This window comes from Pristiophorus japonicus, chromosome 30, assembly GCF_044704955.1.
Source record: "Pristiophorus japonicus isolate sPriJap1 chromosome 30, sPriJap1.hap1, whole genome shotgun sequence".
In the NCBI taxonomy this organism is placed as follows: domain Eukaryota; kingdom Metazoa; phylum Chordata; class Chondrichthyes; family Pristiophoridae; genus Pristiophorus; species Pristiophorus japonicus.
In genome coordinates this window covers 11618834-11689901 of record NC_092006.1, presented here as the reverse complement: position 1 = coordinate 11689901, position 71068 = coordinate 11618834, and the positions used below count along the sequence as shown (strand labels likewise).

General features: G+C 52.5%; 2 protein-coding genes across 3 annotated transcripts; one reads left to right on the top strand and one right to left on the bottom strand.

Moving 5' to 3' along the window:
* The first annotated feature begins 13408 nt into the window (after nucleotides 1-13408).
* naxe (NAD(P)HX epimerase) lies at nucleotides 13409-25588 on the top strand. Its single transcript, XM_070868743.1, has 6 exons — nucleotides 13409-13836; nucleotides 15996-16104; nucleotides 17429-17539; nucleotides 20355-20468; nucleotides 22472-22619; nucleotides 24341-25588. The coding sequence occupies exons 1-6, from the start codon at nucleotides 13649-13651 to the stop codon at nucleotides 24541-24543; spliced, it is 873 nt and encodes a 290-aa protein (XP_070724844.1). The 5' UTR covers nucleotides 13409-13648; the 3' UTR covers nucleotides 24544-25588.
* A 4540-nt stretch (nucleotides 25589-30128) lies between these two features.
* Nucleotides 30129-53651, bottom strand: gpatch4 (G patch domain containing 4). 2 transcript variants are annotated; one of them, XM_070868688.1, is made up of 7 exons: nucleotides 53556-53651; nucleotides 49274-49347; nucleotides 48023-48115; nucleotides 41346-41453; nucleotides 38289-38389; nucleotides 31978-32028; nucleotides 30129-30802 (listed from the first exon to the last, which is right to left on the bottom strand). In XM_070868688.1, the coding sequence occupies exons 1-7, from the start codon at nucleotides 53599-53601 to the stop codon at nucleotides 30343-30345; spliced, it is 933 nt and encodes a 310-aa protein (XP_070724789.1). In that variant the 5' UTR covers nucleotides 53602-53651; the 3' UTR covers nucleotides 30129-30342. The 2 variants fall into 2 exon arrangements, with proteins under 2 accessions (XP_070724789.1, XP_070724790.1); XM_070868689.1 differs by lacking the exon at nucleotides 48023-48115.
* Nucleotides 53652-71068: the final 17417 nt, after the last annotated feature.

The following is a 71068-nucleotide window of genomic DNA, read 5'->3' as shown; positions in this document are numbered from 1 at the left end:
ATCAGGGCGAACTAACGAGAGCCTTGTTTTAAGTGCCCTTTTCATGAGCAGTTCAGCAGGTGGGATCCCAGTGAGTGAGTGTGGTCTCGTGCGGTAGCTAAGCAGGACTCGGGATAGGCGAGTCTGCAGTGAGCCTTCAGTTACCCTCTTCAAGTCCTGCTTGATAGTTTGCACTGCTCTCTCTGCCTGACCATTGGATGCTGGTTTGAACAGGGTAGATGTAACATGTTTGATCGCGTTATGGGTCATGAACTCTTTGAACTCGGCACTGGTGAAACATGGCCCGTTGTCGCTCACAAGGACATCAGGCAGGCCTTGTGTGCCAAACATGGCCCGCAGGCTTTCAGTGGTGGCAGGGGACATGCTTGCCGACATTATCTCACATTCAATCCATTTGGAGTACGCATCTACAACCACATGGAACATTTTACGCAAAAACGGGCCTGCATAGTCGACATGGACCCTGGACCACGGTTTGGAGGGCCAAGACCATAAACTTAGTGGCGCCTCCCTGGGTGCATTGCTTAACTGTGAACATGTATTACATCTGTGCATGCAGGACTCTAAGTCCGCATCGATACCGGGCCACCACACGTGGGATCTGGCTATCGCTTTCATCATTACGATGACTGGGTGGGTACTGTGGAGATCACTGATGAAAGTGTCCCTGCCTTGGAGACCACTACAGCCAGAAGGCAGTCTGCCTGTATAGACATTTCATTTTTGCGCCACTGGCTTTATCTCTTCCTGCATTTCCACTGGGACACTGGACCAGCTCCCGTGAAGCACACAATTTTTTACTAGGGACAGTAAGGGGTCCTGGCTTGTCCAGGTTCTAATCTGTCGGGCTGTGACGGGTGATTGCTCACTCTCTAATGCTTCCATAACCATGACTAAATCTGCGGGCTGTGCCATTTCCACCCCCGTGGTGGGCAATGGCAGCCTACTGAGAGCATCGGCGCAGTTTTCTGTGCCTCTCCTGTGGCGGATGGTGATAGAGAATTCAAACAGGCTGCATTTAGACAGGCTGTGAAAATTCACAGACAACAAGTCAGAGATGCTACGTGAGTGGTAGCATGTTGCATTAAGTCATCAATCAACTTGACATTTTAGGACCCTTGGGTAGCGAGCCAATTAAAAGGTTAAAAGACAATTAATTGAGCCAATAAGGTCAAAGAAGGCGAGTTCTTTTCTGTAAATTGATCCAGGTATAAGTACAGCCATTTTGACCATGTGGTCTCAGAAGGACAAAGACCTGGCTTAAAGCCAAGAGCTTTTTACAGCTGCCAAAAATGAAGAAATTAAAACTACAATCGGAGTTCGTATTTCATTGGGAATTAAGAGATCTAACAATTTTGGCGTCACGAACACGATCGCTGAGGGAAGAAACTGAATTTTGGACATCGGACCGACATACTGAGGTAAGGACTCCTCTTTATAAAAGTCCTCGGTCAAAAGTCTAAATTAGCCTCTCCTTCTACGCGATTCCGAAAGCCTCCGGTTTGCGAACCCTCCGGTTGGTAGTCGGCTCGAGGTCCCATAGATGTCTAAACTTCGGCGGTGTGTTAGTTAATTAATCATCGACCTATTGATCGGCTGAAAAGCCTACGACTCGAGACCCCAGTAAAGAAATCAGTATTATGGCAGCAGGAGATAATAGCAAAGAATTGCCTACAACTGTTAAAGGTGGGCAGGCACCACCTGAAGTTTCGCTAGATTTAATTCTCGAACAGTTGAAAGAATACATAGAGCAACAATTCAATTTATCTAAAACCTATATTAAGATCGAACAAAAGTACGGAACCTCCAAAGGACAATGGTCCTTGGACGAGATTAAAAAGGTCTGGGGTAAAACGACCCATATGAAAAATAAAGAGCGAACTAGATGGTCCCTAGCCATTATGGGCCAGATTCGAAACCGGAATGAAATTATAATGCGTTCCCAACATGATCGAGAACTGACCAGTACAAAGGATCAATTGCAAGCTGTTTGTGCACAGCTGCGACAGAAAAAACTTGAACTTGAAAAGTTGGAAGCGGAAGTTAAAGATCTTAAAGGTGAAATTAAAGAATGGAAAAAATCATTAGGTCAAGAGACAGTAATAGGAAAAGGAAAATGTATCGGTCAATTCCCAGGGTACCCATGTTTGGATAAATTAAAAGCGCAAACCCGAAGACACGACCGAGGAATAGATACGGATTCTGAATCCTCTGACGATACAGGGTCGGAGGATGAAGAATTAGGGGTGCGCTTTGCCCCGTTTAAAAAAAGATGAGTTGTCAAATCAGAAGAGACTGCGGATGAGGGTGGAACCAAAAAAACGAGGAAAAGGGTGTATGAAAAATACTTAGTTCATGCTCCGGCAGACCCAGAGAAAATTGATAAATGGTCCAAGGAATTGCCCAATCCAAAGAAAGGGGGAGTGAAAACGTGGGACCAATTGGACCGCTTAAGAAATATATATCAACTTCATCCCTGGGACGGAGTGCAAATTTTGACCATAATGGTGTGGTGCCAAAAACACAGGGAAGAAAATTGCACGACAAGGTAGAAGAAGCTTTGGGGTAGGATGGGCAAGAATTAGATGCAGGATGGGAGGCGATTAAACACTGGCTGCAAGCCTTCAGTCCAGCTAAGACAGACTGGGGAAAAATTGCAGCCTGCCAACAGAAAGGAACAGAGGAGGTCCTGGAGTATGACGAGTGGTTTCGATGCACATGGCTAGAACATTCAGGTATGAATAATACGGATGAGGAAATGGATGAACAAGTGTTTGGACCCCTGAAAGCAGCTTTCGTGGCAGGTCTAAAGCCAGAACTGTCCAAAATGCTTAAGGTAGTGTTACCAGACTGGGAAGGTAGAGGAACTACCTTTGCAGCATTGGTGGATCGATGTAACCAATTAGATCGGGATATGGGAGCTAAAGTCCGAGCTGTGCAGGCTATGGGATGGAAATCCCAGGATTCCGATAAACAGTCATTAGGAAAATTACCCGGAAAATGTCATTATTGTGGGAAAGAAGGTCACTGGGCCAAGACGTGCAGGGAAAAACAGAAAGGTCGTGGCTGGGGAAGAGGATGCAGCCAGGGACATAATTCAGCCAACAAACCAGGCTTGTCACAAGATTACAACCTCATTGAAGCATTTAAGCGACTGACAATACAACAACAGAAGGAATTACTTGGGATAGCAAAAAGCGGTTAGAGCCCACCCTGGCCCCCCTCCTCGCACTAATACAACAGAAGGGAGATGGGCTATATATAACTGTGAGGGTGGGCGATAAGGATGTGGACTGTCTTTTAGACACAGGGGCGGAATTAACGGGCCCAAGTTTCCACATGATTTGCGCCTGATTTTTAGGAGCAACTAGTGGAGAACGGACTATTTTAGAAATCGCAATTCTCCACAATTTTTTTTCTGCAGTTCTAGTCAGGTAGAACAGTTCTACTTTGGAACAGAATTTTTTCTTCAAAAGGGGGCGTGTCCGGCCACTGACACCTGATTTGAAAGTTTCCACAGTGAAAACGTACTCCAAACTAAAGTAGAATGGAGTCAGTGAAGATTTTTGTAGAACTGAAAAAACCTGTTCTACACATTAAAAAATCAGGCGCAGGTTACAAATTAGGCGTCCAGAACGAGGTGGGGGAAGGGAACTCATTAAATTCTACAATAAATCCTTATTTATACTTCTACAAATATTATACAAATAAATCCAACCTGAATAAACATTTATAAGCCAAGAAAAGATTAAATAAACCATCTTCCTACCTGTGTGAAAGTGCTTCAGCCAGGGAGAATTCTGCAGCCGTTCGTGCCGCTGAGCGGGAGGGAGGGGGAGAGAGAGAGAGAGAGGGAGGGAGAGAGAGAGAGGGGGAGGGAGGGAGAGAGAGAGAGGGGGAGGGAGGGAGAGAGAGAGAGGGGGAGGGAGAGAGAGAGAGGGAGGGAGAGAGTGGGGGGGAGGGAGGGAGAGAGAGAGAGGGGGAGGGAGAGAGAGAGAGGGGGAGGGAGGGAGAGAGAGAGAGGGGGAGGGAGAGCGAGAGGGGGAGGGAGAGAGTGGGGGGGAGCGGGTGTCGGGTCGGGTCGGCGGGTGGAAGGGGGGGGAGCAGGAGCTGGCCGTGGGAGGAGCCTTATTCACGCAGCCCCAGTGAGGCCATTCAGCCAGGGCTAGGGGCTGCGTGCTTTGGGCCTCTCCCACACAGTTCAGCGCCTGGAGCTACTGCACTTGCGTGCCCACTGTAGCGCGCATGTGCAGAGCTCCCGGCACTGTTTTCCAGAGGACCTGCAAGTAGGTGGAGAATACCGAGGATTTTTTTAGGCGCCGTTTTAGGCGCGAAAAACATGCGCCCAGCTCGGAGGGGCGCCCGTTTTTTTTCTTGTGGAAACTTGGGCCCAACATGCTTACCCCTACAATATGGAGACTTTTTGCCGTTGGATGGTACGTTGGGGGCCATAAAATGGAAATTAAAAGGACAACACCGATACTTATAGGGCTGGGTCCACATGAACTAACCACGCCGGTCTGGATAGGCCCAGTAGATCAACCCCTTTTGGGAATGGACGTTCTAATCCAAATAGATTCATCGTTGCATTTCGAGAATGGTCGGGTGACATGGTCAATTAGAACTTTGAAGAAAGAAGAATTGAAGGAACACCCGATATGGGCTAAAGATAGGAACGATTGTGGCCTACTCCAGATGGAGCCTGCGTCATTTACCGGGACCAAGCCTCCATGCACTAAACAGTATCCCATCAGTCCAACTGCCATCGTGGGAATCTTACCGGTTATTCAGCAATTGGAGAAAAAAGGGGTGCTTATTAAAACGCATAGCTCCTCCAATAGCCCCGTGTGGCCGGTACAGAAATCTAATGAGACTTGGCGTTTGACTGTCGATTATAGGAAAGCTAACCAGTGTATTGATCAAAAAGCTCATTTGGTCGCAGATCCCTCCACCATTTTTAATGCCCTCAAACCGGAACATAAATATTTCTCGGTTATAGATATGGCCAACGGATTTTGGTCGGTGCCTCTGGCACCGGAGGTTCGACAGTGGTTTGCTTTCACTGTCCAAGGACAACAGTATACTTGGACCCGGTTACCACAGGGTTTCCACAACAGCCCTACGGTATTCCACATGGCTTTACAAAGCTATTTGCGAGAATTACCTCCCCTGTCATCCACAGTCATCCAATATGTAGACGATATCCTGCTAGCTTCAAACACGGAGGAACAGCATGAACAAGATTTACGAGCTTTGTTGGACCACCTTCGGCTGAAAGGCCATAAAGCCAGCATCGACAAAGCACAAATATCCCAAGAAGAGGTTGTATACCTGGGACAAAAGATTTCACAAGGAAAGAGAGAACTTACCCAGGATAGAACTGCAGCCATTTGGGCCGCTAAAAAACCCACCACTATTCAGGAACTAAGGGCTTTTTTGGGATTGTGTAACTTTAACAGAAATTGGATTGACTCCTTCACACAGCTTGCTCAGCCAGTGAATGATATTTTAAAGGGGAAACGTGCCTCTAAAGAAGCCATCACCCTCACTAAGGGACAGCAAGAGGCCTTCCTGAGTTTGAAAAAGGCTTTGTGTTCGGCACCGGCTCTGGGAATCCCCGACAGTGGAAAGCCATTTACCCTGTTTGTCCATGAGAAAGAAGGATATATGACAGCGATACTGACACAAGAACATGGGGATCGGCAAAGACCTATTGGCTATTATTCGGCAAAACTGGATGCGGTAGCCCTCGGATGGGGAAGTTGCCTAAGGGCCATGGAAGCTACATGTCGAGCAGTAATGATCACTGCGGGTCTAGTCCTCGACCAAAAGCTGATTGTCAAGTGTCCCCACACCGTACATGCTTTGCTGTTTATGAATAGAGTGTCTCAGGTGACGGCAGCAAGATGGACCCGCTGGACAGCAGTTTTGGAAGCTCCTAATCTCCATATCGTCCGGGCCAGCGCGGTTAATCCCGCAACTATGCTCCTGATGTCAGAATCGAGGGAGCAAGAGGGGGGAGAATGTGAAGAGCATGACTGCGTGGAGATTTTAAAAGAAACAGAAGAAGCAGCCTTAGCAGCAGAGGAGCCTCTGCACAACCCAGACCTCATCCTGTTTACAGATGGTTCCTCCTTTGTTGACAATGGTACCAGAAAAGCAGAATGGGCAGTTACAACCTTATATGACATAGTGGCAAAAGGATGTTTACCCTCAGGAACGTCAGAACAGGCCGAGTTATGGGCTGTGTCAGAAGCATGTCGAATAGCAGAAGGACACACAGCCAATCACACTGCAAAGGTCTTGTGTAAGGATTACATTCCCCGATGGGGAGTCCCGAGTAGCATTGACTCAGATCAGGGAACACACTTCACAGGTGCTGTCTGCCAAGAAGTCTGTAGGTTACTGAACATTACGTGGGATTTACACTGCCCTTATCACCCACAATCATCAGGACAAGTCGAGCGAATGAATCGAACTCTGAAACAACGGCTTGCCAAATATCACCAAGAAGGAACACCATGGCCCCAGGCACTACCAATAGTGCTATGTAGTATTAGGGCAACCCCGAACAGAACTACAGGTTTAAGCCCATTTGAAATTATAACAGGAAGACCCATGTCGCTGCCAGGAACTATTGATTTACGGAAAGCTGATGTTCACTTAATGAGTGACACTTTGTTATCATACTGTCAGAACCTAACCAATGGTATTAGTTCTGTTTCCCGACAGGTATCGGCAGCTTGGGGTAATCCACCCGAAGGAGGACACGACATCATCCCAGGAGTCTTGGTGTATGTGAAAAAGTTGCATAAAGAACCTTTGGGTGCCAAGTGGGAGGGACCTTATCAAGTGTTATTGACCACCCAGGCAGCTGTTAAAGTCCAAGGAAAGAAAGCCTGGATCCACGCTTCACACGTTAAACGAGCACCCGTAACTGAAGCTGAAATCTAATAAGGACAATTACTTTTTGCGAAAATGTATAAATTTACTGTATTACTGATTGTAGGTATTATAGGCATAGGCCTACTTCTTACTAGCCGACCCTCTGCACCAAAGGGAAATAGTAGGGTAGCAAGGGAATTACATGTAAATACCTTTTTATATATGTCATACATTTATGCCAAACAAGGTAACATTTCTAGTTGTTGGGTGTGTGTGCATATTCCTATTCACTCAAAGGGAGGGATTCCCTTGAGGCCAGTTCCCTTGAATATCTCGGAAATGGCTGAGTGGATAATTAATCAAAACAAAACAGGCAATGCGTTTCAGGATACGGAAAACTGGGCACGTAAATGGAAGTCAGCAGGTTACAATCTGACTACCTTTGAAGGGGGATACCAACCGTGCTACAATAATTCCAAACGGCCTCCATTTTTTGTTATCACTAATACAACGGGAATAGGAAGACCGGGGGAATCGGTCTGTCTGATTAGAAACATCAAAGGAGGCCAAAATATGGGGTATAGTAACTGCTCCCGGAATTATAATATAATCAAGCCACGGAACCGTCCAAACTGGACTGATGTGGGAATTCTTAACGTAACGGGGATTCTGAATAAAACAGATGGAAAAGCCTGGACAGGCCCCAGAGTTTTGCTGACAAAGAAACAGCTAACCTTCATTGCCTATAATGGCACCTATTGGGTGTGTGGCCACAAGGCCTACCCTTGGCTGCCCCAGAATTGGATGGGATCCTGCTATTTAGCCTACATTGTGCCTTATATGTATCATATAAAGTCACTGTCGGAACATTTACACCGTCCTAAGAGAGCTATCACAGAAACAGAGAGGTTCTTTGCCATTCTGATCCCCAGGTATGGGACCGCCAGACTGGCAAGGGAATCCATTAACATGGCATCCGTTGTGGAACGAGTAGCCAATGATACCTCAGAGGCCCTAGTTAAAATCAATGCAGAAATGGTAGCATTGCGCACAGTAGCCCTACAGAATAGACTGGCCCTGGATTACATCCTGGCTGAAAAGGGAGGTACTTGCACCCTACTCGGAACTGAGTGTTGCACATATATCCCAGATAGCTCCGAAGAAATTACCCACTTAGTGGAGCATATCCAAAAGGAGGTAGAAAAACTTAAGCAACCCCCATCATTCACTTTGTGGAGTGGAGCCACTGAATGGCTAGGTTCAATAGGAACTTCATTGGTGGAAGGTTTAATTCTATTTGTTGTAATTGTTTTACTTTTATATTGTTTGTTTATGTTGATTAAATGTTGTTGCGACCATGCGGCTGTAGCTGCTGTCCCGCAGGTGAGACACCTCGCAGGTCCCAGCAGACCGTCTGTACGTGGCACAGGGGTATGTTATGCTTAAGTGAAGGTTGTTGACTGGTTGAACTAAGATATTGATTTGGATTAAATTGGAATAAGGTTAATTAACCTACTATAACCAGACTTCCATTGTGGCCACGATGGAACTCGGGTTGGTGTAAATTTGTGTGGAAGCTACTAGTCCGGACATGTGGCGAAACACATCAACAAATTTTAGAAGGAAACTATATTAACATGTATGAAATTATTTTGTAGAATGTTTAACCAGTGATACCTGATGTTTTATGATTCAGTTTGTGAAAGAATCAAAGGGGGGGATTGATAGAGAATTCAAACAGGCTGCATTTAGACAGGCTGTAAAAATTCACAGACAACAAGTCAGAGATGCTACGTGAGTGGTAGCATGTTGCATTAAGTCATCAATCAACTTGACATTTTAGGACCCTTGGGTAGCGAGCCAATTAAAAGGTTAAAAGACTATTAATTGAGCCAATAAGGTCAAAGAAGGCGAGTTCTTTTCTGTAAATTGATCCAGGTATAAGTTCAGCCGTTTTGACCATGTGGTCTCAGAAGGACAAAGACCTGGCTTAAAGCCAAGAGCTTTTTACAGCTGCCAAAAATGAAGAAATTAAAACTACAATCGGAGTTCGTATTTCATTGGGAATTAAGAGATCTAACAGATGGCGTTGTATGTGGACAACGTGAGCACCCATCTCTGGATGCGGGCCGATGCGTTCGTATTTATCCCCTTACTTTCGGAAAACAGGGCTATTAGTGGCTTATAGTCAGTTTCCAATTCAAATTTTAGCCCAAACATTTTCCTTACCCTATAGACACACGCTAACACTTCTTTTTCAATCATGCTGTCGGCTCTCTTAGCCTTAGACAGACTTCTGGATGCACAAGCAACCAATTGTAATTTCCCAGATTCATTAGCTTGTTGCAATGCACACCCGACGCCGTACGACGATGCATCACATGATGGTACCCAACGCTTACATGGATCATACAACACAAGCAATTTGTTTGAGCATAACAATTTTCTAGTTTTTACAAAGGCATTTCCTTGGCTTTTCCCCCATTCGTCTCCTTTACACAGTAAGATATGCAGTGATTCTAACAGTGTGCTGAGACCCGGTAAGAAGTTACCAAAGTAGTTCAGGAGTCCTAGAAACGACCGCAGCTCCGTCACGTTCTTTGGCCTCGGTGCGTTCTCGATTGCCTCCGTCTTCGAATCGGTGGGCCTGAATCCGTCCACCGCGATATTTCTCCCCAGGAACTTCGAGCATTTTAACCTGAGCCCTACGCGGTTGAGTCGACTAAGAACCTCCTCCAGGTTCTGCAGATGCTCGACTGTGTCCCGACCTGTCACCAAGATGTCGTCCTGGAAGACCACCGTGTGTGGGACCGACTTCAGTAAACTTTCCATGTTTCTCTGGAATATCGCCACGGCTGATCAAATTCCAAATGGGCATCTGTTATAAATGAAGAGAGCTTTGCGCGTGTTGATGCATGTGAGGCCCTTTGATGATTCCTCCAGCTCCTGCGTCATGTAGCAAAAAGGTCATCAGCTTTTGGTAGTGGGTATTGATCCTGCAGGGAGAAACGATTGATAGTTACTTTGTAATCACAGATTCTGATGGTGCTGTCTCCCTTGAGAACTGGAACAATCAGACTGGCCCAGTCGTTGAATTCGATCGGTGAAATGATGCCCTCTCGTTGCAGCCGGTCTAGCTCGATCTCCACCCTCTCATCGTGCACGGTACTGCTCTCGCCTTGTGATGGATGGGTCGCTCCCCCGGAATTAGGTGGATCTGCAATGCTCCTTGGAACTTCCGGATGCCTGGTTCGAACAGCGAAGGGAGCTTGTTTATGACCTGGGCACCACGAAGTGTCGTCAGCGGACATGAGCACTCGGACATCATCCCAGTTCCAGCGTATCTTTCCCAGCCAGCTCCTGCCGAGCAGCATGGGACCATCGCCCAGTACCACTCAGCGTGGTAGCTTGTGCACCGCTCCATCGTAGGAGACCTTTACAGTAGCACTACCGATTACGGAAATCAGTTTCTTTGTGTAAGTTCTCAGATTCATGCAAATGGGAGTCAGGACTGGCCTTCGAAAGTCTTTTTGCCCTTAAAGGACTGACTCGCGCCCGTGTCCAACTTCATTGACACCAGGAGTCCATTTAATTCAACCTTCAGCATTATCGGGGGACACTTTGTGGTAAATGTGTGCACCCCATATACCTCTGCCTCCTCGGTCTGAGCCTCTGCTTCGTCGTGATTCACCATGGCTCTGTACTCCTCTGCAGCATGGTGGTTTGCAGGATTAATAGGATTTGCAGCTCACCTGCACATACGTTGGAGGTGTCCCATTGTTCCACAGCCCTTGCAAACGTACCCTTTGAAGCGGCATGAATGGAAATGATGATCACCCCCGCAGCGCCAACAAAGTGTCAATGGCCTTGCATTTATCACCCTTGATGGTGGACTATGAGACATCTACGGACGTGCAGCTGCAGGCACGTGGGGCCTGCCCTGTACATTGTGATTTGAAAACATCACTTTGTTCACAGTACTTGTAGCAGCTGAGAGATTTGCTTAGTATTGTCACTGGTGGCAATGAACGCCTGGGCTATCGCTATGGCCTTACTCAAGGTTGGGGTCTCTACAGTCAAAAGTTTGCGAAGTATCACTTCATAGCCAATGCCAAGTACGAAAAAGTCCCTGAGCATGTGCTCCAAAGGTCCTTCAAATTTGCAATGTCCTGCAAGGCGTCTTAGCTTGGCGACATAACTCGCCACTTCCTGGCCTTCAGACCTTTTGTAGGTGTAGAACCGGTACCTCGCCATCAGAATGCTCTGCTTCGAGTTCAGATGCTCCCGGACCGGTGTGCACAAATCGTCGTACGATTTCTCTGTGGGATTTTCTGGAGCAAGCATATTTTTCCTGAGGCCGTAAGTTGGTGTCCCGCAGACGGTAAGGAGAATCGCCCTTCATTTGGCAGCGTTCGCTTCTCCTTCCAGCTCGTTGGCCACGAAGTATTGGTCGAGTCGCTCCACAAAAGTTTCCCAATCATCTCCCTCCGAAAATTTCTCCAGGATGCCCACTGTTCTCTGCATCGTTGGGTGCGTCATCTGTATCTCGTCGCCAGTTGTTATGTATGAATAAAGAGTCTGACTGGATCCTGTCAAAGTAAAGTGTGACCGTAGTCTTTTCGTGCTGGTCTCCAGAGTGCCTCTCCAGCCTGTGAGGCCTCCTTAAGTGTCTGTGCTCCCAAGGGATTATGGGATCACTTGGGACTCCAGGGGATGAGCCCTCTAGTGGCTATACAAGGTATATATAGGTTTACATATATAACACTCACAAAATGGGGAAGGAGCGAGGAGAGGGAATAAAAAACCTTCGTTTACAAGAGTGCCTCAACTCATCGAACCATCTCTTGATGTACAGTGCAGTGACTGTTGCTACATAGAAAAACAAACAAGCGCCGTGACGCCAAAAGTCAGGGTTGATGGCAACTGCAGGTTTCACTGGTCCCTCGCGCCAACTCTGATTAAAGCAGCCAAGAGCTCCTTCAGCGGGCCTTGGGAGGGAGTGAATGGCTGACGGATCCTGGGCCGGTGAAGGGGCCAGAGCAAAGCTGCAAGGGCGTGGCGGAGGGGTGGGATTGGACTGGGCGGTGATGCCCCCCACAGTCAAACAGCTCGCGGCCTCTCACAGTCTGGGCTTGGTCAGCGCGACTGTGCCAGTCGGGCACTGTTGGGAAACATAGAAAATAGGTGCAGGAGGAGGCCATTCGGCCCTTCTAGCCTGCACCGCCATTCGATGAGTTCATGGCTGAACATGCAACTTCAGTACCCCATTCCTGCTTTCTCACCATACCCCTTGATCCCCCGAGTAGAGGAGGCCGGCGAGAGCCTTCAGGAGGTGACGGGGGGGGGCAACCTGGGTTGAAAAACACAGACCCTCCCTCCGACCCCCTTTAACCCAGGCTCCAGGTACTGAAGGGGTTAATGCCGCCCCGTCGCCTCTCCCATTGGCTCTGAATTTCTGACTAGACGCTGCTTCCTGAGTGCTGATTGGTTGGCCACCCTGTCAATCTGTGAGCTCTTACCCGTGATTGGTCCGATTTGTGACTGACTGCAAATTTTGATCGCTCATTGGCTGCCAGAGACGTCTGTCAGAGTCAGAGGCGGGACTGCGCGTCCGGCTCCGCCCCCCCGCAATGTTCAGGCGCTTTGATCAGCGATTGGCTGGTTATGGTGTCAATCAGACGAAAGTCCGCCTTAGTAACCGGGCGCTCCGAATACTCATTGGCTGACTCTCATGTGAGTCAACATTAAATCCCACCCTTTTGATGATGCTCTATGCAGTTGGCGCATTGATTGAGTAACTCCAGCGTCAATCAAGCAAGGACCCCGATCCGATCGACTGGGTAATTGCCCGGGCGGCGCAGTCGCTGATTGGCTCAGCGTGCCGTCATTCAGCCCTCTCGGTGGCATTGATTGGCCGCGTGAGTGATGGGCGGGAGCGAACGGTGATTGGTCGGAGGGCGGAGCAGTGCCTCCATTTCCAGAGGTTCAAGTGGTGAGAGGCTGAGGGAGCGCCGCACTGTCGGAGGGGCAGTACTGAGGGAGCGCCGTACTGTCGGAGGGGCAGTACTGAGGGAGCGCCGCACTGTCGGAGGGGCGGTACTGAGGGAGCGCCGCACTGTCGGAGGGGCGGTACTGAGGGAGTGTCGCACTGTCGGAGGGGCAGTACTGAGGGAGTGCTGCACTGTCGGAGGGGCGGTACTGAGGGAGTGTCGCACTGTCGGAGGGGCGGTACTGAGGGAGCGCCGTACTGTCGGAGGGGCAGTACTGAGGGAGCGCCGCACTGTCGGAGGGGCAGTACTGAGGGAGCGCCGCACTGTCGGAGGGGCAGTACTGAGGGAGCGGCGCACTGTCGGAGGGGCAGTACTGAGGGAGCGGCGCACTGTCGGAGGGGCAGTACTGAGGGAGTGGCGCACTGTCGGAGGGGCAGTACTGAGGGAGCGGCGCACTGTCGGAGGGCCAGTACTGAGGGAGTGTCGCACTGTCGGAGGAGCTGTGGAGGCTCAGTCGTTGAGTATATTCTAGGCAGAGATCGATAGATTTTTGGATATTAAGGGAATCACGGGATCGGGCGGGAAAGTGGAGTTGAGGTCGAAGATCAGCCATGATCGTATTGAATGGCGGAGCAGGCTCGAGGGGCCGAATGGCCGACTCCTGCTCCTGTTTCTTAAGTTCTAATGAAAGGGCTGTAGCAATTCCGCAAGTTCTTTCTTTTAATACCCGTTCTCTCCCGCTCAGGCTGGCTGCTTCCTCGGTCTGTCCCTGAATGTTGGGGATCAGGACCCTCCTGGGCCTCGGCGTCTTTGTGTCTTCTCGCTTCGCCGCCCGCGGCTGGGGTCCGGCCGCCTCTCGTGCGCAGGACTTCCTCTGCCCCGACCCGCAGTGGCGGGCACGACCCGGCCAGATGAACCCCAGCTGTTCCGCCCCGGGCGGGAAACCATTGAAGTACCTCGGGTAAGTTGGCTTGCCGGACGGAGGCTTCTGAATATACATTCATTCATAAACAGTCCCTCGGATTCGAGGAAGACTTGCTTCCACTCTTAACATAAGTCCTTAGGTGACTGAACAGTCCAATCCGAGAGCCACAGTCCCTGTCACAGGTGGGACAGGCAGTGGTTGAGGGAAGGGGAGGGTGGGACTGGTTTGCCGCACGCTCCTTCCGCTGCCTGCGCTTGGTTTCTGCACGCTCTCGGCGACGAGACTCGAGGTGCTCAGCGCCCTCCCGGATGCACTTCCTCCACTTAGGGCGGACTGGTCTTTGGGCCAGGGACTCCCAGGTGTCGGTGGGGATGTTGCACTTTATCAGGGAGGCTTTGAGGGTGTCCCTTGTAACGTTTCCTCTGCCCACCTTTGGCTCGTTTGCCCGTGAAGGAGTTCCGAGTAGAGCGCTTGCTTTGGGGAGTCTCGTGTCTGGGGACATGCGGACAATGTGGCCCTGCCCAGCGGAGCTGGTCGAGTGTGGTCAGTGCTTCGATGCTGGGGATGTTGGCCTGGTCGAGGACGCTAACGTTGGTGCGTCTGTCCTCCCAGGGGATTTGTAGGATCTTGCGGAGGCATAAAGCCGGGTGTGAATATTAGGGACTTGTTAACTCTTTTATCTCAAGCGGTTTTTCAGTTGTACAGAGCTCTGGTCTGACCCTGGGGGGAGTAACTGGGTCCAGTTCTGGGCCTCGCCCCTCAGGGAGGATATATCGGCCTCGGAGGGGAGGGGGGAACGGGGCAGATTCTCCAGAATGATACCTGGGGGCTGAAAGGGTTAAATCCCGAGGACAGGCCGCACAGACTGGGCTTGTGTTCCCTCGAGTGTCGGAGATTGAGGGGACGATCTGATCGAGGTGTGGACGATGATTGAAGGAATCGATCGGGTGGATCGAGAGAGAAACGGTTTCCTCTGGTGGGGGCAGTCCAGAACAAGGGGGGCTTCACCTTAAAATCTGAGCCCGGCCGTTCAGGGGTGATGTCAGGGAGGACTTCTTCACACAAAGGGCCGCGGGAATCTGGAACTCTCTCCCCCCAAAAAGCTGTTGAGGCCGGAGGTAAATTTGAGCTTTCAAAACTGGGATAGATAGATTTTTGTTGGATAAGGGTATTAAGGGTTACGGAACCAAGGCGGGTAGATGGATGATTTGAGTACAGGAGCAAGGATGTCTTGGCCCGAGATGAGGAGAAACTTCTTCACTCGGAGAATTGTGAACCTGTGGAATTCTCTACCACAGAAAGTTGTTGAGGCCAGTTCGTTAGATATATTCAAGAGGGAGTTAGATGTGGCCCTTACGGCTAAAGGGATCAAGGGGTATGGAGAGAAAGCAGGAATGGGCTACTGAGATGAATGATCAGCCATGATCATATTGAATGGTGGTGCAGGCTCGAAGGGCCGAATGGCCTACTCCTGCACCTATTTTCTACGTTTCTATGTTACTCCAGTTATACAGTGCCTTGGTGAGACCGCACCTGGAGTATTGTAGCAGTTTTGGTCTCCTTACCTAAGGAAGGATACACTTGCCATAGAGGGAGTGCAGCGAAGGTTCACCAGACTGATTCCTGGGATGGCAGGACTGTCGTATGAGGAGAGATTGGGTCGACTGGGCCTGTACTCACTGGAGTTTAGAAGAATGAGAGGGGATCTCACTGAAACGTATAAAATTCTGACGGGGTTGGATAGACTGGATGCGGGGAGGATGTTTCCCCCGGGGCTGGGAAGTCTAGAACAAGGGGTCACATCTCAGGATATGGGGTAGGAAATTTAGGACCGAGATGAGGAGAAATGTTCTCACTCAGAGGGAGGTGAACCTGTGGAATTCTCTACCACAGAAGGCTGTGGAAGCCAAGTCACTGAATATATTTAAGAGGGAGATAGATTTCTGGACACAAAAGGCATCAAGGGGTCTGGGGAGAGAGCGGGAACATGGTGTTGAGATAGAGGATCAGCCATGATCATAATGAATGGCGGTGCAGGCTCGAGGGGCCGAATGGCCTACTACTGCTCCTATGTTTCTATGAGTGAGGGACAGGCCAGCCAAGATCCGATTGAATGGCGGAACCGGCCCGAGAAGCTGAAGGCCTGCTCCTGTCCTCTCTCCCTGTATGGTGACCTCTGTTTCTCTCGCCCGCAGTCAGGAGGAGGCCCAGGCCATTGACCGGGAGTTGTTCGATGAGTACAAGTTCAGTGTGGACCAGCTGATGGAGCTGGCAGGACTGAGCTGCGCGTCTGCCATTGCAAAGGTAGGCGCTCAACTTGTGGCGGGCGGGCGGGTGAGGGGGACACCAGGTAATGGGTAAGACTGCGCACTGCCCGGTGATGACTCTCCCCACGCCTCTGTCCTGGAGGTGCTTAACTCGCTCCAAGAACAAGTGCCGGGGTTCCGGGGCATTCAGTCTGCGCTCGGTTCTGTGATCAGCTCCATCACCGAGCGTGTCACGGGCCAAGCTTATGGACACCCAGCTGCCCCCAGCAGGGTCTCGAGCTGCCCGTTGTCTGCCAGTATTGGTTCCTGGTGTGACCTGCTGCGACTATTGTCTCAGCCGTAGCTCAGTGGGCAGCACTCTTGCCCCTGAGTCACAAGGTCGTGGGTTCCACTCTCGGGAATCGAGCACTAAATCCAGGCCGACTATGTCGGAGGGACGGTACTGAGGGAGCGCCGCACTGTCGGAGGGGCGGTACTGAGGGAGCGCCGCACTGTCGGAGGGGCGGTACTGAGGGAGCGCCGCACTGTCGGAGGGGCGGTACTGAGGGAGCGCCGCACTGTCGGAGGGGCGGTACTGAGGGAGCGCCGCACTGTCGGAGGGGCGGTACTGAGGGAGCGCCGCACTGTCGGAGGGGCGGTACTGAGGGAGCGCCGCACTGTCGGAGGGGCGGTACTGAGGGAGCGCCGCACTGTCGGAGGGGCGGTACTGAGGGAGCGCCGCACTGTCGGAGGGGCGGTACTGAGGGAGTACCGCACTGTCGGAGGGGCGGTACTGAGGGAGCGCCGCACTGTCGGAGGGGCGGTACTGAGGGAGCGCCGCACTGTCGGAGGGGCAGTACTGAGGGAGCGCCGCACTGTCGGAGGGGCAGTACTGAGGGAGCGCCGCACTGTCGGAGGGGCAGTACTGAGGGAGCACCGCACTGTTGGAGGTGCCGTCTTTCGGATGAGACGTTAAACCGAGGCCCCGTCTGCCCTCTCGGGTGGATGTAAAAGATCCCGGGGCCACTATTGGAAGAAGAGCAGGGGGAGTTCTCCCTGGTGTCCTGGGGCCAATATTTATCCCTCAACCAACATAACAAAAAAACGATGATCTGGGTCATTATCACATTGCTGTTTGTGGGAGCTTGCTGTGCGCAAAGTGGTTGCCGCGTTTCCCACAATACAACAGTGACCGCACTCCAAAAGTACTTAATTGGCTGTAAAGCGCTTTGGGATGCTCTGAGAATGTGAAAGGTGTGATTCAGAAAATGTTTTATCGTCTCCCAGCATTACCAGCCGTACACACAGCTGCTTTATTGGTTGTTAAAGTTGTGTTACGTATCGCTGTGGCCGTTACTCACTCACCATTCTCCCTCCTTCAGGCGTATCCACTATCGTCACTTCGGAAACAAACCCCAGCCGTGTTGGTATTGTGCGGACCAGGCAACAATGGCGGAGACGGGCTGGTGTGTGCGAGGCACCTCAAGCTCTTCGTAAGTTCACACACCCCAAGCCTGTCCCAACAAACACTCCCAGGGCAGGTACAGGAGGGTTAGATACAGAGTAAAGCTCCCTCTACACTGTCTCCTCAAACACTCCCAGGGCAGGTACAGGGGGTTAGATACAGAGTAAAGCTCCCTCTACACTGTCCCATCAAACACTCCCAGGGCAGGTACAGGGGGTTAGATACAGAGTAAAGCTCCCTCTACACTGTCCCATCAAACACTCCCAGGGCAGGTACAGCACGGGGTTAGATACAGAGTAAAGCTCCCTCTACACTGTCCCATCAAACACTCCCAGGGCAGGTACAGGGGGTTAGATACAGAGTAAAGCTCCCTCTACACTGTCTCCTCAAACATTCCCAGGGCAGGTACAGCACGGGGTTAGATACAGAGTAAAGCTCCCTCTACACTGTTCCATCAAACACTCCCAGGGCAGGTACAGGGGGTTAGATACAGAGTAAAGCTCCCTCTACACTGTCCCATCAAACACTCCCAGGGCAGGTACAGCACAGGGTTAGATACAGAGTAAAGCTCCCTCTACACTGTCCCATCAAACACTTCCAGGGCAGGTACAGCACGGGGTTAGATACAGAGTAAAGCTCCCTCTACACTGTCCCATCAAACACTCCCAGGGCAGGTACAGGGGGTTAGATACAGAGTAAAGCTCCCTCTACACTGTCCCAGTTTTGCTGGGGAAGGTTATTGAGGGATATGGAACCAAGGTGGGTAGATGGGGATAATATACAGATCAGCCATGATCTGATTGAATGGCGGAACAGGCTCGAGAGGCTGAATGGCCTCCTCCTGTTCCTAATGTAACAGGCTCGAGGGGCTGAATGGCCTCCTCCAGTTCCTAATGTAATAGGCTCGAGGGGCTGAATGGCCTCCTCCTGTTCCTAATGTAACAGGCTCGAGGGGCTGAATGGCCTCCTCCTGTTCCGATGTACTGTGCACTCAAGACTTGCTCCTGCTGCAGCCACCATCATCGTGGTGACCCGAGTTTGTTCAACGCGACTGGGTTAGTGACAGGTGACTTATCTTTATTAGCGACTGGCCCTAACTCTGCAACCTGGACTGGGTAGACATGGGCTCCCTCAGTTAGCAAGTCCAGCCCTCAGCAGAATTTGCCTCCATTTCTGCACCGTGTCTTCAGGGTCTGAGTGGGGAAAGTCATGTTCTGGTTGCTGCAACTTATTCCACCCTTTTTTGGACACCAGTCAGTCTTAAGTTGTCAGCGATTTACTTGTACTTCTTTCAATCTAGTATACTGTATTCGCTGCTCACGATGTGGTCTCCTCTACACTGGGGAGACCGAGCGTAGATTGGGGTGACCGCTTTGCAGAACACCTCCGTTCAGTCCGTGAGTGTCACCCCGAGCTTCCGGTCGCCTGTCACTTTAATTCCCCGCCCCCCCCCCCCCCCCCCCACTCGCACTCTGACCTCTCCGTCCTCGGCCTCCTACATTGTTCCAACGAAGCTCAACGCAAGCTCGAGGGACAGCACCTCATCCTTCGTTTAGGTACTTTACAGCCTTCTGGACTCAACATCGAGTTCAACAAATGCAGACCAGAACCCCTGCCCATATTCTGCTCCCCTTCCTCTTTTTTTTTTAAATCTCCCGCCCGCTGATCTTATGTATTTTTTCTCTGTGTTTCCCGTGGCAGCTGCTAATTACTCTGCCATTCACACCCTATCCAGACTGATCTTTTTCTAACTTCTGTCATTAGCATCTCAAGTCGGCCCATCAAGTTATTATTTAAATGGAGAAAAATTGCAAAGTGCTGCAGTACAGCGGGACTTGGAGGTACTTGTGCATGAAACACAAAAGGATACTATGCAGGTACAGCAAGTGATCAGGAAGGCCAATGGTATCTTGGCCTTTATTGCAAAGGGGATGGAGTATAAAAGCAGGGAAGTCTTGCTACAGTTATACAGGGTATTGGTGAGGCCACACCTGGAGTACTGCGTGCAGTTTTGGTTTCCATATTTACGAAAGGATATACTTGCTTTGGAGGCTGTTCAGAGAAGGTTCACTCGGTTGATTCCGGAGATGAGGAGGTTGACTTAAGAGGAAAGGTTGAGTAGATTGGGCCTCTACTCATTGGAGTTCAGAAGAATGAGAGGTGATCTTATTGAAACGTTTAAGATAATGAGGGGGCTCGACAAGGTGGATGCAGAGAGGATGTTTCCACTGATGGGGGAGACTAGAACTCGGGGGCATGATCTTTGAATAAGGGGCCGCCCATTTAAAACTGAGATGAGGAGGAATTTCTTCTCTCAGAGGGTTGTAAATCTGTGGAATTCTCTGCCCCAGAGAGCTGTGGAGGCTGGGACATTGAATATATTTAAGGCAGAGGTAGACAGATTTTTGAGTGATAAGGGAGTAAAGGATTACGGGGAGAGAGCGGGGAAGTGGAGCTTAGTCCATGATCGGATCAGCCATGGTCTTATTGAATGTTGGAGCAGGCTCGAGGGGCCAAATGGCCGACTCCTGCTCCTATTTCTTATGTTCTTATCATCCCTTTTGTCTCGCATCTCTCCTGACTTCTCCCCCATCACCGACCTTCCCTTTTGTTCTGTCCCCCACTCTTAGTGCTCCTTAAGAATCTATTCATTTCGAACATTCGCCAGTTCTGACGTAGGGTCATCGACCCAAAACTTTAACTCTGTTTCTCTCTCCACTGGTGCTGCCAGACCTGCTGAGATTTCCAGCATTTTCGGTTCTTATTTCAGATTCCAGCATCCTCACTATTTTGCTTTAGTCTTGGGTTGCCCCTGTGTTAAACAGTCTCTTCTCCTTTCGCAGGGCTATGAGCCGACGATCTTCTACCCAAAGCGCCCAAGCAAACCCCTCTTCCAAGCTCTCACCACCCAGTGCCAGAAAATGGACATCCCCTTCCTGACGGAGTTCCCTTCAGAGGTAAGAAACATGAACAGGAATTCGCCTGGGTTGTACGTACATTAACTGTTAATCCATTTACCTTCTGTGTGATGACATCTCTTTTTGTTTCTATTCGTTCCTGGGATGTGGGCGTCGCTGGCCAGGCCCGGCATTTATTGCCCGTCCCTAATTGCCCCTTGAGAAGGTGGTGGTGAGCCGCCGCCTTGAACCGCTGCAGTCCGTGTGGTGAAGGTGCTCCCACAGTGCTGTTGGGGAGGGAGTTCCAGGATTGTGACCCAGCGACGATGAAGGAACAGCCGATATATTTCCCAGTCGGGATGGTGTGTGTGACTGGGAGGGGAACGTGGAGGTGGTGGTTTCCTAAGTGTCTGCTGCCCTTGTTCAGAGAAGGTTCACTCGGTTGACTCCGGAGATGAGGGGGTTGCCTTATGAGGACAGATTGAGGAGGTTGGGCCTCCACTCATTGGAGTTCAGAAGAATGAGAGGTGATCTTATTGAAACGTATAAGATTATGAGGGGGCTCGACAAGGTGGATGCAGAGAGGATGTTTCTACTGATGGGGGAGACTAGAACTAGGGGACATAGTCTCAGAATAAGGGACCGCCCATTTAAAACTGAGATGAGGAGGAATTTCTTCTCTGAGGGTTGTAAATCTGTGGAATTCTCTGCCCCAGAGAGCTGTGGAGGCTGGGACATTGAATATATTTAAGGCAGAGGTACAGAGATTTTTGAGTGATAAGGGAGTCAAGGGTTATGGGGAGCGGGCAGGGAAGTGGAGCTGAGTCCATGGTCAGATCAGCCATGATCTTATTGAATGGCGGAGCAGGCTCGAGGGGCCAAATGGCCGACTTCTGCTCCTATTTCTTATGTTCTTATGTTCAATATGAGATGACCAACTCGGTGTGGATTGGACGTGGGATGTTTCTGGCACGGGTAGCTCAGTATCTTGCATGTCACCCACTGAGATGGAAGATTGCCTGTTTCTGCCCTGCCTCAGCTCATCCGCTGTTGAAACGCTCATCTGTACCTCTGTAACCTCCAAACTTTGACTATTCCAACGCACACCTGGCCGGCCTCCCACCTTCACCCCCCATAACCTTCAGTTCATCCAAAACTCGACTGCCCCGCGTCCCAACGCACAACGAGTCCCACTCACCCATCACCCCCTGTGCTCGCTGCCCCCGTGTCCTAACTCGCACCGAGTCCCGCTCACCCATCACCCCCCTGTGCTCACTGTCCTACATTGGCTCCCGGTTAAGCAACGCCTCCATTTAAAAATTCTCATCCTTGTGTTCAAATCCCTCCATGGACCTCGCCCCTCCCTATCTCTGTAACCTCCTCCAGCCCCTACACCCCTCCCTATCTCTGTAACCTCCTCCAGCCCCTATACCACTCCCTATCTCTGTAACCTCCTCCAGCCCCTACACCCCTCCCTATCTCTGTAACCTCCTCCAGCCCCTACACCCCTCCCTATCTCTGTAACCTCCTCCAGCCCCTACACCCCTCCCTATCTCTGTAACCTCCTCCAGCCCCTACACCCCTCCCTATCTCTGTAACCTCCTCCAGCCCCTACACCCCTCCCTATCTCTGTAACCTCCTCCAGCCCCTACACCCCTCCCTATCTCTGTAACCTCCTCCAGCCCCTACACCCCTCCCTATCTCTGTAACCTCCTCCAGCCCCACAACCCTACGAGATCTCTGCACTCCTCCAATTCTGGCCTCTTGCACATCCCCCGATTTCCATCGCTCCACCATTGGTAGCCGTGCCTTCAGCTGCCTGGGCCGCAAGCTCTGGAATTCCCTCCCTAAACCTCTCCGCCTCTCCCTCCTCATTTAAGACGCTTCTTAAAAGTGGCCTCTTTGACCAAGATTTTGGTTAACCCCTCGTAATATCTCCGTATGTGGCTGGGGGTTGGATTTGTGTCTAATGAGCCTCCCGTGAGCAGTATATGAGGTCGATGGCGCCACGCCAATGCAGGTGGTTGTTGTTGTCTAACACCGCATCTCCCGTCGCCCGACAGCCGCTGTTCATCGACGAGGTGTACAACCTGGTGGTCGACGCCATCTTTGGCTTCAGCTTCAAAGGGGAGGTGCGGGAGCCCTTCGCCGCCATCCTGGGCACGCTGGAGGCCGTGACCCTTCCCATCGCCAGCGTGGACATCCCGTCCGGTGAGTGCGGCCCCACCACTCCAGTCACACACTCCCAGGGCAGGTACAGCGGGTTAGATACAGAGTAAAGCTCCCTCTACACTGTCCCATCAAACACTCCCAGGGCAGGTACAGGGGGTTAGATACAGAGTAAAGCTCCCTCTACACTGTCCCATCAAACACTCCCAGGGCAGGTACAGCATGGGTTAGATACAGAGTAAAGCTCCCTCGACACTGTCCCATCAAACACTCCCAGGGTAGGTACAGCACAGGTTAGATACAGAGTAAAGCTCCCTTGACACTGTCCCATCAAACACTCCCAGGGCAGGTACAGCACTGGGTTAGATACAGAGTAAAGCTCCCTCTACACTGTCCCATCAAACACTCCCAGGGCAGGTACAGGGGGTTAGATACAGAGTAAAGCTCCCTCGACACTGTCCCATCAAACACTCCCAGGGTAGGTACAGCACGGGTTAGATACAGAGTAAAGCTCCCTCTACACTGTCCCATTGAACACTCCCAGGGCAGGTACAGAGTAAAGAGAGCCTTGGAGAGGGGGCGGAAGAGATTGACCAGAATGGTCCCGGGGGATGAGGGACTTCAGTGACGGGGAGAGACTGGAGAAGCTGGGGTTGTTCTCCTTGGAGCAGTGAAGGTTAAGGGGGAGATTTAATCGAGGGGTTCACTATCATGAGGGGTTTTGAGGAGTAAATCAGGAGAGACTGTTCCCAGGGGCAGGAGGGTCGGTAACTAGAGGGACACAGATTGACGATAATCGGCCATGGAACCAGAGGGGGAGATGGGGAGAATGTGTTTTCAAACAGCGCGCTACGATGGTGTGGAATGCGCTGCCCGCAAGGCTATTGGGGCCCATGGAGCCCGTGCTGTGCCGGCTCTGTGACAGAGCGATCCAATCAGTCCCACTCCCCCTGCTCTTTCCCCACAGTCCGGCACATTTCTCCTTTCGAAGTATTTATCCGATTCCTCCTTGATTCAATAATAACTTTCAAAAGGGAATGGAGCCGGACTGATTGGATCTGTCTTTCCAAGAGCCGGAACAGGCACGATGGGCCGAATGGCCTCCTTCTGTGCGGTGAGATTCTCTGACCAGATAAGAGAGTCCTGGGTTATTAGATTCAGCAGGGCATCAGAGTCTCGAGAAGTTGGAGGGACAGGCGAGAGAGACAGCGGTCTATTTCTGCAAAATCAGTCGGTTCCATAAGTTAGTGACAGCAGCCCAGCGACCAGCAACACTGAGGGCAAGAGTTCAAAGGGCGGGAGAGGGGTTGTGGGGGGGGGGGAAAGGGAACGAGGGAGAGGGAAAGAAGTAGGGGCGGGGAAAAGGAGATGAAAAGTGGGGTGAGGAAGTGAGGGGAGAAGAGAAATGAAGGGAAGGAGAGGGGAAGTGGGGAGGAGAGAGAGCAAGGAGGGAAGTGGGGGAGAGGAGAGAGAGGAAGGAAGGGAAGGAGAGAGAAATGGAGAGGGGAAGTGGGGAGGAGAGAGAGCAAGGAGGGAAATGGGGAGGAGAGGGGAAGTGGAGAGAAGAAGGAAGGGAAGGAGAGGGGAAGTGGGGAGGAGGGTGAGGGGATGAGGGAGGGGTAGTGGGGGTAGAGGAGAAAGGAGGGAGAGGGGAGGAGATGGAGAGAGGGAAAGGGTAGGAGAGGAGAAGATGAAGCAGGGATTGTTTTGCCATATAACCATGTTCGGGGGATTTGACGCTGTCTCTGGTTTCTGTCCGGCAGGTTGGGACGTGGAGATGGGTGGTCCCCACGGGATCCAGCCCGACCTGCTCATCTCCCTCACCGCCCCCAAGAAAGCCGCCGCCCACTTCCGCGGGCGCTACCACTTCCTGGGCGGCCGCTTCGTGCCCCCGGCGCTGGAGGAGAAGTACGGCCTGAACCTCCCCGACTACCCCGGCACCGAGTGCGTGCGCCAGCTGCTGTAACACCTCCGGCCCTGCGGGGGGCAGCGGTGCCGACGAACGGATTCTCTCCTGCCCCCGCGAGCGTGTGGGGTTAATCCTGCTCGCGCTCTCTCTCTTGCTATCGCGTGGACATTTAGATGGCGGGGTGTCGGGTGTGGTTTATTTAATGTGGGCCTTGCCCGAGGGGCAGGAGCCCAGGATCCGCTGATCAGGACGTAATCAGAATTTAAAAAGCTCCTGCTCCCAATCAGAATCTCACGGCACAGGAGGATCCCATCGGGGCCCCTGGAGCCCGTGCTGTGCCGGCTCTGTGACAGAGCGATCCAATCAGTCCCACTCCCCCCCTGCTCTTTCCCCACAGCCCGGCACATTTCCCCCCTTCCAGTATTTACCCAATTCCCCCGTTTGAAAGTCCCGATTGAATCTGCTCTCAGGCAGCGCCTTCCCGATCACAACTCGCTGCGTCAAAAACACATTCTCCCCATCTCCCCCTCTGGTTCCATCGCCGATTATCGTCAATCTGTGTCCCCCTGGTTACCCACCCTCCTGCCCCCGGGAACAGTCTCTCCTGATTTACTCCTCAAAACCCCTCGTGATAGTGAACCCCTCGATTAAATCTCCCCCTTAACCTTCTCTGCTCCGAGGAGAACAACCCCAGCTTCTCCACATCTCTGGAAACAATGTTGGTAAATCTCCGCACCCTCTCCAAGGTCTTGGCGTCCTGCCGAAAATGCAGTGCCCAGAATTGCATCACGATCTGCAAATTGGATTCTCTTTTCTTAAGCTCCTACCTCAAGCAGCTGATGAAATCTCTCAAATGTTGCTGCTGATTAGGGGGAGGGGGGTGTTATGTTTCGTCGGGACGAGGATTAACTGGATCCTCACATGGAGCATTAATGGGTACGTTTGAGAGTGCTGTCCTGAATGGTCCTCAGGGATTATGCGGTCACCGTGCCGGGTGGGGTTAATCGGGGACACAGGCTGTATCGATGCTGCCTTCTCTTGCACAGACTTGGGTTGAACTGGTAACTGGCTGCTGCACAATAAAACGAGCGAGTGAAATGGTTATTTTTGTTTGACTTCTCTCATTCTTTGCCCGCCCGGGAATCTGACCGTTTGAAGGGGTTTATTTACCCAGTATAAGGGAATATCCCTGGGAGGACATACGCACTAACGTTGATGTACTCGACCAGGCCAATATCCCCAGCATCGAAGCACTGACCACACTCGACCAGCTCCGCTGGGCAGGGCCACATTGTCCGCATGCCCCAGACACGAGACTCCCAAAGCAAGCGCTCTACTCTGAACTCCTTCACGGCAAGCGAGCCAAAGGTGGGCAGAGGAAGCGTTACAGGGACACCCTCAAAGCCTCCCTGATAAAGTGCAACATCCTCTCCGACACCTGGGAGTCCCTGGCCCAAAGACCAGTCCGCCCTAAGTGGAGGAAGTGCATCCAGGAGGGCGCTGAGCACCTCGAGTCTCGTCGCCGATAGCGTGCAGAAACCAAGCGCAGGCAGCGGAAGGAGCGTGCGGCAAACCAGTCCCACCCTCCCCTTCCCTCAACCACTGTCTGTCCAACCTGTGACAGGGACTGTGGCTCTCGTATTGGACTGTTCAGCCACCTAAGGACTCGAGTGGAAGCAAGTCTTCCTCGATTCCGAGGGACTGCCTATGATAAGGGAGCACAGCTCTATCTCTGGGATGACACGTACCTACCCTCCTGCAATGTAGTCGCTAACGTGTACCATTACTGTAGACCGTGATGGAACAGGTTGTTTTGGCAAGCACCAACAGTGTGCTGCACTGTCTCACACGGGGTGTTAAACTAAGGCCAGATCTGTCTGTTCAGGTGGGACCAACACAATCCCACAGCCACTATTCAAAAGAGCGGGGGAATCCTTTCTCTGTCCTGGGCTGACATTCCTCCTGCAACCAACAACAAATCTGGTCATTTCGCTCGTTGCTGTCTGCTGTGCATAAATTGGCTGCCGCATTTCCTACATTACAACAGTGACCACACTCCAAAAGTACTTCATCGGCTAGAAGGCACTTTGGCATGTTTTGAGGATGTGAAAGGTGCTATAGAAACTACACTGAGCTCCCTAGGATGATTCTGTCGTTGCATCTGATGGGGTTTGCTTGCTGACCTACATTGGCTTCCAGTCCAGCAACTACTCGATTTTCAAAATTCTCATCCTTGCGTTCAAATCCCTCCATGGCCTCCCTATCTCTGTAACCACCTCCAGCCCCGACATCCCTATCTCTGTAACCTCCTACACCTCTCCCTATCTCTGTAACCACCTCCAGCCCCGACATCCCTATCTCTGTAACCTCCTACACCTCTCCCTATCTCTGTAACCACCTCCAGCCCCGACATCCCTATCTCTGTAACCTCCTACCTCTCCCTATGTCTGTAACCTCCTCCAGCCCCTACACCTCTGCCTAACTCTGTAACCTCCTCCAGCCCCTACACCCCTCCCTATCTCTGTAACCACCTCCAGCCCCGACATCCCTACCTCTGTAACCTCCTACACCTCTCCCTATCTCTGTAACCTCCTCCAGCCCCTACACCTCTGCCTAACTCTGTAACCTCCTCCAGCCCCTACACCCCTCCCTATCTCTGTAACTACCTCCAGCCCCGACATCCCTACCTCTGTAACCTCCTACACCTCTCCCTATCTCTGTAACCTCCTCCAGCCCCTACACCTCTGCCTAACTCTGTAACCTCCTCCAGCCCCTACACCTCTGCCTAACTCTGTAACCTCCTCCAGCCCCTACACCCCTCCCTATCTCTGTAACCACCTCCAGCCCCGACATCCCTATCTCTGTAACCTCCTACACCTCTCCCTATCTCTGTAACCTCCTCCAGCCCCTACACCCCTCCCTATCTCTGTAACCTCCTCCAGCCCCTACACCTCTGCCTAACTCTGTAACCTCCTCCAGCCCCTACACCCCTCATCTAATCTCCTCCAGCCCCAACACCCCTCCCTATCTCTGTAACCTCCTCCAGCCCCAACACCCCTCCCTATCTCTGTAACCTCCTCCAGCCCCTACACCTCTGCCTATCTCTGTAACCTCCTCCAGCCCTCCCTATCTCTAACCTCCAACAGCCCCTACATCCCTCCCTATCTCTAACCTCCTCTAGCCCCTACACCCCTCCTTATCTAATCTCCTCCAGCCCCAACACCCCTCCCTATCTCTGTAACCTCCTTCAGCCCTTACAATCCCCGAGATCTCTGCGCTCCTCTAATTCTGCCCTCTTGTGCATCCCCCGATTTCCATCGCTCCACCATCGGTGGCAGTATCTTCAGCTGCCTGGGCCCTAACCTCTGGAATTCCCTCCCTAAACCTCTCCGCCTCTCTTTCCTCCTTCGAGACACTCCTTAAAACCTACCTCTGTACTTGCGTTGGAGGCTGTTCAGAGAAGGTTCACTAGATTGATTCTGTAGATGAGGGGGTTGACTCATGAGGTTAGGTTGAGCCTATACACATTGGAGTTCAGAAGAATGAGATGTGATCTTATTGAAATATGTAAGGTTCTGAGGGGGCTTGATAAGGTGGATGCAGAGAGCATATTCCCACTCATAGGGGAAACTAAAACTAGGGGACATAGTCTCAGAATAAGGGGCCACCCATTTAAAATTGAGATGAGGAGGAATTTCTTGAGGATTGTAAATCTGTGGAATTCTCTGCCCCAGAGAGCTGTGGAGACTGGGTCATTGAATATATTTAAGGTGGATATAGACCGATTTTTGAGCGATAAGGGAGTAAAGGGTTATGGGGAGTGGGCGGGGAAGTGGAGCCGAGTCCATGATCAGATCAGCCATGATCTTATTAAATGGCAGAGCAGGCTCGAGGGGCCGAATGGCCGACTCCTGCTCCTATGTCTTATGTTCTCTTTGACCCAGCTTTTGGCCACCTGCACTAATATCTCCTTATGTGGCTCAGTGTCACATTTTGTTCGCTAACACTCTTGTGAAGCACCTTGGGACGATTTACGATGTTATTTGCACTATATAAATGCTAGTTGTTGTCAGCAGAGTGTGTGATAAACACATTGAGACAGAATGCAAGGGCGTAAATCGTGTGGTTTCCCTGCCGATATCTCACCTATCCGGGTGAGGGTGATACATGGGCCTCCTTACCCTGACGTTGCTGCTCAATACCGTACTGGCAAACACACAGGGGTAGAAATTGCCCCTTCCCGAAACGGTGCTGACGGTGATGATGCACTAAACACAGATTGACAGTGGTAAGGGGGAGGATCGGGGCAGCACCGGGAAACCTCAGGAGGGCAATTGGGCTGTCGGTGGTAACAGGCCTTATCGAGAGGGGCAATTTCGGCCCCATGTAGTGCAAATGCTGGAGTAAAAGCTGATAACCCACTCCACATCGCCTCTCAATCCACAAAACCCAACGATATTGCAAGCGGCTTGAACAGTGGGCCGCTGTTTCCCTGCATGGACCAGCTCAGATTCTCAAGGGAGCGCCGCACTGTCGGAGGGGCGGCACTGAGGGAGCGCCGTACTGTCGGAGGGGCAGTACTGAGGGAGCGCCGTACTGTCGGAGGGGCAGTACTAAGGGAGCGCCGCACTGTCGGAGGGGCAGTACTGAGGGAGCGTCGCACTGTCGGAGGGGCGGTACTGAGGGAGCGCCGCACTGTTGGAGGGGCAGTACTGAGGGAGCGCCGCACTGTCGGAGGGGCAGTACTGAGGGAGCGCCGCACTGTTGGAGGGGCAGTACTGAGGGAGCGCCGTACTGTCGGAGGGGCAGTACTGAGGGAGCGTCGCACTGTCGGAGGGGCGGCACTGAGGGAGCGCCGTACTGTCGGAGGGGCAGTACTGAGGGAGCGCCGTACTGTCGGAGGGGCAGTACTGAGGGAGTGTCGCACTGTCGGAAGGGCAATACTGAGGGAGCGCCGCACTGTTGGAGGGGCAGTACTGAGGGAGCGCCGTACTGTCGGAGGGGCAGTACTGAGGGAGCGTCGCACTGTCGGAGGGGCGGTACTGAGGGAGCGCCGCACTGTCGGAGGGGCAGTACTGAGGGAGCGCCGCACTGTCGGAGGGGCAGTACTGAGGAAGCGTCGCACTGTCGGAGGGGCAGTACTGAGGGAGCGCTGCACTGTCGGAGGGGCGGTACTGAGGGAGTGCCGCACTGTCGGAGGGGGGTGCCGAGGGAGTGTCGGAGGGGCGTGCCGAGGGAGTGTCGGAGGGACGGCACTGAGGGAGTGCCGTGCTGTCGGAGGGGCGGCACTGAAGGAGCGTCGCACTGTCGGAGGGGCGGTGCCGAGGGATGAGACATTAAACCGAGGCCCCGTCTGCCCTCTCGGGTGGATGTAAAAGATCCCGGGGCCACTATTGGAAGAAGAGCAGGGGTAGTTCTCCCCGGTGTCCTGGGGCCAATATTTATCCCTCAACCAACATCACTAAAACAGATGATCCGGGTCATTATCACATCGCTGTGTGTGGGAGCTTGCTGTGCGCAAATTGAGCTGCCGCGTTTCCTGCAGAACAAGTGACCACGCTCCAAAAGTACTTCATTGGTTGCAGGAGGTCCTGAGGGTGAGAAAGGCGCTATAGAAATGCAAGTTCTTTCCATACTGTGGATTTCCAGCATTGTGTGTTTTTATTGCACCTCATAGCGTTGTTTCTCAGTTCATTCACCCCAGCATGGGATTCAAGTACAACAATTAAAAAGAAAAACGCTTTGATTAACAACCCTCTGCGTTCATCACGGCTGTGCCCCGGTGAGCTTAACCTCCGCACTGCTGTCCTGGGCGGGCGGGAGATCCCAGCACTGTTCTAGCGGACAGGGAGGGTGTCAGCCGAGGGACGACGGCTCGCCTTTATTCCTTTTCTTCCTTTTTTCCCTCTTTCCCGCGTTCCTGCTTTCCGGGCCGGCCTCGCTCGGCCCTAGCTCCGCCCGCAGTTCCCCGCCTCTCCGCTTGCGTTTCTGTTTTCCCTCCGTCTCGGCGGCCAGCTGCGGCTGACCGGCGCCCTTCCTCCTCTCGCCCGCCGCGCCCGTCGCTTGGCTCGGGCCTTCCCCGCCCCCTCCCGCCTGGTTCCCCGCCCGGCCGGGGTCGTGGTCAGGGGAGGCGCGCTTTTTCTTCTTCTTCTTCCGCTCGGCTTTTCCCTCGGTCCCCGTGCCCCCGGTGGCTGGGGCCTCCCCCTCGGCACGGTGGGCACCCCTGCCCGACTGCCCGTACTTTGCCAGGAATTCCCGCTCCTGCTCCTCCAGCCGGATCAGCTTGGCGCTCATGGTTAAACCGTGCCGGGCGCCCCTGGGGTGGGGAGGGGGGGAAAGAAAGGGTTAAAGGGCAAGGTTCAAAAGCAAAGGGCATCAACCAGAGCAAAGAATCTACATTCCCACCCTCCCTTTCCCTCAACCACTGTCTGTCCCACCCGTGACAGGGACTGTGGCTCTCGTATTGGGCTGTTCAGCCACATAAGGACTCACTTTAAGAGTGGAAGCAAGTCTTCCTCGATTCCGAGGGACTGCCGATGATGAGATAAGGGGACTGAGTGTAATGTAGTCAAGTTTGCTGACGATGCAAAGTTAGGTGGGACAGTAAGCTGTGAGGAGAACACAAAGCGTCTGCAAAGGGATATAGATAGATTACGTGAGTGGGCAGTAAAGTGGCAGAAGGATTATAATGTGGGGAAATGTGAGGTTATTCACTTTGGTAGAAAGAATAGAAAAACAGAGTATTTTTTAAGTGGTGTAAAACTTTCAAATGTTGGTGTTCAGAGAGATTTAGGTGTCCTTGTGCAAGAAACACAGAAAGATAGCATGCAGGTACAGCAAGCAGTAAGAAAGGCAAATGGTATGCTGTCCTTTATTGCAAGGGGGTTGGAGTACAGGAGTCAAGAAGTCTTGCTACAATTGTACAGGACCCTGGTGAGACCACGCCTGGAGTACTGAGCACAGTTTTGGTCTCCTTATCTAAGGAAGGATAATACTTGCCTTGGAGACAGTACAATGAAGGTTCACTAGATTGATTCCTGGGATGAGGAGACTGTCTTATGAGGAGAGATTGTGTAGAATGGGCCTATACTCTGGAGTTTACAAGAATGAGAGGTGATCCTCATTGAAACACACAAGATTCTGAGGGGGATTGACAGGGTAGATGCAGGGAGGATGTTTCCCCCCCCGGGCTGGAGTGTCTAGAACCAGGGGTCACACAGTCTCAGGATAAGGGGTCGGCCATTTAGGACTGAGATGAGGAGGAATTTCTTCACTCGGAGGATGGTGAATCTTTGGAATTCTCTGCCCCAGAGGGCTATGGTCTCTGAATATATTCAAGGCTGAGATCAATAGATTTTTGGAGTCTAGGGGAAATCAAGGGATCGGGCAGGAAGGTGGAGTTGAGGTAGATTGTCAGGCATGATATTATTGAATAATGAAGCAGGATCGAGGGACGAATGGCCGACTCCTGCTCCTATTTCTTATACTCACTTGTGTCCAGTGCGACCCCCACAAGCCCGTACCAACTCTTCATCTGTCAGCCTGCGTTCAAAACAAAACGCACACAGCATAAACAGCAGGGGTGTACCCAACACAGTGCGCAAGGCATGTACCAGACTTAATCACACTGAGAGAGCGCCGCACTATCGGAGGGACAGTACTGAGAGAGCGCCGCACTATCGGAGGGACAGTAGAGAGAGCGCCGCACTATCGGAGGGCAGTACTGAGAGAGCGCCGCACTATCGGAGGGCAGTACTGAGAGAGCGCCGCACTATCGGAGGGCAGTACTGAGGGAGCGCCGCACTATCGGAGGGGCAGTACTGAGGGAGTGCCGCACTATCGGAGGGCAGTACTGAGAGAGCGCCGCACTATCGGAGGGCAGTACTGAGAGAGCGCCGCACTGTCGGAGGGCAGTACTGAGAGAGCGCCGCACTGTCGGAGGGCAGTACTGAGAGAGCGCCGCACTGTCGGAGGGCAGTACTGAGAGAGCGGCGCACTATCGGAGGGGCAGTACTGAGAGAGCGCCGCACTATCGGAGGGGCAGTACTGAGAGAGCGCCGCACTGTCGGAGGGGCAGTACTGAGAGAGCGCCGCACTATCGGAGGGCAGTACTGAGAGAGCGCCGCACTGTCAGAGGGGCAGTACTGAGGGAGCGCCGCACTATCGGAGGGCAGTACTGAGAGAGCGCCGCACTATCGGAGGGGCAGTACTGAGAGAGCGCCGCACTATCGGAGGGGCAGTACTGAGAGAGCGCCGCACTATCGGAGGGGCAGTACTGAGAGAGCGCCGCACTATCGGAGGGGCAGTACTGAGAGAGCGCCGCACTATCGGAGGGCAGTACTGAGAGAGCGCCGCACTGTCAGAGGGGCAGTACTGAGGGAGCGCCGCACTATCGGAGGGCAGTACTGAGAGAGCGCCGCACTATCGGAGGGCAGTACTGAGAGAGCGCCGCACTATCGGAGGGGCAGTACTGAGAGAGCGCCGCACTGTCGGTCAATGCCACATCTCACCAAGGTATCAGCGGTGGCACATTGGGTAGCACTCACTCTCTCGCCTGAGTCAGAAGGTCATGGGTTTGTGTCCCACTCCACAGACTAGAACCCCATAATCCAGGCTGGCACTCCCAATGCCACTGAGGGAGCGCCGCAGTGTCGGAGGGGCAGTATTGAGGGAGCGCTGCACTGTCGGAGGGCAGTACTGAGGGAGTGCCGCACTGTCGGAGGGGCAGTATTGAGGGAGTGCCGCACTGTCGGAGGGCAGTACTGAGGGAGTGCCGCACTGTCGGAGGGGCGGTACTGAGAGAGTCCCGCACTGTGGGAGGGGCAGTACTGAGGGAGCGCCGCACTGTCGGAGGGGCAGTATTGAGGGAGCGCCGCACTGTCGGAGAGGCAGTACTGAGGGAGCGCCGCACTGTCGGAGGGGCGGTACTGAGAGAGCGCCGCACTGTCGGAGGGGCAGTACTGAGATAGCGCCGCACTGTCGGAGGGGCAGTACTGAGAGAGCGCCGCACTGTCGGAGGGGCAGTACTGAGGGAGCGCCGCACTGTCGGAGGGGCGGTACTGAGATAGCGCCGCACTGTCAGAGGGGCAGTACTGAGGGAGCGCCGCACTGTCGGAGGGCAGTACTGAGGGAGCGCCGCACTGTCGGAGGGGCAGTACTGAGAGAGCGCCGCACTGTCGGAGGGCAGTACTGAGGGAGCGCCGCACTATCGGAGGGGCAGTACTGAGGGAGTGCCGCACTATCGGAGGGCAGTACTGAGAGAGCGCCGCACTATCGGAGGGCAGTACTGAGAGAGCGCCGCACTGTCGGAGGGCAGTACTGAGAGAGCGCCGCACTGTCGGAGGGCAGTACTGAGAGAGCGCCGCACTGTCGGAGGGCAGTACTGAGAGAGCGGCGCACTATCGGAGGGGCAGTACTGAGAGAGCGCCGCACTATCGGAGGGGCAGTACTGAGAGAGCGCCGCACTGTCGGAGGGGCAGTACTGAGAGAGCGCCGCACTATCGGAGGGCAGTACTGAGAGAGCGCCGCACTGTCAGAGGGGCAGTACTGAGGGAGCGCCGCACTATCGGAGGGCAGTACTGAGAGAGCGCCGCACTATCGGAGGGGCAGTACTGAGAGAGCGCCGCACTATCGGAGGGGCAGTACTGAGAGAGCGCCGCACTATCGGAGGGGCAGTACTGAGAGAGCGCCGCACTATCGGAGGGGCAGTACTGAGAGAGCGCCGCACTATCGGAGGGCAGTACTGAGAGAGCGCCGCACTGTCAGAGGGGCAGTACTGAGGGAGCGCCGCACTATCGGAGGGCAGTACTGAGAGAGCGCCGCACTATCGGAGGGCAGTACTGAGAGAGCGCCGCACTATCGGAGGGGCAGTACTGAGAGAGCGCCGCACTGTCGGTCAATGCCACATCTCACCAAGGTATCAGCGGTGGCACATTGGGTAGCACTCACTCTCTCGCCTGAGTCAGAAGGTCATGGGTTTGTGTCCCACTCCACAGACTAGAACCCCATAATCCAGGCTGGCACTCCCAATGCCACTGAGGGAGCGCCGCAGTGTCGGAGGGGCAGTATTGAGGGAGCGCTGCACTGTCGGAGGGCAGTACTGAGGGAGTGCCGCACTGTCGGAGGGGCAGTATTGAGGGAGTGCCGCACTGTCGGAGGGCAGTACTGAGGGAGTGCCGCACTGTCGGAGGGGCGGTACTGAGAGAGTCCCGCACTGTGGGAGGGGCAGTACTGAGGGAGCGCCGCACTGTCGGAGGGGCAGTATTGAGGGAGCGCCACACTGTCGGAGGGGCGGTACTGAGAGAGTCCCGCACTGTCGGAGGGGCAGTATTGAGGGAGCGCCGCACTGTCGGAGGGCAGTACTGAGGGAGTGCCGCACTGTCGGAGGGGCGGTACTGAGAGAGTCCCGCACTGTCGGAGGGGCAGTACTGAGATAGCGTCGCACTGTCGGAGGGGCGGTACTGAGAGAGCGCCGCACTGTCGGAGGGGCAGTACTGAGATAGCGCCGCACTGTCGGAGGGGCAGTACTGAGATAGCGCCGCACTGTCAGAGGGGCAGTACTGAGATAGCGCCGCACTGTCGGAGGGGCAGTACTGAGGGAGCGCCGCACTGTCAGAGGGGCAGTACTGAGGGAGTGCCGCACTGTCGGAGGGGCAGTACTGAGGGAGCGCCGCACTGTCGGAGAGGCAGTACTGAGGGAGCGCCGCACTGTCGGAGGGGCGGTACTGAGAGAGCGCCGCACTGTCGGAGGGGCAGTACTGAGATAGCGCCGCACTGTCGGAGGGGCAGTACTGAGAGAGCGCCGCACTGTCGGAGGGGCAGTACTGAGGGAGCGCCGCACTGTCGGAGGGGCGGTACTGAGATAGCGCCGCACTGTCAGAGGGGCAGTACTGAGGGAGCGCCGCACTGTCGGAGGGCAGTACTGAGGGAGCGCCGCACTGTCGGAGGGGCAGTACTGAGAGAGCGCCGCACTGTCGGAGGGCAGTACTGAGGGAGCGCCGCACTGTCGGAGGGGCAGTACTGAGAGAGCGCCGCACTGTCGGAGGGCAGTACTGAGAGAGCGCCGCACTGTCGGAGGGCAGTACTGAGGGAGCGCCGCACTGTCGGAGGGGCAGTACTGAGGGAGTGCCGCACTGTCGGAAGGCAGTACTGAGGGAGCGCCGCACTGTCGGAGGGGCGCTACTGAGGGAGTGCCGCACTGTCGGAGGGGCAGTACTGAGGGAGCGCCGCACTGTCGGAGGGGCGGTACTGAGGGAGCGCCGCACTGTCGGAGGGGCAGTACTGAAGGAACGCTGCACTGTTGGAGGAGCGGTACTTAGGGAGGTGCCGTCTATGGGATGAGACATTAAACCGAGGGCCTGTCTGTCCTCTCAGGTGGATGTAAAAGATCCCGGGGCCACTATTGGAAGAAGAGCAGGGGGAGTTCTCCCCGGTGTCCTGGGGCCAATATTTATCCCTCAACCAACATCACTAAAACAGATGATCTGGGTTATTCACATTGCTGTGTGTGGGAGCTTGCTATGCGCAAATTGGCTGCAGCGTTTCCCACATTACAACAGTGACTACACTTCAAAAAAAGTACTGCATTGGCTGCAAGGCACGTTGGGACGTCCTGAGGTTGCGAAAGGCGCTATATAAATGCAAGTTGTTTCTTTCACTGTCCTTAGTGAGTTTTTTAACACTGAACAGCAGAGTCAGCGAAAGATGAGGTTTCTTGGTAACTTGGACAGGTTCGGTGAGTGGGCAAATGCATGGCAGATGCAGTATAATGTGGATAAATGTGAGGTTATCCACTTTGGTGGCAAAAACAGGAAGGCAGAATATTATCTGAATGATGACAGATTAGGAAAAGGGGAGGTGCAACGAGACCTGGGTGTCATGGTACATCAGTCATTGAAAGTTGGCATGCAGGTACAGCAGGCGGTGGTGAAGGTGGCAAATGGCATGTTGGCCTTCATCGCGAGAGGATTTGAGTATAGGAGCAGGGAGGTCTTGCTGCAGTTGTACAGGGCCTTGGTGAGGCCTCACCTGGAATATTGTGTTCAGTTTTGGTCTCCTAATCTGAGGAAGGACATTCTTGCTATTGAGGGAGTGCAGCGAAGGTTCACCAGACTGATTCCCGGGATGGCAGGACTGACATATGAAGAAAGACTGGATCGACTGGGCCTGTATTCACTGGAATTTAGAAGAATGAGGGGGGATCTCATAGAAACATATAGAATTCTGCCGGAATTGGACAGATTAGATGCAGGAAGAATGTTCCCGATGTTGGGGAAGTCGAGAACCAGGGGTCACAGTTTAAGGATAAGGGGTAAGCCATTTAAGACTGAGATGAGGAGAAACTTCTTCACTCAGAGTGGGGAACCTGTGGAATTCTCTACCACAGAAAGTTGTTGAGGCCAGTTCCTTAGATATATTCAAAAGGGAGTTAGATGTGGCCCTTACGGCTAAAGGGATCAAGGGGTATGGAGAGAAAGCAGGAATGGGATATTGAAGTTGCATGATCAACCATGATCAAAGGGCCGAATGGCCTACTCCTGCACCTATTTTCTCTGTTTCTATGTTCTTCACTCCAGTGGGAAACCTGAGCAACTCAGAGAACAAAAGGGTCCCAAAAATGGCCTTCTCAGGACCTGTGGCAAACCAGTCCACAAAGCCTGCCACTTTTAGTAGTCTCCAATTCCTTACTTGCTGCTTTCTCCCGATAGCGGAGAGAGGGCTGAGGGGGCGATCTGATAAAGGTACTTAAAATTCTGAAAGGGTTCGATCGGGTAGACGTAGAGAAGATGTTTCCCCTTGTGGGGGAGACCAGAATTAGAGGCCATCAATATAAGACAATCACTGATAAATCAGGAATTCAGGAGAAACCTCTTTACCCAGAGAGCGGTGAGAATGTGGAACTCGCTGCCACAGGGTAGGATTGAGGCGAATAGTATCGGTGCATTTAAGGGGAGGCTGGATAAACACATGAGGGAGAAAGGAATATGGGGATGGGGGGAGACGGAGAGGGGTGAGAGGGGGCTCGAGTGAGCATAAACACCGCACAGACCCGTTATGGGGAAGGGCCTGTTTCTGTGCTGTATATAAAAACATAAGAAACAGGAGCAGGAGTCGGCCATACGGCCCCTCGAGCCTGCTCCGCCATTCAATAAGATCATGGCTGATCCGATCATGGAATCAGCTCCACTTCTCTGCCCGCCCCCTTATCCCCTTATCGGTTAAGAAATTGTTTATCTCTGTCTTAAATTTATTCAATGTCCCAGCTTCCACAGCTCTCTGAGGCAGCGAATTCCACAGATTTACAACCCTCTTAGAGAAGAAATTCCTCCTCGTCTCAGTTTTAAATGGGCGGCCCCTTATTCTAAGTCTGTGTCCCCGAGTTTTAGTTTCCCCTATCAGTGGAAACATCCTCTCTGCATCCACCTTGTCGAGCCCCCTCATTAGCTTATGTTTTAATAAGATCACCTCTCATTCTTCTGAACTCCAATGTGTATGGGACCAACCTACTCAACCTATCCTCATAAGTCAAGCCCCCTCACATCAACTGAGTGAACCTTCTCTGAACAGCCTCGAATGCAAATATATCCCTCCTTAAAGACGGAGACCAAACCTGCACGCAGTGCTCCAGGTGTGGTCTCACCAATACCCTGTACAGTTGTAGCAAGATTTATCTGCTTTTATACTCTATCCCCCTTGCATTAAAGGCCAATATTCCATTTGCCTTCCTGATTACTTGCTGTACCTGCATGCTAACTTTTTGTGTTTCATGCGCAAGGGGTCGCACCGGTTCCGAGAGCTCGTACCTTGTGGTTGAAGAAAGGTCCAGTTTTTCATCCACATCGCTATCGTCCGAACTCTCCGATTCCACCAGAGGCCCCTCGCTCGTTGGCATCAGTGTGGCCGCCTGAAAGGACAATGATAATGTGTTCAAAATCCCGAGGGGTTTTGAGGAGTAAATCAGGAGAGACTGTTCCCGGGGGCAGGAGGGTGGGTAACCAGAAGGACACAGATTGACGATAATCGGCGATGGAACCAGAGGGGGAGATGGGGAGAATGTGTTTTGATGCAGCGAGATGTTGTGATCGGGAACGCGCTGCCTGAAAGGGCGGTGGGAGCAGATTCAATCGGGGACTTTCAAACGGGGGAATTGGGTAAATACTGGAAGGGGGGGGAAATGTGCCGGGCTGTGGGGAAAGAGCAGGGGGGAGTGGGACCGATTGGATCGCTCTGTCACAGAGCCGGCACAGCACGGGCTCCATGGGCCCAATGGGATCCTCCTGTGCTGCATCAATAACTTAGACGAAGGGACTGAGTGTAACGTATCCCAGTTTGCTGATGAGACAAAGCTAGTTGGGAAAGTAAGCTGTGAGGAGGACATAAAGCGGCTACAAAGGGATATAGGCCAGTTTAGTGAGTGAGCAAGAAGGTGGCAGATGGGAGTATCATGAGAGGAAAATTATCCATTTTGGTCGGAAGAATCGAAAAGCAGAATATTTTTAAAAGGTGAGAGACTCGTAAATGTTGATGTTCAGAGGGACCTGGGTGTCCTTGTACACGAGTCACTGAAAGTTAACCTGCAGGTAACAGCAAGCAATTAGGAAGGCAAATAGTAAGTTTTAGGCTTTACAGCAAGGGGGTTGGAGTATAAGAGTAAGGAAGTCTTGCTACGATTATATCATCATAGGCAGTCCCTCGAAACGAGGATGACTTGCTTCCACGCCGAAAATTGATGAGTTCACAGGTGTTTCAATCATATTCCAGATCCCAAACTACATCCTGAAGAGTGGAAGATGCCTGTGGGTGGATTTATTTAACGTGGGGTGGCCGTTGCACACCAGCCACCACACGGGGCTTGACAGAGCGAGGTCTTGGTCCAGTGGCAAGGGTTAACCAGGACGACTGGAGACCAGCTCTGCTGCACGGACCGAGCGCGCCCACACATATCGAACCTTCGCCTCTCCTGGGCCCCGATCACGTCCCTCGACGAACTCTCGCCGCTCCTGCTGTACCTGCCCACGCTCCCCTCAGCCGTCGCCCTCCTGCAGCAGCACGCGCTGCTCCCTGCAGTGACATGCTGCCACACGCTGCTCCCTCTGATGGCCCCGGCCTGCTGATGGTCTTGCAGGCCGGGACCACGCCAATTTCCGGGCCGGGCCACCGCCGCACGCTGCTCTCTATACAATTATACAGGGCCCTGGTGAGACCACACCTGGAGTATTGTGTACAATTTTGATCTCCTTACCTGCCATAGAGAGAAGCTGTTTCTCCTGGGCTGGAGTGTCTAGAACCAGGGGTCACACAACTTCAGGATAAGGGGGTCGGCCATTTAGGACTGAGATGAGGAGACATTTCTTCACTCAGAGGGTGGTAAATCTTTGGAATTCTCTGCCCCAAAGGGCTGTGGAGGCTCAGTCTTCGAGTATATACAAGGCTGAGATCGCGATTTCTGGACTCTCGAGGAAGGAAGGGATCGGTCGTGAAAGTGGAGTTGAGGTTGAAGATCAGCCGTGATCTTATTGAATGGCGGGGCGTACTCGAGGGGCTGAATGGCCGACTCCTAACCCTATGAGCCTGAGATTTTCCACTAAGGTGTAAGACTGGCGCTACCCGATCTCCGTCTCTATTGGTCTGTATAACGGGCGGCCGCGCTTCTTAATCGTACACCCGGGCAGAAATCTACGCCGGGAAAGTCTATAACAACTTGCATTTATATAGCGCCTTTGTGGACCATGTACAGTAGACACCTCAAGTCGCTGGAGAAATACCACCAACGATGTCTCCGCAAGATCCTACAAATCCCCTGGGAGGACAGACGCACCAACGTTAGCGTCCTCTTCCAGGCCAACATCCCCAGCATCGAAGCACTGACCACACTCGACCAGCTCCGCTGGGCAGGGCCACATTGTCCGCATGTCCCCAGACACGAGACTCCCAAAGCAAGCGCTCTACTCGGAACTCCTTCACGGCAAACGAGCCAAAGGTGGGCAGAGGAAACGTTACAGGGACCACCCTCAAAGCCTCCCTGATAAAGTGCAACATCCCCACCGACACCTGGGAGTCCCTGGCCCAAAGACCAGTCCGCCCTAAGTGGAGGAAGTGCATCCGGGAGGGCGCTGAGCACCTCGAGTCTCGTCGCCGAGAGCGTGCAGAAACCAAGCGCAGGCAGCGGAAGGAGCATGCTGCAAACCAGTCCCACCCTCCCCTTCCCTCAACCACTGTCTGTCCCACCTGTGACAGGGACTGTGGCTCTCGTATTGGACTGTTCAGCCACCTAAGAACTCATTCGAAGAGTGGAAGCAAGTCTTCCTCGATTCCAAGGGACTGCCTATGATGATTGATGAGTGCCTTTAATGTTGTAAAACGTCCCAAGCCGCTGCACAGACGTGTTAATCAGACTAAATTTCACACCCAGCCACATAAAGAGATATTGGGACAGGTGACCAAAAGCTTGGTCAAAAAGGTCTGTTTTAAGGAGCGTCTTGAGGGAGGAGAGCGAGGCGGAGCGGTTTAGGGAGGGAGTTCCAGAGCTTGGGGCCCAAGCAACTGAAGGCAACAATGGTGGAGCGATGAAAATTGGGGGGGGATGCATGAGAGGCCGGAATTGGAGAAGCGCAGCGATCGGGGGGGGGGGGTTGTGGAGCTGGAGGAGGTTACAGAGATAGGCAGTGGTGTAGAGCCAAGTAAGGATCAGAACACGAGCCTTTGGGCACTGAACATGTAGACGCACGTATGAAGAATGGAACCATACCTCCCCACCCGCCCCCTCAACACTGTTTAGCATCTTCAGGAGGTGGGGGGGGAGGGGGGGGAAAGAGTGAATTTAATATTCAGTACTAAGTCACGCTGAGGAGTGGGAATACCTTGATGAACCGCCCGTACAGCAGGTCCTTGCAGAGCTGGGCTTTACGTGGCTTCTTGTTGGTGACGGACCCTGCCTCCTCCTCGACCTTCTTCACCTCCACGCCATCCTGCCAACAAAGCAAAGCTGTCACGCGACCACCTCCGGCATCAGCCATTTGCTACCCGCCACCAGAGGGCGCAGCATGGCGACTGAGGCCCTCTAGTGGCAGAAAGCCGCACTGACCCAACAGTACCGTAACATCAGTCAACATCAATCTGGTGTTGCCAATAAACGTAGCCATATCAAGGCATCATTAAACAAAGCTTTCGTGCACTGAAATTTTCCAGTACGTATTTTGAAAGCCAAATTTCATTGCGTAACCGTTGATTATTTTTTCATAATTAGAAATATTCCGCCAAGGCCCCACAGTTCAGGACACTAGGTATGAGAAGGAGCGTAATTAAAGAAAGTGGTTGGGTGACACCAAGGTTGGGTTTTTCGAAGGGAGGGATGGATTTCTTCTTTCACCAGACCGAGGCCTTGACAGCGAGTTCAGAACAGGAGACAACATAAGAACATAAGAAACAGGAGCAGGAGTAGGCCATTTGGCCCCTCGAGCCTGCTCCGCCATTCACTAAGATCATGGCTGATCTGATCTTGGCCTCAGCTTCACTTCCCCGGCCGCTCCCCATAACCCTTCACTCCCTTATCGTTCAAAAATCTGTCTATCTCCGCCTTAAATATATTCAATGACGCAACCTCCACAGCTCTCTGGAGAATCTGTGGAATTCTCTGCCCCAAAGAAATTCCTCCTCATCTCTGTCTTCAATGGGCGACCCCTTATTCTGAAATGATGCCCCCTAGTTCTAGATTCCCCCATGAGGGGAAACATCCTCTCTGCATTTTCATTCTTCTAAACTCCAATGAGTACAGACCCAACCTTTCTTCATAAGTCAAACCTTTCATCTCAGGAATCAACCTCGTGAACCTTCTCTGAACTGCCTCCAATGCACGCATATCCCTCCTTAAATAAGGAGACCAAAACTGCACGCAGTACTCCAGGTGTGGCCTCACTAATACCCTGTACAGTTGTAGCAGGACTTCTCTGCTTTTATACTCTATCCCCCTTGCAATAAAGGCCAACATTCTATTTTCTATCCTAATTACTTGCTGTACCTGCATGCTAACTTTTTGTGTTTCATGTACACGGACCCCCAGATCCCTCTGTAGCCCAACATTTTATAATGTCTCCCCATTTAAATAATAATTTGCTTTTTTATTTTTCCTATCAAAGTGGATAACCTCATATTTTCCCACATTATACTACATCTGCCAAATTTCCCTCCCCCACACTTAGCCTGTCTATATCCCTTTGCAGATTCTTTGCATCCTCCTCCAACGCGTTGAAATTATACAGCTCTTCACAGGAGCGTAATCAGACAAGAATGATACCGAGCCACACAAGGAGATATTAGGACAGGTACTTGAAAGCCCGGGCAAAGAGGTCATTTTAAAGGTGGAGGGAGAATCGGAGAGGGTATCCCAGAGCTTGAGGCCCAGGTGGCTGAAGGCACGGCCACGAAGGGAGCGGGCGGATGGCCAGAGTTGGAGGAGCACAGAGATCTCGGCGGGTTGCGGGGCTGGTGGTTACAGAGATAGAGCAGAGAATGAGTGTTTCGGACGTAGGATTTGGAGCTTGGAAGGAATAAGAGGGAAGTTTAGAGAGCTGACGGATGAGAGAACACAAGACCATAAAAATAGTCTGGGATGGATCAATGGCTGAAAGCAGGAACCTCAGCGCATGTCATAAGAGAACAAAAGAACATAAGAATTAGGAGCAGGAGTCGGCCATACGGCCCCTCGAGCCTGCTCCGCCATTCAATAAGATCATGGCTGATCCAATCATGGACTCAGCTCCACTTCCCTGCCCGCTCCCCATAACCCATTATTCCCTTATCGGTTAAGAAACTGTCTATCTCTGTCTTAAATTTATTCAATGTCCCGGCTTCCACAGCTCTCTGAGGTAGCAAATTTCACAGATCCACAACCCTCAGAGAAGAAATTTCTCCTCAATTCAGTTTTAAATGGGCGGCCCCTTATTCTAAGACCATGCCCCCTAGTTCTAGTCTCCCCCATCAGTGGAAACATCCTCTCTGCACCTACCTTGTCGAGCCCCCTCATAATCTTATACATTTCGATAAGATCACCTCTCATTCTTCCGAATTCCAATGAGGCCCAACCTCCTCAACCTTTCCTCATAAGGCAACCCTCTCATCCCCAGAATCAACCGAGTGAACCCAGCGGGAGATCGAGAGCCAGCGGCAGTTGGTGAGAGGGGAGCGACCTGTCAAAAGCCCAGCGGGAGATCGAGAGCCAGCGTACCGGTGCAGCTACAGCGGGAGAGAAAGCAAAATAGAAGTAGAAAGTAATCAAAAAGTGACGTCACAGCCAATGTGGTAAGTGATTGGCTGGTGATTGGTGAGTAGCTTTTCTTTTCTTTTTTATATCAGTAAGTGAACTGCAACATTGTTATTACCAATTTAAGTGTATCTAAGGTTAAGGCATGGCAGGAGAGCTCGGTCACGTGATATGCTCCTCCTGTACCATGTGGGAACTCGGGGACACTTCCGGTGTCCCTGGGCGCTACGTGTGTGGGAAGTGTATCCGCCTCGAGCTCTTGACGGTCCGCGTTGCGGAATTGGAGCTGAGGGTGGATTCACTCTGGAGCATCCACGATGCTGAGAATGACGTGAGTATCACGTGTAGTGAGTTGGTCTTACCGCAGGAGAAGGGTCCACAGCCAGATAGGGAATGGAAGACCAGCAGGAAGAGCAGTGCAAGAAAGATAGTGCAGGGGTCCCCTGTGGTCATCCCCCTGCAAAACAGATACACTGCTTTGAGTACTGTTGGGGAGGATGACTCATCAGGGGAGGGCAGCAGCAGCCAAGTTCATGGCACCATAGGTGGCTCTGCTGCAAAGGAGGGCAGGAAAAAGAGTGGGAGCGCAATAGTGATGGTGAGGGGAATAGATAGGCGTTTCTGCGGACGCAACCGAGACTCCAGGATGGTATGTTGCCTCCCTGGTGCAAGGGTCAAGGATGTCTCGGAGCGGGTGCAGGACATTCTGAAATGGGAGGGAGAACAGCCAGTTGTCGTGGTGCACATTGGTACCAACGACATAGGTAAAAAAAGGGATGAGGTCCTACGAAAAGAATTTAAGGAGCTAGGAGCTAAATTAAAAAGTAGGACCTCAAAAGTAGTAATCTCGGGATTGCTACCAGTGCCACGTGCTAGTCAGAGTAGGAATCGCAGGATAGCGCAGATGAATACATGGCTTGAGCAGTGGTGCAGCAGGGAGGGATTCAAATTCTTGGGGCATTGGAACCGGTTCTGGGGGAGGTGGGACCAGTACAAACCGGACGGTCTGCACCTGGGCGGGTCCGGAACCAATGTCCTAGGGGGAGTGTTTGCTAGTGCTGTTGGGGAGGAGTTAAACTAATATTGCAGGGGGATGGGAAACTATGCAGGGAGACAGAGGGAGACAAAAATGAGGCAAAAGCAAAAGACAGAAAGGAGATGAGGAAAAGTGGAGGGCAGAGAAACCCAAGGCAAAGAGCAAAAAGGGCCACTGTACAGCAAAATTCTAGAAGGACAAAGGGTGTTAAAAAAGCAAGCCTGAAGGCTTTTTGTCTTAATACAAGGAGTATCCGCAATAAGGTGGATGAATTAACTGTGCAAATAGATGTTAACAAATATGATGTGATTGGGATTACGGAGACGTGGCTCCAGGATGATCAGGGCTGGGAACTCAACATCCAGGGGTCTTCAACATTCAGGAAGGATGGAATAAAAGGAAAAGGAGGTGGGGTAGCATTGCTGGTTAAAGAGGAGATTAATGCAATAGTTAGGAAAGACATTAGCTTGGATGATGTGGAATCTATATGGGTAGAGCTGCAGAACACTAAAGGGCAAAAATCGTTAGTGGGAGTTGTGTATAGACCTCCAAACAGTAGCAGTGATGTTGGGGAGGGCATCAAACAGGAAATTAGGAGTGCATGCAATAAAGGTGCAGCAGTTATAATGGGTGACTTTAATATGCACATAGATTGGGCTAGCCAAACTGGAAGCAATACGGTGGAGGAGGATTTCCTGGAATGCATAAGGGATGGTTTTCTAGACCAATATGTCGAGGAACCAACTAGGGGGGAGGCCATCTTAGACTGGGTGTTGTGTAATGAGAGAGGATTAATTAGCAATCTCATTGTGCGAGGCCCCTTGGGGAAGAGTGACCATAATATGGTGGAATTCTGCATTAGGATGGAGAATGAAACAGTTAATTCAGAGACCATGGTCCAGAACTTAAAGAAGGGTAACTTTGAAGGTATGAGGCATGAATTGGCTAAGATAGATTGGCTAATGATACTTAAGGGGTTGACTGTGGATGGGCAATGGCAGACATTTAGAGACCGCATGGATGAATTACAACAATTGTACATTCCTGTCTGGCGTAAAAATAAAAAAGGGAAGGTGGCTCAACCGTGGCTATCTAGGGAAATCAGGGATAGTATTAAAGCCAAGGAAATGGCATACAAATTGGCCAGAAATAGCAGCGAACCTGGGGACTGGGAGAAATTTAGAACTCAGCAGAGGAGGACAAAGGGTTTGATTAGGGCAGGGAAAATGGAGTACGAGAAGAAGCTTGCAGGGAACATTAAGGCGGATTGCAAAAGTTTCTATAGGTATGTAAAGAGGAAAAGGTTAGTAAAGACAAACGTAGGTCCCCTGCAGTCAGAATCAGGGGAAGTCATAACGGGGAACAAAGAAATGGCAGACCAATTGAACAAGTACTTTGGTTCAGTATTCACTAAGGAGGACACAAACAACCTTCCGGATATAAAAGTGGTCAGAGGGTCTATTAAGGAGGAGGAACTGAGGGAAATCTTTATTAGTCGGGAAATTGTGTTGGGGAAATTGATGGGATTGAAGGCCGATAAATCCCCAGGGCCTGATGGACTGCATCCCAGAGTACTTAAGGAGGTGGCCTTGGAAATAGCGGATGCATTGACAGTCATTTTCCAACATTCCATTGACTCTGGATCAGTTCCTATCGAGTGGAGGGTAGCCAATGTAACCCCACTTTTTAAAAAAGGAGGGAGAGAGAAAGCAGGGAATTATAGACCGGTCAGCCTGACCTCAGTGGTGGGTAAAATGATGGAATCAATTATTAAGGATGTCATAGCAGCGCATTTGGAAAATGGTGACATGATAGGTCCAAGTCAGCATGGATTTGTGAAAGGGAGATCATGCTTGACAAATCTTCTGGAATTTTTTGAGGATGTTTCCAATAAAGTGGACAAAGGAGTACCAGTTGATGTGGTATATTTGGACTTTCAGAAGGCTTTCGACAAGGTCCCACACAGGAGATTAATGTGCAAAGTTAAAGCACATGGGATTGGGGGTAGTGTGCTGACGTGGATTGAGAACTGGTTGTCAGACAGGAAGCAAAGAGTAGGAGTAAATGGGTACTTTTCGGAATGGCAGGCAGTGACTAGTGGGGTACCGCAGGGTTCTGTGCTGGGGCCCCAGCTGTTTACATTGTACATTAATGATTTAGACGAGGGGATTAAATGTAGTATCTCCAAATTTGCGGATGACACTAAGTTGGGTGGCAGTGTGAGCTGCGAGGAGGATGCTATGAGGCTACAGAGTGACTTGGATAGGTTAGGTGAGTGGGCAAATGCGTGGCAGATGAAGTATAATGTGGATAAATGTGAGGTTATCCACTTTGGTGGTAAAAACAGAGAGACAGACTATTATCTGAATGGTGACAGATTAGGAAAAGGGAAGGTGCAACGAGACCTGGGTGTCATGGTACATCAGTCATTGAAGGTTGGCATGCAGGTACAGCAGGCGGTTAAGAAAGCAAATGGCATGTTGGCCTTCATAGCGAGGGGATTTGAGTACAGGGGCAGGGAGGTGTTGCTACAGTTGTACAGGGCCTTGGTGAGGCCACACCTGGAGTATTGTGTACAGTTTTGGTCTCCTAACTTGAGGAAGGACATTCTTGCTATTGAGGGAGTGCAGCGAAGATTCACCAGACTGATTCCCGGGATGGTGGGACTGACCTATCAAGAAAGACTGGATCAACTGGGCTTGTATTCACTGGTGTTCAGAAGAGTGAGAGGGGACCTCATAGAAACGTTTAAAATTCTGACGGGTTTGGACAGGTTGGATGCAGGAAGAATGTTCCCAATGTTGGGGAAGTCCAGAACCAGGGGTCACAGTCTAAGGATAAGGGGTAAGCCATTTAGGACCGAGATAAGGAGAAACTTCTTCACCCAGAGAGTGGTGAACCTGTGGAATTCTCTACCACAGGAAGTAGTTGAGGCCAATTCACTAAATATATTCAAAAGAGAGTTAGATGAAGTCCTTACTACTCGGGGGATCAAGGGGTATGGCGTGAAAGCAGGAAGTGGGTACTGAAGTTTCATGTTCAGCCATGAACTCATTGAATGGCGGTGCAGGCTAGAAGGGCTGAATGGCCTGCTCCTGCACCTATTTTCTATGTTTCTATGTTTCTCTGAACTGCCTCCAAAGCAAGTATATCCTTTCGTAAATATGGAAACCAAAACTGTACGCAGCATTCCAGGACGAGGACCACAGGACACAGTGAGACCGTTCACAATATATCGCCACCTGTTTGGTTTCCACGGTGATGTTAGCGGCAGCTTTGTTGAAGACATGATCCCACCAATGAAACGTGAACTGTTCCCCTAAATGATGGCCAACCTGAATAATACACAACACAATACGTCAACCAATCAAATGCTGCACAGCACGGTGAAACACGCAACATTAAAAACATAAGAAATAGGACCAGGAGTCGGCCATTTGGCCCCTCAAGCCTGTTCCTCCATTCACTAAGATCATGGCTGATCTTGGCCTCAGCTCCACTTCCCTGTCCGCTCCCCATAACCCTTCACTCCCTTATCACTCAAAAATCTGTCTATCTCCGCCTTAAATATATTCAATGTCCCGGCTTCCACAGCTCTCTGGGGCAGAGAATTCCACAGATTTACAACCCTCTGAGAAGAAATTCCTCCTCATCTCTGTTTTAAATGGGTGACCCCTTATTGTGAAACTATGTGCTCCCTAGTTCTAGATTCCCCCACGAGGGGAAACGTCTTCTCTGCATCTACCCTGTCCAGTCCCCCCAGAATCTTCAACGTTTCAATAAGATCACGTCACATTCCTCTCACAAGGGGCTGGGCACTTCACCCCGATCCCAGATCGAGGGCCCGTCACTCTGCCAGCTGCAAGGCTCTTACAGGAAACGAGTATGGCATGTCTCAGCCCAGACCCCATCAACCCGTAGCCCAGCACCACCTCAAACTGGCAACCTCATCGAGACAGTTGTGGGATGAGCGAGGTGGGAAACAACCAGCACATTGCTGCAGTAGGGGAGACTCCCGAGGGCAAAGCAACGTAGAGGGAGCTTTACTCTGTATCTAACTCTGTGCTGTACCTACCCTGGGAGTGTTTGATGGGACAGTGTAGAGGGAGCTTTGCTCTGTATCTAACCCCGTGTACCTGCCCTGGGAGTGTTTGATGGGACAGTGTAGAGGGAGCTTTACTCTGTATCTAACTCCCTGTACCTGCTCTGGGAGAGTTTGATGGGATCAAAAGAAACCAGTCATTGTACCTAAATTTGCCTAGAGAGAGAGAGGATCTGAGAGATACCAGTCAGTCTACAGATATCTCCCTGAGGGAGAGGGACTGAGAGACACCAGTCAGTGTACAGATATCTCCCTGAGGGAGAGGGTCTAAGAGACACCAGTCAGTGTACAGATATCTCCCTGAGGGAGAGGGACTGAGAGACACCAGTCAGTGTACAGATATCTCCCTGAGGGAGAGGGAATGAATTGCACAGTAACCTTGCACACTTACCCCTGCGGTGCCACATTTCACCTTCACTTTGATGGCTTCCGAGATTCCGTTCTCTCTCGGCCCCAGGCCCTTTCCTTTTTAAGAGAAAAGAAAAAGAGGGGGAAGTCAATGATTAAATCCCAGGATCAATCACATCGATCTCAGGCTACAGCACAGGGTCAGTCCTCAGCCAGAGGTCGATGGGCAAAGGTAGCCAGGAGCTGTGTCACACGTGGGTCCCGGGTTTTGGGGTAAGAAATCAGCCAGGCCTCACCCTCCTGATCACCACGCAGTGACCCGGCTACAGACCCCGTCCACCAAACCCCAACCGTGTCCCCAACCATTAGCTATTGAGGTTAGAACAGGCACCCTCCACCTAATCCTGGGCATCTGCCTCCCCCCCACACATACCCCATACCCACCTCCCCCCCCCCCCACACATACCCCATACCCCCCTCATCGTCCACACATACCCCATACCCCCCTCCCCCCCACACATACCCCATACCCCCCTCACCCCCCACACATATCCCATACCCCCCCATCCTCCACACATACCTCATATCCCCCTCACCACCCCACACATATCCCATATCCCCCTCACCACCCCACACATATCCCATACCCCCCCCCCACATATCACCCTCAATCCCACACATACCCCATATCCCCCTCACCCCCCCACACATATCCCATACCCCCCCCCACATATCACCCTCAATCCCACACATACCCCATATCCCCCTCACCACCCCACACATATCCCATATCCCCCTCACCACCCCACACATATCCCATACCCCCCCCCACATATCACCCTCAATCCCACACATACCCCATACCCCCCTCACCCCCCCACACATATCCCATACCCCCCCATCCTCCACACATACCCCATATCCCCCTCACCACCCCACACATATCCCATATCCCCCTCACCACCCCACACATATCCCATACCCCCCCCCCACATATCCCCCTCAATCCCACACATACCCCATATCCCCCTCACCCCCCCACACATATCCCATACCCCCCCCCACATACCCCATATCCCCCTCAATCCCACACATACCCCATATCCCCTTCACCCCCCACACCCCCCATATCCCCTTCACCCCCCACATCCTCCACACATACCCCATATCCCTCTCACCCCCCCCACACATATCCCATACCCCCCTCAATCCCACATACCCCCCTCAATCTCACACATACCCCATATCCCTCACCCCCCCCCACACATATCCCATAACCCCCCCACATACCCCATATCCCCCTCAATCCCACACATACCCCATATCCCCTTCACCCCCCACATACCCCATATCCCCTTCACCACCCACATACCCCATATCCCCTTCACCCCCCACACATATCCCATACCCCCCTCATCCTCCACACATACCCCATATCCCTCTCACCCCCCCACACATATCCCATACCCCCCTCAATCCCACACATACCCCATATCCCTCTCACCCCCCCACACATATCCCATACCCCCCTCAATCCCACACATACCCCATATCCCTCTCACCCCCCCACACATATCCCATACCCCCCTCAATCCCACATACCCCCCTCAATCCCACATACCCCATATCCCCCTCAACCCCCACACATACCACATCCTCCCCACACATACCCCATATCCCCTTCACCCCCCACACATACCCCATATCCCCTTCACCCCCCACAAATACCCCATATCCCCTTCACCCCCCACACATATCCCATATTCCCCCCACATACCCCTCAATCCCACACATACCCCATATCCCCCCCACATATCCCATACCCCCCTCATCCTCCACACATACCCCATATCCCTCTCGCCCTCCCACACATATCCCATACCCCCCTCAATCCCACACATACCCCATATCCCTCTCACCCCCCACACATATCCCATACCCCCCTCAATCCCACATACCCCCCTCAATCCCACATACCCCATATCCCCCTCAACCCCCACACATACCCCATATCCCCTTCACCCCCCACACATACCCCATATCCCCTTCACCCCCCACACATATCCCATACTCCCCCACATACCCCTCAATCCCACACATACCCCATATCCCCCACACATATCCCATACTCCCCCACATACCCCTCAATCCCACACATACCCCATATCCCCCTCACATATCCCATACCCCCCCACATACCCCTCAATCCCACATACCCCATATCCCCCTCACATATCCCATACCCCCCCACACATACCCCATACCCCCCCCACATACCCCATATCCCCCTCAATCCCACACATACCCCATATCCCCTTCACCCCCCACATACCCCATATCCCCTTCACCCCCCACACATATCTCATACCCCCCTCATCCTCCACACATACCCCATATCCCTCTCACCCCCCCCCACACATATTCCATACCCCCCTCAATCCCACATACCCCCCTCAATCCCACATACCCCATATCCCCCTCAACCCCCACACATACCACATCCTCCCCACACATACCCCATATCCCCTTCACCCCCCACACATACCCCATATCCCCTTCACCCCCCACACATACCCCACATCCCCTTCACCCCCCACACATACCCCATATCCCCCTCACCCCCCACACATATCCCATACTCCCCCACATACCCCATATCCCCCTCAATCCCACACATACCCCATATCCCCCTCACCCCCCACACATATCCCATACTCCCCCACATACCCCATATCCCCCTCAATCCCACACATACCCCATATCCCCCTCACCCCCCCACACATATCCCATACCCCCCCCACATACCCCATACCCCCCCCCACATACCCCATATCCCCCTCAATCCCACACATACCCCATATCCCCTTCACCCCCCACATACCCCATATCCCCTTCACCCCCCACACATACCCCATATCCCTTTCACCCCCCACACATATCCCATACCCCCCTCATCCTCCACACATACCCCATATCCCTCTCACCCCCCCACACATATCCCATACCCCCCTCAATCCCACATACCCCCCTCAATCCCACATACCCCATATCCCCCTCAACCCCCACACATACCACATCCTCCCCACACATACCCCATATCCACTTCACCCCCCACACATACCCCATATCCCCTTCACCCCCCCCCACATACCCCATACCCCCCTCAATCCCACACATACCCCATATCCCCCTCAATCCCACACATATCCCATACCCCCCACATACCCCCCACATACCCCATATCCCCCTCAATCCCACACATACCCCATACCCCCCTCAATCCCACACATACCCCATACCCCCCTCAATCCCACACATATCCCATACCCCCCCCACATACCCCATATCCCCCTCAATCCCACACATACCCCATATCCCCTTCACCCCCCACATACCCCATATCCCCTTCACCCCCCACACATACCCCATATCCCTTTCACCCCCCACACATATCCCATACCCCCCTCATCCTCCACACATACCCCATATCCCTCTCACCCCCCCACACATATCCCATACCCCCCTCAATCCCACATACCCCCCTCAATCCCACATACCCCATATCCCCCTCAACCCCCACACATACCACATCCTCCCCACACATACCCCATATCCACTTCACCCCCCACACATACCCCATATCCCCCTCACCCCCCACACATACCCCATATCCCCCTCACCCCCCACACATACCCCATATCCCCTTCACCCCCCCCCCCACATACCCCATACCCCCCTCAATCCCACACATACCCCATACCCCCCTCAATCCCACACATACCCCATATCCCCCTCAATCCCACACATATCCCATACCCCCCACATACCCCATACCCCCCTCAATCCCACACATACCCCATACCCCCCTCAATCCCACACATACCCCATACCCCCCTCAATCCCACACATACCCCATATCCCCCTCAATCCCACACATATCCCATACCCCCCACATACCCCATACCCCCCTCAATCCCACACATACCCCATACCCCCCTCAATCCCACACATACCCCATATCCCCCTCAATCCCACACATATCCCATACCCGCCCACATACCCCATATCCCCCTCAATCCCACACATACCCCATATCCCCTTCACCCCCCACATACCCCAGATCCCCTTCACCCCCCACATCCCCTTCACCCCCCCACACATACCACATCCTCCCCACATCCCCCCTCACCCCCCCGGGGAACCCCTATATTAGGATTACACACAATGTCCACCTCAGAAACAGGCCATTGGGCCCACGCGGTGTTTCTGCTCCACACCAGCCTCCTCCCGCCCCTCTCCCCCCGTGTGTCCCCCCGGGACATTACCCCGGGCCCAGCCCCGCTCTTTCAGGTGTCTCTCGGCGAAATCCATCGTCCGCCACTCACACGCCGCCCAACCGCCAGCCCACTGAGCATGCGCCGCCCTCCATCTTGGTAAAGGCGAGGGGCGCACTTCCCCCTCCAGTCCCGCCGCCACCTTGGTAAAGGCGCGCCGCCCCAGCGCGGGGACGAAGAACGCTCGGGCAGCGCGCGTCAAGGGCGAGCGGGGGCCATCTTTGTCAAGGACGCCGCGAGCGCCATGTTTGTAAAGGGGAGTATTTTATATATATATGTAGTTGTAATAAAAACAGGGGGGAAAAAAACGTTGGAAACATGGCTAGGAAGCGTCTGAGGAGAAAAAAAGAGTTACATTTTCAGCTGGCTGATCTTTCATCAGAATGTATGTGGGGTTGGAAAAGAAAAATAAAAAACACAGGGGGCACCTGAAAATGTGTTGGAGTGTGACCCCCCCCCCACTTTAAAAAGGGGACACTTGATTGTTTTCTACAATAATTGTTGCATGTGGTGTGGAGTTGGGTGAGTGTTAACAGCTAAAATGAGCATGCGCCGTCGCCATCTTCGTAAAGTACGAGACTGCTGTTTGGGTGTATGTGTGTGGGCGCGCCGAGACGCCATGTTTGTAAAGGCGATCGCGCGCGTGTTGAACGGAGTAGCAAAAGTGAGCATGCGCCGCCGCCGCGGCCGCCGCCAGCTTTGTAGAGTGCGCGCTGCTCGCGCGCGTCGAGCCGCCATGTGTGTAAAGGAGAGCGTGGGTGGCCCGATCGCCTGGCCGGAGGCTCGGCCGGGCGTCGGCGAGGATCGGGCGGGGCAGCTCAGTCGACGTCCAAGAATGAGGGAAGAGACGCAGGTCGCCGCTGGTAGTCCGGAGGTTCGGAGGGAAGGTTCGCGCCTGAGGTAGGCCCGAGTTTGAGGGATTAGGGTTTTAAGTAAAGTTTTAAGAAAATGCACCCCCCTATTAGGGTCTATTAGGACATAGAAAGAGAGAAAATAGGTGCAGGAGCAGGCCATTCAGCCACCATTCAATATGATCATGGCTGATCATTCCCTCAGTACCCCATTCCTGCTTTCTCTCCATACCCCTTGATCCCTTTAGCCGTAAGGGCCACATCTAACTCCCTCTTGAATATATCCAATGAACTGGCCTCAACAACTTTCTGTGGTAGAGAATTCCACAGGTTCACAACTCTCTGAGTGAAGAAGTTTCTCCTCATCTCGGTCCTAAATGGCTTACCCCTTATCCTTAGACTGTGTCCCCTGGTTCTGGACTTCCCCAACATCGGGAACATTCTTCCTGCATCTAACCTGTCCAATCCCGTCAGAATTTTATATGTTTCTATGAGATCCCCTCTCATCCTTCTAAACTCCAGTGAATACAGGTCCAGTCGATCCAGTCTCTCCTCATATGTCAGTCCTGCCATCCCGGGAATCAGTCTGGTGACCCTTCGCTGCACTCCCTCAATAGCAAGAACGTCCTTCCTCAGATTAGGAGACCAAAACTGAGCACAATACTCCAGGTGAGGCCTCACCAAGGCCCTGTACAACTGCAGTAAGACCTCCCTGCTCCTATACTCAAATCCCCTCGCTATGAAGGCCAACATACCATTTGCCTTCTTCACCGCCTGCTGTACCTGCATGCCAACTTTCAATGACTGATGAACCATGACACCCAGGTCTTGTTGCACCTCCCCTTTTCCTAATCTGTCGCCATGCAGATAATATTCTGCCTTCGTGTTTTTGCCACCAAAGTGGATAACCTCACATTTATCCACATTATACTGCATCTGCCATGCATTTGCCCACTCACCTAACCTGTCCAAGTCACCCCGCAGCCTCTTAGCATCCTCCTCACAGCTCACACTGCCAGTGGGAGGGGGGAGGTTGAGGGTGATAAGTTGTCGGATGGCGGAAGATGACAAGGATACAGTTGTTTTGGCAGGGGAGCTTGTCCCATCTTGACGGTGTCAAAGGCCTTTGTAAGGTCAAAGAAGGTGAACATAAGAATTAAGAACAGGAGTAGGCCATCTAGCCCCTCGAGCCTGCTCCGCCATTCAACAAGATCATGGCTGATCTGGCCGTGGACTCAGCTCCACTTACCCGCCCGCTCCCCATAACCCTTAATTCCCTTATTGGTTAAAAATCTATCTATCTGTGATTTGAATACATTCAATGAGCTAGCCTCAACTGCTTCCTTGGGCAGAGAATTCCACAGATTCACAACCCTCTGGGAGAAGAAATTCCTTCTCAACTCAGTTTTAAATTGGCTCCCCCGTATTTTGAGGCTGTGCCCCCTAGTTCTAGTCTCCCCGACCAGTGGAAACAACCTCGCTGCCTCTATCTTGTCTATCCCTTTCATTATTTTAAATGTTTCTATAAGATAACCCCTCATCCTTCTGAACTCCAGCGAGTATAGACCCAGTCTACTCAATCTATCATCATAAGGTAACCCCCTCATCTCCGGAATCAGCCCAGTGAATCGTCTCTGTACCCCCTCCAAGGCTAGTATATCCTTCCTTAAGTAAGGTGACCAAAACTGCACGCAGTACTCCAGGGGCGGCCTCACCAATACCCTGTACAGTTGCAGGGCTGGCGCTGCTCTCTGCATTTTTCCTGCAGCTATCGCGCTGCAAAGATCATGTCCGTTGTGTATCGTAGGGGATGAAATCCGCACTGTGACTCCGGGAGGTGCTCCTCGGCCACAGGGAGAAGACGGTTGAGGAGGACTCTGGCGACGACTTTCCCAGTGGCTGATAGCAGGGAAATTCCTCTGTAGTTGCCGCAGTTGGACTTGTCCCCTTTTTTAAAGATGGTCACGATCACTGCATCTCTGAGATCTCCCGGCATGCTCTCCTACCTCCAGATGAGAGAGATGAGGTCATGTATTCGCGCCAGCAGCGCCTCTCCGCCATACTTCAGCGCCTCAACGGGGATTCCATCCGCTCCCGTAGCCTTGTTGTTCTTAAGCTGTCTTATGGCTTTTTCTACCTGGTGCAGGGCTGGGGTTTTACTGAGGTGGTGGCAGGTAGCGTGCTGCGGGATGGAGTCGATGACACTCGAGTCAAAGGCAGAGTCGAGATTGAGGACTATGGAGCATCCTCCTCCATTTCGGATGCCCCCAAAAGTTCGTCACCATCCTCCGCCTGCTCCACGACGACATGCAAGCCATGATCCTTACCAACGGATCCATTACAGACCCAATCCACGCCCGGACCGGGGTCATTGCCCCAACCCTCTTCTCAATCTTCCTCGCTGCCATGCTTCACCTCACACTCAACAAGCTCCCCGCTGGAGTGGAACTAAACTACAGAACCAGTGGGAACCTGTTCAATCTTCGTCATCTCCAGGCCAGGTCCAAGACCACCCCAACCTCTGTCGTTGAGCTACAGTACGCGGACGACCACAGAGGCTGAACTCCAAGTCATAGTCAACGTATCCACTGAGGCGTACGAAAGCATGGGCCTTACACTAAATATCCGCAAGACAAAGGTCCTCCACCAACCTGTCCCCGCACAGCACTGCCCCCCCAGTCATCAAGATCCATGGCGCAGCCCTGAACAACGTGGACCATTTCCCACGTTTGGCTGCCTGAGGAAAAGAGTGTTCGAAAACCAGGCCCTCAAATCTGCAATCAAGCTCATGGTCTACAGGGCTGTAGTAATACCCGCCCTCCTGTCTAGCTCAGAGATATGGACCATGTACAGTAGACACCTCAAGTCGCTGGAGAAATACCACCAACAATGTCTCCGCAAGATCCTGCAAATCCCCTGGGAGGACAGACGCACCAACATTAGCGTCCTCGACCAGGCCAACATCCCCAGCATCGAAACACTGACCACACTCGACCAGCTCCGCTGGGCAGGCCACATTGTCTGCATGCCAGACAAGAGACTCCCAAAGCAAGCGCTCTACTCGGAACTCCTTCACGGCAAACGAGCCAAAGGTGGGCAGCGGAAACGTTACAGGGACACCCTCAAAGCCTCCCTGATAAAGTGCAACATCCCCACCGACACCTGGGAGTCCCTGGCCAAAGACCAGTCCGCCCTAAGTGGAGGAAGTGCATCCGGGAGGGCGCTGAGCACCTCGAGTCTCGTCGCCGAGAGAATGCAGAAACCAAGCGCAGGCAGCGGAAGGAGCGTGCGGCAAACTAGTCCCACCCTCCCCTTCCCTCAACAACTGTCTGTCCCACCTGTGACAGAAACTGTGATTCTCATATTGCATTGTTCAGTCACCTAAGGACTCATGTTAAGAGTGGAAGCAAGTCTTCCTCGATTCCGAGGGAGTGCCTATGATGATGATATGATGAAGTCCCAGTCAAAAATCAGCAGGAGCTTGCGCCATCTTTGTATAGGATGGGAGCTTTTGAGGAGCATGTGCATTCGCCAGTGCCGTCGGCCACAGTGGCCATCTTGGTAAAGGGGGAGGGGAATGTATTTTGAGAGGGGAGATGATACAGAAAGGGGAGAATTGAAATAATATACACATAACACCCTGCACTAAAAAATATAAATATAAGCAGGAGCCCGTTGACTGAAGCTGCCTGATACCTGAAGTCTTAAAATAAGTTTAAGTGAATGGAAATCTAAAATCCTAAAATGTTTCCGTGCAGAAACAGGCCATTCGTCCCCTTGAATATGTGCTAGTTTTTGATCCACACGACCTATCCCGTCTAATCCCACACCCTCACTCACCGTACGCTTTAATATCCCACCCAGTCTAACCCCACTCTCCCCCTCACTCCCCGTACCCTTTAATATCCAACCCAGTCTAACCCCACTCTCCCCCTCACTCCCCGTACCCTTTAATATCCCACCCAGTCTAATCCCACTCTCCCCCTCACTCCGTCACCCTTTAATATCTCACCCAGTCTAACCCCACTCTTCCCCTCACTCCCCCCTTTAATATCCCACCCAGTCTAATCCCACTCTCCCCCTCACTCCCCTCATCCTTTAATATCCCACCCAGTCTAACCCCACTCTCCCCCTCACTCCCCTCACCCTTTAATATCCCACCTAGTCTAATCCCACTCTCCCCGCACCCTTTAATATCCTACCCAGTTTAAGCCCACTCTCCCCGCACCTTTTAATATCCCACCCAGTCTCATCCCTCACTCCCCGCACCCTTTAATATCCCACCCAGTCTAACCCCACTCTCCCCCTCACTCCCCGTACCCTTTAATATCCCACCCAGTCTAATCCCACTCTCCCCTCACTCCCCGTACCCTTTAATATCCCATCCAGTCTAATCCCATTCTCCCCCTCACTTTCCGCATCCTTTAATATCCCACTGTACATAGTCCATGTCTCTGAGCCATATAGAAGGGCGGGTATCACCACTGCTCTGTAGATCATGAGCTTGGTGCCGGGTTTGAGGTCCTGGTCTTCAAATACTCTCTTCCTCAGACGACCGAAGGCTGTACTGACACACTGAAGGCAGTGTTGTACCTCGTCGTTGATGTCTGCCCTTGTTGACAGTAGGATTCCTAAGTATGGAAAATGGTCTATGTTGTCCAAGGTCTCGTCGTGAATTTTGATAACCGGGGGGCAGTGTTGTGCGGCGAGGACAGGCTGGTGGAGGACCTTTGTCTTAAGGATGTTTAGTGTAAGGCCCACGCTCTCGTACGATTCGGTGAAGGTGTTGATGATGCCTTGCAGTTCGGCCTCCGAGTGTGCACAGACGCAAGCATTGTCTGCGCATTGAAATTCGATGACGGAGGATGGGACGACCTTGGATCTGGCCTGGAGGTGGCAGAGGTTGAACAGATTCCCATTTGTCCTGTAATTTAGCTCCACTCCGGCGGGGAACATGCTGAGGGTGACATGGAGCATTGCAGCAAGGAAGATTCGGTGCAATGGCACAGCCTTGCTTGACCCCGGTCCGAATGTGGATTGGGTCTGTGGTGGATCCGTTGGTCAGGATCACAGCTTGCATGGACTATGTACAGCAGGCACCTCAAAACACTGGAGAAGTACCAACAACACTGCCTGCACAACATTGTGAAAATCCACTGGCAGGATAGACGCACCAACGTCAAAGAGTCCTCGCTCAGGGCAACATCCTCAGCATTGAAGCACTGACCACGCTCGATCAGCTCCACTGGTTTGAAATTTATATTTAACCCCGTGCTGTACCTGCCCTGGGAGTGTTTGATGGGACAGTGTAGAGGGAGCTTTACTCTGTATCTAACCCCGTGCTGTACCTGCCCTGGGAGTGTTTGATGGGACAGTGTAGAGGGAGCTTTACTCTGTATCTAACCCCGTGCTGTACCTGCCCTAGGAGTGTTTGATGGGACAGTGTAGAGGGAGCATTGCTCTGTATCTAACCTGCACTGTACCTGCCCTGGGAGTGTTTGATGGGAAGGGAGCTTTACTCTGTATCTAACCCTGTGCTGCACCTGCCCTGCAACTGTTTGATGGGATGGTGTAGAGGGAGCTTTACTCTGTATCTAACCTGCACTGTACCTGCCCTGGGAGTGTTTGATGGGATGGTGTAGAGGGAGCTTTACTCTGTATCTAACCCCGTGCTGTACCTGCCCTGGGAGTGTTTGATGGGACAGTGTAGAGGGAGCTTTACTCTGTATCTTACCCGTGCTGTACCTGCCCTGGGAGTATTTAATGGGATAGTGTAGAGGGAGCTTTACTCTGTATCTAACCCCGTGCTGTACCTGCCCTGGGAGTGTTTGATGGGACAGTGTAGAGGAGCTTTACTCTGTATCTAACCCCGTGCTGTACCTGCCCTGGGAGTGTTTGATGGGACAGTGTAGAGGAGCTTTACTCTGTATCTAACCCCGTGCTGTACCTGCCCTGGGAGTGTGTGATGGGACAGTGTAGAGGGAGCTTTACTCTGCATCTAACCCCGTGCTATATCTGCCCTGGGAGTGTTTGATGGGACAGTGTAGAGGGAGCTTTACTCTGTATCTAACCCCGTGTTATATCTGCCCTGGGAGTGTTTGATGGGACAGTGTAGAGGGAGCTTTACTCTGTATCTAACCCCGTGTTATATCTGCCCTGGGAGTGTTTGATGGGACAGTGTAGAGGGAGCTTTACTCTGTATCTAACCCCGTGCAGTACTTGTCCCGGGAGTGTTTGATGGGACAGTGTAGAGGGAGCATTACTCTAATGTGTGGTGCAACTCCAACAGTGCAGCACTCCCTCAGTGCTGCATTGGGAGTGTCAGCCTCGACTTTTGTGCTCAAGTTCTTGAAGTGGGGCTTGAAACCAAAACTTGTGACTCAGCGGTGAGAGTGCTCATCATCATAGGCAGTCCCTCGGAGTCGAGGATGACTTGCTTCCACTCTAAAAGTGAGTTCTCAGGTGAGAGTGCTACCCACTGAGCCACAGCTGACACCTAGTATTGTAGCAGTATTAGGTTGTATCTGTAAACTTGAGCTCATCTAAAACTCGGCTGCCCCCGTGTCATAACTCGCACCGAGTCCCGCTCACCCATGACCCCCTGTGCTCGCTGCCCCGTGTCCTCACTCGCACCGAGTCCCGCTCACCCATGACCCCCTGTGCTCGCTGCCCCGTGTCCGAACTCGCACCGAGTCCCGCTCACCCATCACCCCCTGTGCTCGCTGCCCCGTGTCCGAACTCGCACCGAGTCCCGCTCACCCATCACCTCCTGTACTCGCTGACCTACATTAGCTCCCAGTTAAGCAACGCCTCGATTTCAAAATTCTCATCCTTGTTTACAATTCCCTCTGTGTCCCTCGCCCGCTCCCTATCTCTGTAACCTCCTCCAGCCCCACAACCCCCCAAGATGTCTGTGTTCCTCTAGTTCTGCCCTCTGGAGCATCTCTCGATTTTCATCGCTCGACCATCGGTGGCCGTGCCTTCAGCTGCCTGGGCCCCAAGCTCTGGAACTCCCTCCCTAAACCTCTCCGCCTCTCCACCTCTCTTTCCTCCTTCAAGACGCTCCTTAAAACGTACCTCTTTGACCCAGCTTTTGGTCACCTGCGCTAATTTTTTACGTGGCTCGGTGTCAAATTTATTTGTTTGATCTTAAAATACTCCTGTGAAAGGCCCTGGGATGTTTTAGTACATTAAAGGCGCTATATAAATGCAAGTTGTTGTTGTACAGCATCGTTTTTCATCGGTACCAATGATACAGAAGCAACGCCGGACTAAGCATTAAAGGTAGAATGGCCAGAGTGAAACTATCGCTTAATTAACAAAGTCAGGGAGTTATGCCGATCAGGTTAGTCCAACGAAAACTAAGCTTTGTTGAGTAAGGGACAATGAAAATGATTGATCAGGGACAGTTGAATGAAATTCTCCTGATTACAGAGTTGTACTTTCACGGTTATATAGTTAGGTAATGAGGATTGTGTGGATTGACACGTAGCGGGCAAGTGAGACACCTGAACATTTGCAATTGGGTATTTGGCCTTGTAAAAGCCGAAGGTACTGAACTCACGACTGTAACTCGTTTGATTCCCCAACCATCCGTTTTTTGTCGTAAGTCGCTCAGGCCAACATCCCCAGCATCGAAGCACTGATCACACTCGATCAGCTCTGCTGGGCGGGCCATATTGTCCGCATGCCCGACATGAGACTCCCAAAGCAAGCGCTCTACTCAGAATTCCCCACGGCAGGTGAGCTCCAGGAAACATTTCGAGGACACCCTTATGAGGAAAGGTTGAGTAAGTTGGGCCTCTACTCATTGGAATCCAGAAGAATGATAGGTGATCTTATCAAAACATATAAGATTATGAGAGGGCTTAACAAGGTGGATGCAGAGAGGATGTTTCCACTGATGGGGGAGACTAGAACTAGGGGGCATGATCTTAGAATAAGGGGCCGCCCATTTAAAACTGAGATGAGGAGGAATTTCTTCTCTCAGAGGGTTGTAAATCTGTGGAAGTCGCTGCCTCAGAGAGCTGTGGAAGCAGGGACATTGAATAAGTTTAAGATTGAAATAGACAGTTTCTTAAATGATAAGGGGATAAGGGGTTATGGGGAGCGGGCGGGGAAGTGGAGCTGAGTCCATGATCAGATCAGCCATGATCGTATTGAATGGCAGAGCAGGCTCGAGGGCCCGTATGGCCTACTCCTGCTCCTATTTCTTATGTTCTTAAAATCTCCCTGATAAAGTGCAACATCCCCACCCCGACACCTGGGAATCCCTGGCCAAAGACCGCCCTAAGTGGAGGAAGAGCATCTGGGAGGGCGCAGAGCACCTCAAGTCTCGTCGCCGAGAGCATGCAGAAACCAAGCGCAAGCAATGGAAGGAGTGTGCGGCAAACCAGACTCCCCACCCACCCTTTCCTTCAACCACTGTCTGCCCCACCTGTGACAGAGACGGTAATTCCCGTATTGGACTGTACAATCACCTGAGAACTCACTTTTAGAGTGGAAGCAAGTCTTCCTCGATTCCGAGGGACTGTCTATGATGAATATGTTTGAATTCCCAACCATACAGTTTTTGTTTAAGTGCTGTCTTTTAAGTGTATGTTAACATACTATTGCGTGTATTGTATGTACACAACATTCAATGCTTCAGAACCTTACTGAGTAATTCGTAAATCAGGAAATTTACAAGGATGTTGCCAGGACTGGAAAACTTTAGCTACGAGGAAAGATTGGGGTTGTTTTCCTTGGAACAGAGGAGGTTGAGGGAAGATTTAATTGAGGTATATAAAATTATGAGGGGCCTGGACAGAGTGGATCGGAAGGACCTGTTTCCCTTAGAAGAGGGGTCATACCAGGGGGCATAGATTTAAAATAATTGGGGGGAAGTTTAGAGGGGATTTGAGGGGAAATGTCTTCACCCAGAGGGTGGTGGGGGTCTGGGGTTGAACTCACTGCCTGAAAGGGTAGTAGAGGCAGAAACCCTCACCACATTTAAAAAATACCTGGATGTGCGCTTGAAGTGCACGAGAGCGGGAAAGTGGGATTAGGCTGGTTGGCTCTTTGTCGGCCGGCGCAGAAATGATGGGCCGAAATGGCCTCCTTCCGTGCTGTAAATTTTTCTCTGATTCTCTGATTCTTTGAAGTGCTGCACATATTTCCGCGGGAGGGGAGAAGCTGATGTATCAATACCAGTTTTGCTTGACACAACTCTGGTGGAGAACGAGATGCACGGGAGTACAAATGGACTTTTATTGAGTGTTTCACAGCACAGTGCGTGGGGGTCCCTCGCCGAGTGAGAGGTGGAGGAGCCTGGGTCCGCCCCCTCGCGATCCGGCGCTCTCCACTCCGGGGGGAGGGGGTCGGTCCACTAGCCGCCCGCGCTTACCCGCTCCGCCAACGTCGTACGCAAGGCAAAGCGGGGGCGGGGTGGGAGAGGGGGGGCGAGGGGTCCACGGCGAGCGTTGGTCGGTCCGGTGATTGCTGCGTCGGCATAGCGGGACATCCAACGAGGCGGTGCCGGAGGTGGGGAGGGAACACCGGGGCTTTCTGCAGAGAGAGACAGAGGCTTGGGGAGAGAGAGAGGGAGAGAAGCTGGGGGAGAGAGAGAGGCTGGGGCGGGGGAGGGGGGGGGCGGTAGAAGAGAGTGTGGCTGAGGGAGAGAGAGAGAGAGGGAGAGAAGCTGGGGGAGAGAGAGAGTCTGGGGGAGAGAGAGAGGTTTGGGGGCAGGAGAGAGAGAGAGACTGGAGGGGGAGAGAGAGAGACGGGAAGGGGAGGAGAGAGACAGATGGGAGGAAGAGAGACTTGGGGGAGGGAGAGAGTGACGGGGGGAGAGAGAGAGCCTTGGTGGGGGGAGAAAGAGATTGGGGAGAGAGAGGGATTAGGAGAGTGAGCGAGAGAGGCTGGAAGAGAGAGAGATGGGGTGGGGGGGAGAGAAAGAGATTGGGGAGAGGGAGAGAGAGATGGGGGGGCGCGGGGGGAAGAGAGAGAGCGACTGGGAGTGGGAGAGAGAGAGACGGTGGGGAGGGAAAGAGACTGTGGGGAGAGAGAGAGACAAGGAGGGAGAGAGAGAGAGAGACGGGGGGAGAGAGAGATTGGGGAGAGGGTGCGAGAGGCGGGGGGGAGAGAGTGAGAGAGAGCCATCTCGTTGGGGGCGGGAGGGGGGTTGGTGGGGGAAGAAAAATGGCCATGGTCCTCCTCAGAGCACCCAAGAGCTTACGCGCCCAGCCAACACGGAAAGGACGTGCCTCCATTGAGTTGGACAGCGCAGCCAAAACCGTGAAGGGTGCGGGTTGTGGGGCGAGCTCGGGACAAGGGGCGACCGGGGAGGGGGGGGAAGGAAGCAGGTAGCCCTAACGTCTTCACAGATTGTTGTTAACCCACTGGTAAATCTTCCCCTCATTCTCCTTTCTCCAGTTGATGTAGGAGGTGGTTCTGTCGATGGCTTTGTCCAAGACACGGGCGACAAACTGAAATCCAGCCGCCTGAGTACTGCCTTTGAACTCCTTCAGCTGGGAATGCAAGAATACAAGAACATAAGAACGCAGAAACATAAGAAATAGGAGCAGGAGTCGGCCATTTGGCCCCTCGAGCCTGCTCCGCCATTCAATAAGATCATGGCTGATTCGATCTTAGCCTCAACTCCACTTCCCTGCCCGTTCACCATAAACCTTCACTCCCTTATCGTTCAAAAATCTGTCTATCTTCACCTTCACTGACCCAGCCTCCACAGCTCTCTGGGGCAGAGAATTCCCCAAATTTACAACCCTCTGAGAGAAGAAATTCCTCCTCATCTCTGATATGTCCTTATTATACATTATAAATGCACACGAGGCCCATGCTTGAGAGAAGGTCACTCTGTGACCATTTACCTTTATTACCAAGACCTCACGTGATGAAGGTGGGTGGAGCTTCCTCTTTTATACCTGAAAGTCCAGGTTAGGAGTGTCTCCCACAAGTTCGCCCCTTGTGGTCAATGTTCTCAAGGTGTACAACTTAAATCAGCCTCTACATGGGTTACAATGATAGTTGAATACATGACAATCTCCGTCTTAAATAGGCGACCCCTTATTCTGAAACTATGCCCCCTAGTTCTAGATTCCCCCACGAGGGGAAACATCCTCTCTGCTTCTACCCTGTCCAGCCCCCTCAGAATCTTACATGTTTCAAGAAGATCGCCTCTCATTCTTCTAAACTCCAATGAGTAGAGGCCCAACCTGCTCAACATATTCTCACAAGACAACCCCTTCATCTCAGGAATCAACCTCGTGAACCTTCTCTGAACTGCCTCCAGTGCAAGTATATCCCTCCTTAAATACAGAGACCAAAACTGTACGCAGTACTCCAGGCGTGGCCTCACCAATACCCTGTAGTGTTGTAGCAGGACTTCTCTGCTTTTATACTCTATCCCCTTTGCAATAAAGGCCAACATTCCATTGGCCTTCCTGATCACTTGCTGTACCTGCATACTAGCTTTTTGTGTTTCCTGCACAAGGACCTCCAGGTCCCACTGTACGACAGCATTTTGTAATTGCTCCTCATTTAAATAATAATTTTCTTTTTTCTTTTTAGGAAGTAGGAGCTGGAGTGGGTCATGTGGCCCCTCGAGCCAGCTCCGCCACTCAATAAGATCATGGCCGACCTTCGACCTCACCTCCACTTTCCCCACCCGATCTCCATATCATCGGATATATGGCACAGAAACAGGCCATTCGGCCCAACATAGAAACTTAGAAATTAGGAGCAGGAGTAGGCCATTCGGCCTTTCGCGTCTGCACCACCATTCAGTATGATCACGGCTGATCTTCTATCTCAACACCATGTTCCCGCTTTCTCCCTATACCCCTTGATGTCTTTTTTGTCTAGAAATCTATCTATCTCCCTCTTAAATATATCCAGTCCATGCCGGCGTTTATGCACGACTCGAGCCTCCTCCCGTCTTTCCTCATCTAAATCTATCAGCATCACCCTCTATTCCCTTCTCCCCCATATGCTTGTCCAGCCTCCCCTTAAATGCATCGATACTATTCGCCTCAACCCCTCCCTGTGGCAGCGAGTTCCACATTCTCACCGCTCTCTGGGTAAAGAAGTTTCTCTTGAATTCCCCATTGGGTTTCTTGATGAATATCTTCTAGTGATGGCCTCTAGTTATGCTCTTCCCCACAAGGGGAAACATTCTTTCTGTATCCACTATCGAAACATTTCATCGTTTTAAAGACCTCTATTAGGTCACCCCTCAGCCTTTGATTCCTTCACATTCCAAAAACCTATTGATCCCAGCCTTGGATATACTCAAAGACTGAGCATCCACAGCCCTCTGGGGCAGAGAATTCCAAAGATTCACTACCCTCTGAGTGAAGAAATTCCTCCTCATCTCAGTCCTAAATGGCCGACCCCTTATCCCGAGACTGTGTGACCTCTGGTTCTAGACTCCCCAGCCCGGGGGAAACATCCTCCCTGTATCTACCCTGTCAATCCCCCTCAAAATCATATTTGTTTCAATGAGATCACCTCTCATTCTTCTAAACCCCAGAGAGTATAGGCAGATTCTACTCAATCTGTCTTCATAGGACAACCCTCTCACCCCTGGAATCAATCTAGTGAACCTTTGTTGTACTGCCTCCAAGGCAAGTATATCCTTCCTCAGATGTGAGGACAGATTGGATAGGCTGGGTTTGTTCTTATTAGAACAGAGGAAGCTGAGAGGAGGCCTCATTGAGGTGTACAAAATATTGAGGGACCTGGACATAGTGGATAGTAAAGGTCTATTTCCATTGCTGGAGGGGTCTATTATGAGGGGACATAGTTTTAAGGTGGAAGGTTTTGAGGGGGGCTTCTTTACGCAGAGGGTTGTGGGGATCTGGAACTCGCTGCCTGGAAGAGTGGTGGATGCAGAAACCCTCACCACTTTTAAGAGGTGGTTGGATGGGCACTTAAAGTGCAGTAACCTGCAGGGTTACGGACCTAGAGCTGGTAATTGGGATTAGACTGGATGACCTTTTGTTGGATGGCGCAGATATAATGGTAAGTACTGCAGGGAATAGGATATGGCCAGGGTGATCTTCTGGACTAGTTTCGATTGCCTGGATGGGCCGGAGAGGAATTTTACCAGACTTTTTCTCCCTAAATTGGCCTGGGTTTTTATCTGGGGTTTGCCTTTCCCAGGAGATCACATGGCTCCGGTTGGGGTGGAGTGTAGAATGTTTCAGTGTAAGGGGTGTCGCAGTTGTGGTGAGGCGAACTGGTTGGGCCGGGTGCTCTTTGCCTTTCCGTCATTGTTCATAGGTTTATATGTAACCTTCAGAGCTGCTGACCGAGGGCCGTGTGACTCTTTGTCGGCCGGCTCGGACACGATGGGCCGAAATGGCCTCCTTCTGCGCTGTAAATTTCTATGTTTCTTTGTTTCTTTAAGGAGACTGTGCACAGAAGAGGGAGGACATAAGAAATAGGAGCAGGAGTCGGCCATTCAGCCCCTCGAGCCTGCTCCGCCATTCAATACGATCATGGCTCATCCCCTGGGAGGACAGATGCACCAACGTTAGCGACCTCGACCAGGCCAACATCCACAGCATTGAAGCACTGACCACATTTGATCAGCTCCGCTGGGCAGGCCACATTGTCCGCATGCCCCGACACGAGACTCCCAAAGCAAGCGCTTTACTCGGAACTCCTTCACGGCAAACGAGCCAAAGGTGGGCAGAGGAAACGTTACAGGGACACCCTCAAAGCCTCCCTGAAAAAGTGCAACATCCCCACCGACACCTGGGAGTCCCTGGCCAAAGACCAGTCCACCCTAAGTGGAGGAAGTGCATCCGGGAGGGCGCTGAGCACCTCGAGTCTTGTCGCCGAGAGCGTGCAGAAACCAAGTGCAGGCAGCGGAAGGAGCTTGCGGCAAACCTGTCCCACCCTCCCCTTCCCTCAACCACTGTCTGTCCCACCTGTGACAGGGACTGTGACTCTCGTATTGGACTGCTCAGTCACCTAAGGACTCGGGTTAAGAGTGGAAGCAAGTCTTCCTCGATTCCGAGGGACTGCCCATGATGATGATGATGGCTGATCTGATCTTGGCCTCAACTCCACTTCCCCGCCTGCTCCCCATATCCCTTGACCCCCCTATCATTCAGAATCAGTGTCCACCGAGAACTCAAAGGCGTTTCTCCACATAAAAGAAAGACTTGTGTTTTCAATTGGTCCTTTCATCACTCGGGACATCCGAAAGCTGATGGAGTACGTTTGAAATGTCGCGTTGGAGGAAACGGCGGCAGCTCTGGGATACGGTTGCCTGGGTGACGGGGGCCGGGCCTCACCAAACCGACCAATCAGCCTGGGTGAGGGCCAACATGACCTTTGACCTTCCGATTGTCTTGCGGCGAAGCACGGTCCCGCCGACACCCATTGTCCGCTCGCACGCACCGACCAGCGGGAGACACTAGATGGCGATCAGGAGATGGAAGCCATGCTGGACCCCACCCTGGTCCGGAGATTGCAACGTTCCCCTGGTAACGTGACAGGCGTCCGATTTAATCCTGCCCATAAATGTTCCGCGCCATCATCACCCTATCCCCCTCATGGGGTTTATTTATTTTTGGGGGACCAAGGTGGCTCAGTGGGATAGCTCTCTCGCCTCGTAAGTTAGAAGGTTGTGGACTCAAGCCCCGCTCTACAGACTAGAACACATAACCCAGGCTGACACTACCGAGGTAGCACCACATTGTCGGGGGTCAGTACTGAGGGAGCGCCGCACTGTCAGAGGGGTGGTACTGAGGGAGCGCCGTACTGCGCTGTCGGACGGGCAGCACTGAGGGAGCGTCGCACTGTCAGAGGGACAGTACTGAGGGAGCGCCGCACTGTCGGGGGGGGCAGTACTGAGGGAGCGCCGCTCTGTCGGAGGGGCGATACTGAGGGAGCGCCGCACTGTCAGAGGGGTGGTACTGAGGGAGCGCCGCACTGTCGGAGGGGCGGTACTGAGGGAGCGGCGCACTGTCGGAGGGGGCAGTACTGAGGGAGCGCCTCACTGTCGGAGGGGCGGTACTGAGGAAGCGCCGCACTGTCGGAGGGACAGTACTGAGGGAGTGCTGCACTGTCGGAGGGGCGGTACTGAGGGAGCGCCGCACTGTCGGATGGGCGGTACTGAGGGAGCGCCGCACTGTCGGAGGGGCAGTACTGAGGGAGCGCCTCACTGCCGGAGGGGCGGTACTGAGGGAGCGCCGCACTGTCGGATGGGCGGTACTGAGGGAGCGCCGCACTGTCGGAGGGGCAGTACTGAGGGAGCGCCGCACTGTCGGAGGGGCAGAACTGAGGGAGCGCCGCACTGTCGGAGGGGCAGTACTGAGGGAGCGCCGCACTGTCGGAGGGGCAGTACTGAGGGAGCGCCGCACTGTCGGAGGGGCAGTACTGAGGGAGCGCCACACTGTCGGAGGGGCGGTACTGAGGGAGCGCCGCACTGTCGGAGGGGCGGTACTGAGGAAGCGCCGCACTATCAGAGGAGCTGTCTTTTGGATGAGACGTTAAACCGAGGCTCCGTCTGCCCTCTCGGGTGGATGTAAAAGATCCCGGGGCCACTATTGGAAGAAGAGCAGGGGGAGTTCTCCCCGGTGTCCTGGGGCCAATATTTATCCCTCAACCAACATCACTAAAACAGATGATCCGGGTCATTATCGGAATGTGGTTTGGGGGAGCTTGCTGTGCGCAAAATTGAGCTGCTATGTTTCCCACAATACAACAGCGGCTACACTTCAAGAAAAGTACTTGATTGGCTGTGAAGCGCTTTGGGATGTCCAGCATTGGTGAAAGGCGCTATAGAAATGCACGTTCTCTCCTTTAACATGGCGGTTTGAAAACGCCACAGGGCGAGGACTGGCGCGCGGACTGAGAGAGGAGAACAGAAACAAACAAAGAAATTCTGACCTCCTGCAGGTCCTCAGGTGTTGAGAATCTGGAGGTCACTCCGTCAAGAAGTCCCACAAGCGACTCGACCGTCGTGAACCTGCCCGCAGAAAGATAGAAACTTGTCAACACGACAACAATACAATCTTGTACAGTGCCTTTAGCATCGTAAAACATCCCAGGGTGCTTCACAGGAGCGATTATCAACACACTTTGACACCGAGCCACAGGAGGCGATATTAGGGACAGGCGACCAAACGCTCGGTCAAAGAGGTTGGCTTTAAGGAGAGTCTTAAAGGAGGAGAGAGAGGCGCAGAGGTTTAGGGAGGGAGTTCCAGAGCTTGGGGCCCAGGCAGCTGAAGGCACGGCCACCGATGGTGGAGCGATGGAAATCGAGGGATGGGCAAGAGGGCAGAATTGGAGGAGCGCAGAGATCTCGGGGGGGTTGTGAGGCTGGAGGAGATTAGAGATACAGAGGGGTATAGGGCTGGAGGAGGTTACAAAGATATGGAGGGGTGTAGGGGCTGGAAGAAGTTACAGAGATAGGGAGGGGTGTAGGGGCTGGAGGAGATTACAGAGATAGGGAAGGGTGTAGGGCTGGAGAAGGTTACAGAGATAGGGAGGGGTGTAGGGCTGGAGGAGGTTACAGAGATAGGGAAGGACGAGGGCCATGGAGCGATTTGTAAATAAGGATGAGAATTTTAAATTCGAGGTAGATGCCGGACCGGGAGCCAATGTAGGTGATGGGTCAACGGGACTTGGATGCGAGTT

Coding starts and splice junctions, on each gene's coding strand:
- naxe (XM_070868743.1), top strand. CDS start 13,649: ATGTTGGGGATCAGGACCCTCCTGGGCCTCGGCGTCTTTGTGTCTTCT. Junction 13,837..15,995: donor AAACCATTGAAGTACCTCGG/GTAAGTTGGCTT, acceptor TCTCGCCCGCAG/TCAGGAGGAGGCCCAGGCCA. Junction 22,620..24,340: donor CAGCGTGGACATCCCGTCCG/GTGAGTGCGGCC, acceptor TCTGTCCGGCAG/GTTGGGACGTGGAGATGGGT.
- gpatch4 (XM_070868688.1), bottom strand. CDS start 53,601: ATGGATTTCGCCGAGAGACACCTGAAAGAGCGGGGCTGGGCCCGGG. Junction 41,454..48,022: donor TCACCGTGGAAACCAAACAG/GTGGCGATATAT, acceptor CTTTGTTGGCAG/GATGGCGTGGAGGTGAAGAA. Junction 30,803..31,977: donor GGGGGTCGCACTGGACACAA/GTGAGTATAAGA, acceptor TCCCCACCCCAG/GGGCGCCCGGCACGGTTTAA.